Here is a 71,536-nt window from a genome sequence, read left to right as displayed (position 1 = left end):
CATCCTACTGATATTTGGAGAAAAAAACAACAACAACACAACAACCTTTAGCTGAGAGAAGAATTAGATTTAATTCAAATAAATTAAGGTTCATTTGGGTAAAGGTATAAAAAGCATAGAAGCGTGTTTCCACCACTGAAAAAAAAAGTAGGTAATTGCGACATTTTTATCTCACAATCCTGAGAAATACACTTACAATAAATATAGTTGCAATTCTAAGCAATAAAAAAGTAAGAATTGCATGATATAAACTCACAATTGCGAGTAATAAAGTTAGAATTGCGAGACAAAACCCCGCATTTTTGACTTCTTTGCCTCACAATTCTCACATTCCTCTAGTTTATACCTCACAGAATTTCTCAGAAATGCAAGTTTCTTACAATTTTGACTTTCTAACATGAAAATACGAGTTAAGTCAGAATTGAGACAAACTTGCAATTCTGAAGTCTTTTTCCCCTCAAATTTTTAATATTGCAGTTTTGACTTAACTCACAATTGCAAGTTAATATCACACAATTCTGAGAAAAGCTAGAATTGTGAGATAGTCAAGCTTTAAGTCAATGGCAAAAACAGGCTTCCATAAAGAGACAGTTCTCCTCTCTCTCTCTTTAAAAAAACCCCCACACATTTACTCATGTCATTTAAAACCTCTATGACCTCCTTCTAACAAAAAAAAAACAATGAAAAAAAAAATTGAATACATTTCTCAATTTTGTTTATCTAAATAGCGCATTGAAACGACATGAGTAAATAATGATAAATTGAATTGTCATGTGAAATGAATGTGTAAAATGACAAATGATGGAACAACCATTTTATGTATACTTCTAATCTTGCTCTCAGTGGTTTAGCTATTTGTGCACCAAACCATAAAATCTCAATTTCCACTACCTATAGCAACAATATGCTACAATTGAGATAGATTTGTTTTTATTCATCATATTTTATATAACTGATTACGTGACAAAAGAAGCAATCTTACTATGCTCTTGAATTGGTTAAACTCAAAATAAACAACTCCATTTCTAAGAACATAAACGCATGACTTCAGATTCATAATAAGGACAAAATATTGAACAACAGTGGTTCTAACATTTCAAAACTGTCATCAGCAAAAGAACTCTGTGAAGAACTGGATTAAAAAAAAAAAAAAAATGAATCAGCTTTATATTCCAGATGGAGCAACGCTATGGCAGATTACCTTTTTTACACTCTCCTCCTCTTCCTGACGTTTCTCGTAGTGTGAAAAGTCATCAAAAATGGAGGTGGTGTGCTTGTAACTTGCGATGATCTTCAAAACCTGACGCGCCTTGTCCAGCGGAACCTCTTGTGTGTCTCGGGAGTTGGTGACCGGTTTATTCTCGTTGTTTTCCAGACGAATGTGCCTCAGTTGGCTGTTGGGAACGTCCTTCACAAAGATCCAGCGCACATCAAAGCGGCCCTTCCACTTGTCCTGCGACCACACGCCCGCACAAGTGTTGTAGTCCACAGGCGAGCGCATCTCGGCCACGCCGCAGAAGTGCCCGCTGCCGTTCACGCTGAAGAGCAGGTAGAGTGGCCCTTTGTTGGCCAGCGAACGGTAAGCAGCGTCCAGACGCTTATTGCCATGTTCTGTGCTGCACCAGATATTGTACTTAATGGAGCGATGGATGTCGTCCTCAGAGTAGCTCTTGATGATGAAGACACGACCGTGCTTAGGGTTCCAGTCAAAGTCCTTGGGGTTGTAGTTGTTCACCATGCGCAGTTTCTCCAGAACTGGATGGGGCTCTGATGGCACAGCAACACCACCCATTCCTGAATTGGGAGGGGATTGGCCGGGTCCGCCCGCCGCGTCCCCAAAGCCATTGGCACGGTTACGCGGAGGCACCCAGCGGGTCGGCTGGGAGGGTTGGGGAGCGGGAGGGCCTTGGGAGAGTGGAGGGGGGACAGCACCAGGCTGGCCACCTGGGGGAAGAGGGGGCTGGCCGAGTTGACCAGTGGGAGGCACTAGCTGTCCGTTGCTGAGGGGCAGCTGCGGCACCCCGCCGGCAGTAGCACCCGGTTGAGGAGACGACTGATTGGGCGGCTGTCCATTAGTGGGCATGGAAGTCTGCTGTGGGGCTGCTGGTTTAGGCATAGTCCCCTTGTTGTCCCAAGTCCCAATATCCATGTTATGTTTGATCGGAGGCGGCGGCAGATTCGTCCCGCCAAGCCCGCCCTTGGTTTTCAGCTTAGGCTGTGGCTTGGCCGGCTTGCTGGCAATGTCCGCCCAAGACGCCGTTTTTGCAGGAGCCATGGAGGCAGGAGGCATGGTGGGAGCTGCGGACACCTGACTCAACGGCCCTCCAGGAAGTCCAGAACCAACAACTTTGGGCGCCATGTCCCCAGCCCCAATCTTTAGCCCCGCCATGCCCTGATCCAAGCTATTCATTCCCACGGCCTTGTTGAGCGGCTCGTTGGCTGCAAAGGGAGACTGTCCGTCGATCATAGCACCTCCTAGCGTGCTAGGAGCGTAGGCGTAACTGCTGCTGTAACCTGAGCTCTGTGTAGACTGTCCCTGAGAGCTGCTGTTCCCCCAAGCTGGAAAGTCAATCCCACTGGGGAAGAAGTTGAAGCCGTGTTGTCCCAGGAAAGGGTTGCTCCCCAGTGCCCCGGACTGGCCGAACATGGCATCTGGGAGAAAGTGGTGCTCCCCATTGCTAAGCTGTCCATAAGAGGCCAGGTAAGGCATCGGGGGGTCACCGCCTGTAGACCATGCCGCTTCATTCAGCGAATAGGTGAAGCCTATCGAGGGGCTGTAGTAACTGGGCATGTAGGAGTCGGACATGGCCGTATAGGCATTGCTCTGCAAAAACAAGAACAATATATAAATTCTCATATTGAGCACAATCAATTGCACAGGTTGAAATAAACAAACAACTAAAAAGCAAACGCATGCGAGGCTAAGATATTAAAAAGCAGCAGCACCATTTAAATGATCTTTGTCATTAAAAACTCTCTACTTTTCCTTGCCATTACTGCTGGCTCAAAAGAAAATTAATCTGAATTAAAAATAAAGTGAGGTTAACAACTCAGGGTTTTCTTCCGCTTAAAGTTCAGATTACTACCTGCATTGCAAACTTTCACTGGCCAATACAGTGTAAATGCTAAATGCTGCAAAATGTATACACTACCAGTCAAAAGTTTTTGACCAGTAAGATTTTTAATGTTTTTAAAGAAGTCACTTCTGCTTATCAAGCCTGCAGTTATTTGATCCAAAGTAGAGTAAAAACAGTACAATTTGTAATATATTTACCATTTAAATAACTGGTTTCATTTTAAAATGTAATTTAGTCCTGTGATATACTGCCTCATATACTGTGTATAATGTTACAAAAGCTGTTTTACTTCAAATGAATGCTGATCTTTCTATTAAATCAAAGAACCCTGAAAAAAGTACCTAACCATTTTAAATACTGATAATAAATGTTTCTTAAACACCAAATCAGCATATTAGAATGACTTCTGAAGAATCATGTGACACTGAAGACAGGAGTAACAATGCTGAAAATTTAGCTTTGATCACAGAAATGAATTACATTTTAGAAGATATTTAAAAAGAAAGCAGTTGTTTTACATTGTAAAAATATTTCACAATATTACTGAGTTTGCTGTATTTTGGGTCAAATAAATGCAGGCTTGGTGAGCAGAAAAGAATTCTTTAAAAAAAAATCTTTGTTCAAAAACTTCTGACTGGTAGTGTATATTGAACAAACACTGTTATTTTGAACTTACTATTCAGTAAGAGTCTTTTTTTAAATTACCTCCTCTACAAGAGAGTTTAACAATAAGAAATGTCTTGTGCACTAAATCAGCATATTAGCATGATTTCTGAAAGATCACATGACACTGAAGATTAGAGTCAAATAAATAAGTTAACCATCTCTTAAACTCACTCTCACAGTAACCTCAGGTCAGCAGGTCATGTTCACTGTTCAGCTAACCATAACCTCAAAAGTGTATTGAAACCTTGTACTAAAAGACCTCTGACATGTTCAGCACTGGGAAGACAGCTTTGAGAAGATGATTTGGGACCAGTCATGGACCAGGCCCCCCCTCCAGGCTCACAGCCTGCTCATATTTTCAACACCAGCAATCAGCTTTGTGAGGGCAACAGTGCCACAGATTCCCCACAAAAGATCCCAGCATTCCTTTGACAGGGTGAATACTAGACCCTTTATTCATCCGTGTCCCATTTTCCTCACAAGACATCCTTTGCCAAAACACCCGTTATTTCAGCATATATTAGTGCTAGGATTGCCAAATTGTGAAATTTTAAATTTAAATAATTTCATTATAGAATGTCTCCACAGGCGTATAAACGTAATTATTGCTAATTACTTCATTCCTTAATCACCTTTCATCACTTCCCGGTAAACAGCTGCGCTGCATTTTGCACAATTTCCTATGAATCATCAACATGCAATACAATTTTGACAGCTCTTAAATATCTGCCTATGTCAATATGTATGATGGATGGTTTAAGTAACTCCACACACCTCTTTAAACAACTCTCATACAGTCTCTGGCTGCAGCATAGAGTGCCATAGTGACACCGTAATAAGAAAACAAAGCCCTGAGACCAGGATGCAACTACGGACCATAACGAATCCTCAAGAGAATAGGCAACAAAAACAATTGCCCTGCTCTTTGTCTCTATGGGTTCCTTCTTTTGTTCAGCTCTGAAACAAGACCTACCTGTCTAGGCTGAGCGTTCAGGTAAGGCTCGAACTCATCATCGTTCAAAGTATCCTTTTGGGTAACAGCTCCGTTTTGCACTGGAAAGCAAAAGATACAGAAAGTTAGAGAATATACTCGAGGCCTTGTGCAGCAGTCTAATAAAAAGGATGTGATAGTTGTAATATTAGGCCAAAGCTGAATGTTTTATCCGTTTTATCCCAAGGAACAAAACTAAACGTCAGTGCGTTCATGTACCCAAGGGACATTAGCTTCAGCAAGTTATGAAGTCCTAATTACAATGTCAAGTGCATTTAAATCTCTTTGATTGGCACAAGATGGCAATGTAACTTTTCTACAAGATACAGCTTTTTTAAACTCCACTCCTACAAAATGAATAAAGACTGTGCATCAGGTGTGTTATTGCATTTTATGCCTTATTTTTAAATTAGGAAGGTGCTGTAAACTGATATAGATTTATCTTAGTGTACAATACTAATCGCATAAAGAGTCTTTTCAGGGCACGTCATCAATTGGCCAAGATGAATGTACACTAAATGTAAACAATGCCACTGAACCGAACAAAACTCGCCAATTTTGCTGATTATTGCTACTGAAAATGGTCAATTATTGTCATGTTTTGGGCTGCACTAATCAGTCGGACTGGAAAAAACATCTGGAGGACTGTCAAAAGTTATAACTAATCAAGGAGAAGAGTGTGTTTGTGGTTAACCAAACTGTTTTGAACCAGGATTTCCATGGCAAGAATCTTGACACATTCATGTTTGTTCTTATTTCTGGTCAGGTAGGTGAAATATTAGGCTAATATCGTAATACTGCTTGTATGTATCTTTACCACCTATTAACTTTGGTTTGTCAACACATCGCACCCCTTTCCTGCTTACCAAGACCTTCACTATATGATTTAGCAGCCTCCACACATTTTCTTCCATAGTTTAAACAGCATAAATTAGCAGAACAAAGTATTCAGTAGTAACAAACAAAGTAGTATTAAATGCTATTAATGTATTAGGTAAATGTAATAGAATAAACATTAACCTACATAACATATAGTAATTAAGCTTATACTAGCCCCGTTTTATTATTTCCCTATCATTTAAATGTCACTGTGTCTGTTATTAACGTCTTTAATCAATAAAATACGCAAATCAACGCCAGTAACGCACTTATAAATTGAAAACGGACTAAAATATAACACTAAAAGCTCTCACATCATATCCACGTGGTCATATGTACTGATTCAAAACGCAACTGGATTGTGAAGTGAGTGTGGTGCTGAAAATCCCCTCAACAGGTTCCTCTTGGCAGCATGTTTAAACGGTCGCATCTTGACCACGGATAGACATGATGATTTTAAGCACATGTAAGACACCTACAGCACTAAATGTAAAGAAAACGCCTCAAAACAACATTCAAACAGAGTGTAGGTATGTGTTCAGGTGCTTGAGTGTGTGTCACGCGTTTAGCTGTACTCGGCCTCACTACTGTGCTAGGTGGCTAACTAGCGTGGGCTCCAAACACAAGCTCTTCTTACATCTGTGAGAAGCTAAACGCAAACATATTCTCTACTGCAGCACCCATTTCTGTTTTAATTCAACGTACGGTTGTTTTAAGCAGGTTTAACTGGTTGAATTAACAGCGGAATCGGTGTGAACACTCGGCCTGCTAACAGCAGCTCCAACACGAGACTCTTATTACAGCGCAAAAACGACGTAGCAGCACTTCACCTACCTTTGTTTGCTTGGCCTTTCGGTCTCTGGATTGGGTCGAGGTGATTCATGAAGGAGTGAGTTTGGAGAGGAAAGAGGGAGAATAAATGAAGGTTTATATGAAGCTCAGGCCTGAACTCGCGCTGCGAGAGAGAAAAAAACCCGCCTCGACGCCACTTCTGCTCAATGTTCACAAAGTGCCTCTGTTTACCTGCTCCAGAAGGCTGCTGGCTGACATTTCTCTCTCCCCGGAGCCTGTGTGTTAGACTGCGCGTTTGTTTGCGGGTTAAAGTCAACGGGAAATGTGTGTGTTTTTAGAGTCTTTGCGCCCGTGTCTCTCTCTCTCTCGCTCGCTCTCTCTCTCTCGCTACAGCTGCAGATCAGACACACAATGGCGGGCTGCAGTTCCTCCACACTTCAACATGGCCGAGCGGCTGTCGCACGTTTATCCGCGGCGGTACAGCGCCACTCTACGACTGGGAGGAGGAGGTTGTGTATGTCTGAAGGGGAAACTTCATCGGACAATTAGACATTTATAAATAGAAGTAGTGCTAGTTATTCCTTTTACACAGCATTTATATATCTATGTAACCCTCTGGGCCTCTTCGGTCATTTTTGACCGAAAAATTTTATGTTTTGAATTTTTAAAAATCGTAGCTTCATCAGAATGAGATGACACTTGGTGACTTTTGTTGCATTAGCTATGTGAGTACAAAAAAAATCAGTGACATGATTCGGATATGTTAAAGGGTCAAAAAAAAAATTAGTCACACTTGGCTCCTTCGCGGTCAAAAATGACCGACATAGGAAATGAATGGGAAATTTGAAAAAATGTGATAATTCAGATAATCTTTTGGTAATACAAGCTACAAATCAGCCACTGTGCTGAAAAGAAGTGTTCAGCAAGCAAGGACTGACACTCTAAAATAACAAAAGTACAGAACTGACACACACACACGCACACACACGCGCGCGCGCACACACACACACACACACACACACACACACACACACACACACACACAGAAACACACACAGACACACAGAAATAAGCAGAAAAATGCAAAACCTGATATTTATCCAATCAAAAAAAATCTAAACCTTGCCAAAAGTAATCTTTTAGAATGTCTGAATATATTTCTAAATGCAAAGCCTATTAAAATGAAGAAACAGTAAAAAAAAACAAAAAACATTAGGAATCCCAAAGCCCCTGTATATATGTATATAGGGAGATACAGGAGTTTACATGGCATTACACAAGTTTTTATTTTTTATGCCACTAGATGGTGCAATTTTCACTAAAAAAAATGGATTTTAAATGCTTTTACTCTATTTTAACATAAAATATAATTCTAGTGGGAAAAAATTGCTCATTAAAACTGTATAAACATTGCATAGATTCATAAAAAATGCTCAAAATAATGCTTCTAAATAATAATTACAAAATATTATTGAACAAAAATGTATTTAATTGATTTTCCTGAAGAAAAAAAAAAGTTACTTTTTAAGGCTTCGGTCACTTTTGACCGCGAGGGAGCCAAGTGTGACCCCTTAATGAGGAGGCCCAGAGGGTTAAATATGTAATATTTATAGAACATATTTTTTTTATACATTTATAAACATGTTTTTTTTTTTCACTACACTACCAGTAAAACATTTTTGAACAGTAAGATTTTTAATTCAGATTTTTTAAATCAGCCTGTGAGCTGATCTTTATATGAATTAATTGTTAATACAACAAAGAAGTATTAAATGCCATTAATGTCTTAGTTAAATGTAATAGAATAAACTTTAATCTACATAATATATAGTAATTGTTAAGCTTATACTAGCCCTGTTTTATCATTTACTATATCTTTTCTGTCACTGTGTCTGTTATTGACATCTTTAATTAATAAAATATGCAAATCAACGGCATTAGACATTTATAAATAGTAGTACTGCTCATTTTTAGTAGTGCTAGTTATTCCTTTTATACAGTTTTTTTTTTTACATCCCGGTCATTAATATCTAATATTTATAAAACATATACATTTTTTATACATTTATAAACAAGTTTTATTTTCACTACACTACCAGTCAAACATTTCTGAACAATAAGATTTTTAATTAAGATTTCTGAAATCAACCTGTGAACTCATCTTCCTACGAATTATTTTCACTACACTACCTATTTTTTTATTTATTTATTTATTTTTTTTAAAGAAGTCTCACCTGGTCACCAAGCCTGCATTTATTTGACCCAAAGTACAGCAAAAAACAGTACATTTTAAAAATATTTTTACTATTTAAAATAACAGTTTTCTATTTGAATGTATTTTAAAATGTAATTTATTCCTGTGATTTCAAACCTGAATTTTTAGCATCATAACTCCAGTCATATGATCCTTTAGAAATTCCAGTGGTATTGTAATAGATTTGCTGCTTGATAAGCATTTCTTATTATGTCGAAAACAGCTGAGCAGATTTTTTTTTTCAGGTTACTTTGATGAATGCAGAAAGTTCAGAAGTACAGCATTTATCTGAAATTGAAATCTTTTGTAACGTTATCAACATTATTGTAATGTTATCTTTATCATCACTTTTGATCAATTTAAGGTATCTTTGCTAAATAAAAGTATTGAATGGTATAGTGTATAATGTTACAAAAGCTTTTAATTTCAGATAAATGCTGATCTTTGGGTCTTCCCATTCATTAAAGAATCCTTAAAAAAATACTCAACTGTTTTAAATATTGATAATAATAAAAAATAATAAATGTTTCTTGAACAGAAAATCAGCATATTAGAGTGATTTCTGAAGAATCATGTGACACTGAAGACTAGAGTGATGATGCTGAAAGTTTAGCTTTGATCACAGGAATAAATTACATTTTAAAATTTATTTAAATCTATTTAAAAATATTTGAAAATGGTTCTTTTAAATAGTAAAAATATTTCTGTATTTTACTGTACTTTGGATCAAATAAATGCAGGCTTAGTGAGACTTCTTTAAAGCATTAAAAATATTAGTGACTGTTAGTGTATAAGTTATCTCTCACTGCGCTGACTTTATTTCCATCCTGTTAGGAACAGGACTATGTTTTGGGCTGTTGAATATAATGAACAAGAAGATAGATAAAATCTGCTCGTTTCTGTACCGATATAATGAGTTTACAATTATATTTGTGTGCTGTGTTCTATGACCTGGGAAATAATATCTGCATTGTCACTTGTAGGCCACTAGATGTCCTCATTATTATGCAGCAAACGGATATGAGTCAGTCCATTGGCTAATAAAAGCTAATACATTGCAGACGTGGACCAAACGTGGGCGGCTACAGTACATGCTACTACTTTATGTTTTCTTTTCAACAGTGACGCACTTCATTACACTTGTAAACGAAAATTAAAATAAATTATTTTTAAGTGTTCATATGTGAGTTATATGCTAATTATCATTTTAATAGTGTGCCAAGTTTGAGCGCGAATAGAGATATTATGCAGGTAGCGAGCAGCACTTGTATGATCCAGCCTACGTTAGCAAAATATAAAAAGCTGGAAATGTAACAAGCTACCTAATCTCTCGAATCTTTCTCAATTCAGTTTATAGGCATTAATGTTTAAGCAATAACTGCACAACTGTAATATACACTACCAGTCAAAAGTTTTTGAACAGTAAACAAAAGCAGTAATACTGTGAAATAGTTTTACTATTTAAAAAAACTGCTTTCTATTTGAATATGTTTCAAAATGTAATTTATTCCTGTGATCAAAGCTACATTTTCAGCGTCATTACGCCTGTCTTCAGTGTCACGTGATCCGTCAGAAATTATTGTAATATGCTGATTTGCTGTTCAAGAAACATTTATTATTATTATTATTATTATTATTATTATTATTATTATTATTATTATTATTATTATCAATATTTAAAACAATTTCGAAATCAATTTCAAATAAGTGCTATTATTCTGCTGAACTTTCTATTCATCAAAGAACCCTGAAAAAAATTCTACTCATGCAGCTGTTTTCAACGGAATAATAAAAATAATAAATGTTATTTGAGCAGCAAAATCAGAATTTTAGAATGATTTCTGAAGAATAGTGTGACTGGAGTAATGATGCTAAAAATTCAGCTTTGAAATCACAGGAATAAATTACATTGTAAAATATATTCAAATAGAAAACAGTTATTTTAAATGGTAAACATATTTCAAAATTGTACAGTTTTTCCTGTACTTTGGATCAAATAAATGTAGTCTTGGTGAGCAGACGAGACTTCTTTGAAAAACATTAAAAATCTTTTTGTTAAAAAACTTCTGGGAGTGTATAATGAAAATAAAAGTATATAAAAAAATGCAGAGTAAAATGAGAAAATAATTAGAAAATGTATCAAAATCAAATCGTTAACTACATTAGCTAACATGAACTAACAATTAAAAATCCTATAATCTTAGTTTAACATTTGTTAATACATGATTTAAAACAACAATTGTATCCGTTAATATTATTTAATAGACCTGATCTAAGACAAACTAAAGAAATTAACAGTTGTGTTTTATTAATATTAACAAAGACGAACAGCCTAAATACTGTAACAAATGTACTGCTCATTGTTAATGTTAGTTAACTAACAGTAAATTAAGAGACCTTATTCTGAAGTCTTAACAACTTAAAGATCAACAGAAGCTAACAAAATAATGCTAAATAAACCACTAATAATAATAAACATATGCACAAGGCAGATCACTTCGTGAGTGGTCTCTCTTTCACACACACACACACACACACACACACACACACACACACACACACACACACACACACACACACACACACACACACACACATGAACCTGTTAAAACCTGCAAAGAGTGACATGAATGAGCGACCAATTAAGAAGGTGTCTTTACCGTTTACTGAATGTGTATTGATCCAATTTGTGAGTCTCAGACTGTGTCAAAACAACTCATTAGTAGCTCTATCTCACCTCGTAATTTATTAAGAGATGTGAGACCTGTGCTCTATAACCTTTCAAGCTTCGGCATTGGCCTGTTATTTGCTCTTAAAGCCCAGTGTCAGATCTTCTAAGATTACTCTGCTGGAGAGAAGGCTTGTAGTCTAATGAATTCCTAATAGAGTACGTAATTAGCTCTCTGGTTTATCTTGTTTTAATATAGCATTTGATGTGTATGTATGGTTGCATGTGTTGGTTCCAAATTAGTAACTTGAACCCTTTTATCTTTTATTTTCGGAAAATGTCTGTGTCAGATTTTAAGTTTTGTTATATACAGTCAAGCCCGAAATTATTCATACCCCTGGCAAATTCTGACTTAAAGTTACTTTTATTCAACCAGCAAGTTATTTTTTGACCGGAAATGACACAGGCTTCTCCCAAAAAAATAATAAGACGATGTACAAGATGCATCATTGTGGAAAAAAATATTACTCATCTTTTATTTACATTTGAACAAAAAGTGGCATGTCCAAAAGTATTCATACCCTTCTTTTTTTGGCTATTACAGCAATTAAATGCTTCCTATAATCACTAACCAGCTTTTTGCATGTCTCCACTAGTATTTTTGCCCATTCATCTTTAGCGATGAGCTCCAACTCTTTCAGGTTGGAGGGTCTCCTTGCCATCACCCTAAACTTTAGCTCTGGCTGGGCCACTGCAAAACGTTAATGTTTTGTCTGCTAACCATTTCTTCTCCACTTTTGCTGTGTGTTTTGGGTTGTTGTTGCGCTGAAATGTCCACTAGTGCCCAAGGACAAGTTTCTCTGCAGACTGCCTGATGTTGTTGTTGAGAATTTTGATGTATTGCTCCTTTTTCATGGTGCCGTTTACTGTGATTAGGTTCCCTGGTCCACCAGCTAAAAAAAAACCTAAAACATTTTTGGCTTTCGACCACGTCCTCTGAGATTTTTCACAGTGTGGAAAGTCTTGTATTTTTCAATAATACTTTGCACTGTAGCCACTAGAATTTCAAAACATATAGATATGGTCGTATAGCCCTTTCCAGACTTGTGAGCAGCCACAATGTGCAGCTGCAGGTCCTCAGTGAGCTCCGTTGTCTTAGCCATGACTGTCTACAAACCAATAGTAGAGAGCTTCTGTTTTTCACCTGTTGAGTTGATTAAAACAGCTTTTCCCAATGAATCAGGATAATTAAGATGCTGTAGAACAGCTTGGACCATTTGGAATGGTATAGAACTTTGGTTTTTTGCTGTACTTTGGATCAAACAAACACAGGTTTGTTGAGCAGAAGAGACTTCTTTAAAAAACATTAAAAATCTTGTAGTGTAGGTCAAATTTATTGTGCAAACAAGGAAAATCTCTCACGTTTTATAGCCTGCTAGATATCAATGCAGGTCCTGCACTGAAACTCAGTGACCATGAAAAAGGAATAAAAAGGCATTTGTTAGTTTTACAATGACATTCTTGTGTGTCACAATTTTTAAATAACACTTGAAATCTGTAATTACACTGTAACAAGGACACTAAATGTATCATGTTACTGATGTTTGTGAATAGTTGAGATATTTCCCAGGGTATCTTGTAATAACGAAAACCCCACTTTTCCCCACATGTTGAAGACATAAAAGTTCCAACATTTGTCACATGGCCGTGATGTCATAACAGCTCTGCATATGACAGGTCAATGACAGGTGAATTTTATATTTAAAATGGATGGCAATGATCTGATTGCACATGGATTGCACAGGGGTGACGTTACTGTCCTCTCAGTTCCAGGGTCCTGTGAGAAATAAGAGATGGAAAATGATCAGATAAAGTATTTGGTTTGAGCTGTGTGGTTGGTAGGGCAATGACCTTGTTAGCATAGAGACAGGTTTTATTTTACAGGAAAAAATAGAGTCAACAATTACAGACACTTGATTCTCAAGTCATTTGTATATCCTTACATAATTTGACATAGATTTTCCATGTGAAAGCCTGGTTGATTACAAGCACAAAGTGTTTTTTTTTTACCCTGGTCTCTATCTGATTGGCTAGCTGTTGTAACTGAGGGCAGTTCTGCGAGTTTACTGGCCAATAAAAATAGCTGTGAACTCTATGATGTCATCACTAAATAAATCATTTTGAATCTACACAACAAGAAAGAATTGAATTGAATTAATAAACCAGTAAAACTAGTAAAACCGAATATTAGCACATGTGGAAATGTGCCTCAGGAATACAAAAGAGTTTCTGAAACAAAACCTAAAGTGTTTGGGTAAATTTAGGGAATACCATCCCTGTCGGGAAACAAAAAGCCACAATGAAGCATCGGAGAGCCCTGAAAGATTTAATGGAACTGCCCTTTATCATGAATTGTGAGTGTGGTCGTCTTTTAGCATCCAGAATGAACTCATCTGCGTTCCCGGCATTCTGAGGCACCAACACCATCTGACTCTGGCGGAGTAAATTATCGCTGTTGGAGCATGTGACACAACAGCTTTGTAACCGCATCTCCCCTTCAATCAGTTCAGTTTCTCTCTCTCGCCCTTTCTTTCTTTTTTCTTTCTTTCTCTGGTGGCAGCAGTGCCCTCCTGTGCTCGTGGGACAGGAATGTTCAACAGCAGGGTGACAATCTCCTGCTAGCCTTTTACAAACACACACACATGCACACATACACACCGAGGATGACATCAGCTGCTTGTCTACATCGCCGGGACACTCCAGGCTGCCAAAGGGAGAATGTAGCACCCGTCAGTTACTTCAGCCATGCTGCTTGTTCACGTACTATCCATACTGAGTGGGTTAGCTTTTAATAAACAGGCCCAAGGAGAAAGTATCCCCGTTTTATGGGAAATAAGGCTACCGGGCGAGAGGAGGACAGTGGATTTGTTTGGGACAATTAAGCATGCAAAACTTGCTAGCTTTGTTTCAGCTTTGTGTATTATAATATATTGCCAGTCAAAAGAATTATTATGTTCAAAACAGCTGTGTAGAATTTTCTTTAATGAATAAAAAGTTCAGAAGAACATCATTCATCTGTAAAACGAAATCTTTTGTGACATTATAAATGTGTTTTACATCACTTTTGATGATTAAAGCCTCTTTGCTAAATAAAAGTATTCATTTCTATAATTCCCCCTCCAAAAAAAAAAAAAAGCTGATCTTTGGATCTTTCTATTCATTAAAGTATATAGTTTTAAAAATTGATAATAATAATAATGTTTCTTGAACAGCAAATCAGCATATTAGAATGATTTCTGAAGGATCATTGAAGACTGTGATGATGTAAGTAATGATGCTGAAATTTTAGCTTTGATCACAAGAATAAATTACATTTTAAAATATATTCAAAAATACAGTCAAGCCCGAAATTATTCATACCCCTGCAAATTCTGAATTAAAGTTACTTTTATTTAACCAGCAAGTTTTTTTTTGACCGGAAATGACACAGGCTTCTCCCAAAAGACAATATAAGATGATGTACAAGAGGCATCATTGAGGAAAAAAAAATTTCTCAGCTTTTATGTACATTTGAACAAAAAATGGCATGTCCAAAATGATTCATACCCTTTGCAAACTGTCACAGTCTATGGGAAAATCCAAAGTTCTATACCATTCCAAATAGTCCAAGCTGTTCTAAAGTATCCTAATTACCCTGATTCATTGGGGACAGCTGTTTTAATCAACTCAACAGGTGAAAAACAGAAGCTCTGCTGTTGGTTTGTGGACAGTCATATCTAAATGTTTTGAAGTTCCAGTCGCTACAGTGCAAAGTATTATTAAAAAATACAAGACGTTCTGCACTGTGAAAAATCTAAGAGGACTGGGTCGGAAGCCAAAAGTGACACCTGTGCTGGCCAGGAGGATAGTGAGAGAGGTAAAAAAAAAGGATCACCACAAAGGCCATCCTGATGAATCTGGGCTCTGTTGGTGGCAACATCTCAAGGCAGACAGTCCAGTAGACACTGCACACCGCTGGGTTCCACGGACGCAGACCAAGGAGGACACCACTTCTACAGATATAGCACACAAAAGCCCGCTTGGCCTTTGCAAATGCTCATCTGGACAAAGAAGAAGACTTCTGGTCTTCTGTTTTATGGTCAGATGAAACAAATATTTAACTGTTTGGCCACAAGGATGTAGCCTTCATTTGGCGTAAAAAAGGAGAAGCCTCCAACCCTAAGAACACCATCCCCACTGTCAAACACAGTGGTGGGAACCTAATGTTTTGGGGTGTTTTTCAGCCGGTGGACCAGGGAACCTAATCACAGTAAACGGCACCATGAAAAAGGAGCAATACATCAAAAAACACAACAACAACATCAGGCAGTCTGCAGAGAAACTTGGCCTTGGGCAACAGTGGATATTTTAGCACGACAACGACCCAAAACACAAAAGTGGTGAAGTAATGGTTAGCAGACAAAAACATTAACGTTTTGCAGTGGCCCAGCCAGAGTCCTTACTTAAATCCAATTGAGAAGATCAGGGTGGTGGCAAGGAGACCCTCCAACCTGAAAGAGTTGGAGCTCATCACTAAAAATGAATGGACCTGCAAAAAGCTGGTCAGCAATTATAGGAATGATTGCTGTAATAGCCAATAAAGGCCTTTCTATTGATTATTGAGAAAGGTATGAATAATTTTGGACATGCCAATTTTTGTTCAAATCGTTTTTTCCACAATGATGCCTCTTGTACATCGTCTTATTATCTTCTGGGAGACGTCTGTGTCATTTCTAAAAAAAACAAAAAAAAAAAACTTGCCGGTTAAATTAAACTAACTTTAAGTCAGAATTTGCCAGGGGTATGAATAATTTCGGGCTTGACTGTATATATAAATAGTAAAATTATTTGAAAATTTTACTGTTTTTGCTGTATGGATCAAATAAATGCAGGCTTGGTGAGCAAAAGAGACTTCTTTAAAAACAATAAGAATTTTTATGACTGGTAGTGTATAAAATGATGCTATGAGTTAAAAGGCAATTAAGAGGATGTTTTAGGCTGTTAAAGATGATAATTCATCTATTTCCCTGCTTAAAAATAAAGTTTAAAATTAAATGCAAACGTGATCCTGAAAAGTCAATAAAGTTTTATTGTGTTAAAAGCGATAATTCATCTCTTTCCCTTCGTTAAAAATAAAATAAAATTAAGAAAAATAATATAAAATAACTTAATAAAATAAAATGCAAGCAATTCTGGACTTTCAAAAGCCTTGCATAAGGAGTCATACTGAACCCCAGTGTATCTTACTGCAATAGTTTAATTGTGATTAGACGTGCCAAGGGAAAAATAGAACATTTTGGAAATGCGGGGATGATCTCGTTCAGTCTGAAACCAGATTTGTTAAGCTTGAGATAAGCTTAGATGACAATCAGGCATCTTCAGTTCCTGCGCTTAGCTCATGTAACACAGTTAAGAGTTTTGGAGCTAAAGTTAAACCAACATTCTAGAGCCCTTGAATCAGACTGCTTCTGGCCTTTGTTGTGGTAACTGACAGCACACATGTGTGTGTGTGTGTGTGTGTGTGTGTATGTGTGTGTGTGCGCGCTTATGCAGCAACTGTAAGCCACACATGGAGCTATAGCTGAAAAAGACAAACAACACTGTAACCTCCAGCCCTGACCTCCTTGGTGATGAGCCAGATCAGGCCCTAAAACCATACTGTTGTTTCAGGGCCTTCACAGGATATGACCTCCTGTGTAAATGGGTAAGTGTTTTGTATTTACTTTTAGGAATACATTTTTATTTGTGCTGTACTAATATAAACCATCTTGTGCAATAAGTTGCTCCCTGCATCACTTTTCAACAATGACTGCATGATTTTGAGATGCATCTTTTCACACTGAGGGACTCATATGCAACTATTACAGACGGTTCAAATGCTCACTGATGCTTCAGAAGGAAAAGCAATGCATTAAAAGCTGGGGGTGAAAACTTTTGAACAGAATGAAGATATGTACATTTTTCTTATTTTGCCTAAATATCGTTCATTTTATTTAGTACTGACATTCAGAAGCTACAAAAGATAAAATAAGTAAAATTTATCCTGATCTTCATTTCGAAAAAGTTTTTACCCCCACCTCTTAATGCATCATGTTTCCTTCTGAAGCATCAGTGAGCGTTTGAACCTTCTGTAATAGTCGCATATGAGTTCCTCAGTTGTCCTCAGTGTGAAAATATGGATCTCAAAATCATACAGTTGTTGGAAAAGGTTCAAATACACAAAAAATGCTAAAAAAACCAAAGAATTTGTGAAACCTGAAGGATGTTTTTTTTGAAGAACAACAGGCAGTTTAACTGCTCAGGACAACCAAAGGACTCATGAACAACTATCACAAAAAAAAAAAAAAAAAAAGCTGTGGATCATTCAGGTAACAGTATGAAGATTTATGTGTATGTAAACTTTTGAACAGGCTTATTTTTATAAATTCAACTATTATTTTTTTTTTGTGGACTATATGTAAACGTCTTTTATGTGAAATATCTTATTCAGGTCAGTACTAAATAAAAAGATAACATGCATTTTGTATGATCCTCAAATAATTAACATTTTGCAGATTCTGCAAGGTGTATGAAAACTTTTGACTTCAACTGTAGACATTTACAAATGACAAAAGACACAATGACATTCTAAGCTTTAACTAATATTAAAATGAAAACAAAAAATCGAAAAATAAAAAATAATTGAAAATATGAAATAAAACTATAATAGCATCTCAATAATACTAAAACAAATGAGTAGATGTATAAAACTGTTCTAAAACAACATCAAGATTTTAAGGTGAAATGTATATAAAAGTATAATGTTATGAATATTTTTTTAAACATTTATTTGTAAAATATTTTAATTTAAAGTTAAAAAGTTAAAAAGTGTTACGTCAACTTCCTGTATTTTGTAGAAAACAAGCTGTACAAGAATCTGAATGTGTTCACAGAGTTCAGATAATTGTTTCCTTGTTAACTTAAATGTTGCAGAGCAAGACTGTCAACTGTCAATGTTTTTGTATTTATATATTTACAGTCCTGAAAGTATTGAAGTATTTTAACCTCTGTTTTCACCTGACTAAGTTGTCAGTTTAGTTTTATGACTGAGAGATTTGGTTTAGCATGAAGGGTCTAAACCAAACAATGATGTAATCAGCGTTTATTTTCTGCTCGTTCACAAATACAGACAAACACAAACATACAGTCTTAGGAAGAGGGGCCTGGACCGTGAATGAAACCGAAATAAAGACAAATGGAGCTGGAAGGAGCGTGAAGAAAAAGGAGGGGGCCATCTGTCCTTCTCCTCTGTTCCCTAGTTTGGTCACTCAGAGCTCTACATCAGGGGTCATACGCTGGGGCTCAGAGATTGCGATACACACTGGGCTAGACATCACACGCATACGCATATAGTCATACAACCTGTTTTCTTAGTAATGACAAATGACTTACTGTTCCAAAAAGGAAGGAGAGAGTGATATGTGTTGCTGGGAAGACTTTGAGAGAAAAAAAGAGAGCGAGAGAGAGAGAGAAAGAGAGAGAGGGAGAGAGCAATCGGTCATGGCCATTAATATAAATGGTTCCTCCTACATGTGGTCATCGTGCAGAGTCTGTTTTAAACTCTGTGCTGCGTGTCGTCAGGAGCAGCTGTCCGTCACGCTGAAGCTCTCAACCCCTCTCCCTGTGGCATTGCATCATTCCCCCTGCACCCCCCCCCCCCCCAAAAAAAAACACACACACCAATGCGAGTAAAGTTTCACAGTGCTTTAGCCGAGACAGACATTAGATGGGCAACAGCATGTCCACGACTTCAGAATGCATTCAGATAACAAGTCTTTTAAATGCGTGTAAAATGAGAGGTTAATGTTCCCAGACCTCCTGACCTCCAGCATGGAATAGTTAAGCATGTACTTATGACAGCAGTGCAGAGATTGATCCAACTTTGTCTCAAGTGTCCGTGTCTTTCATTCCCGTAAATGTACTCCATAATTGTGCGAGTATATTGGCTGTGTTAAAACAAACCATTACATTGCATTTGCATGAAGTTCTGAAAGTGATTTCTTTTGTTTTAGTGCTGATCAGACACAGTAAATGTCCTGTAGTTACTTTAGTATGTATATGTGAATATACCTGAGAACTAAGCAATATTCTTATTTAAAGCTAAGTATAACTCTCATCAAGTTAGTGTTTTTAAGCATTTTATATTTATTCCAAAAAGGCAGTAACAATTTAAAATATAGATGCAAGCAGTGATTACTGGGTTTCAAGCGCTTAAAGGTTGTATCAGCGATTTCTAGCCTAAAACATAAAGTGTCAATTTCAGCTGACCTTTCTTCACGATCCGCTCGCTGCCTGCCCCATAAATTGTCTGTGAAAAAAACGCGTCTCTCTGGTCAGCCTAGGGTCCGAGATATGACAAAAAAACAATCGGCACTACCAACCTTTCCACAGATAAACAAACAGTGTTCCAACCAATCAGCGTCAGGGGGTTGGTGTTGTGGACTTTCCTACTGGTGCAGGGATGTGAGGGAGGCGGAGCGAAAGTCCACAACACCAAACCCCTGACGCTGATTGGTTGGAACACTGTTTGTTTATCTGTGGAAAGGTTGGTAATGCCGATTGTTTTTTTGGCATATCTCGGACCCTAGGCTGACTGTTTTTTTCACAGACAATTTATGGGGCAAGCAGCGAGCGGATCGTGAAGAAAGGTCAGCTGAAATTGACACTTTATGTTTCAGGCTAGAAATCGCTGATACAACCTTTAAGGTATATAAGCATTTACGAAAAAGACATTAAATATTATTAAGCAAGGCTGTACCCACCTAAATCAATAATGAAAAAAGCATTTTTGGCAAATCCAGGTCATTTACCATAGAAATACAGTTGTCAGTATTTTGTCCTGTCCTGTTCTGTTTTCCCAGTGTTTTCCCCCCTCTGTTTCTAGTTTATATGGTTTAATCCTTGTTCTCCCCCTTTTGGTTTAGTCCTTTTGGTTTGATCATGCCCATATTTGTATTTCCCCCTCGTCATCCTGTTATCTTGTTTGTAACCACGCCCTGTCTTTTGTGTATTTAAGTCTGTGTCTGCTCACTACCCTTTGTCTGTTGTTAATGTTACATGTTCTCGTTTTATGCTCCTGGTTTTTGTTTGTTTGTAATTATATTCAGTGTTTCATTTAATAAACTTTATTTATTTCATCTCCACTCCTCAACCCAGCCAGACTGTGACAGAACGACGGACTAAAACCGAAGATGAATCGGGCTGAGGCAGACCTGGCGAGACTGCGGCAGGGTGGTCGGAGTTTGGAACGGTATGTGGCGGATTTTGTCGAGCTCTCACATCAGGTGGGCTGGCCCAATGCCTCTCTCGGTGCCGTGTTTCTGATGGGGCTGAATGATGAGACGATTCGTTGTGATTCTCCTGCCTGTAATTTTTCCCTGATCGAACTGATCAATCTCATTCTTTATTTAAATTGCTCTGATTTTGAACTTGAAGTAAAGAGTGTCCGGTCTCATCGTTCAGTCCCCTCTGAAACACGTCACGTCGGGTCAGCCTATCCCAAGCCGAGAATCCCCACATACCATGCCAACGGATCGGACCACCAGCCCAGTCTCCAATCTCCAGTCATCCACCAAAGCTCCGCTGCTGTCCTCAGCCCGATGCGGCCGGCCTCCTCCCCGCGCTCTAGTCTGCCGGCCGCCGCCCAGCGCTCAAGCCCGCCGGCTTCCTCTCCGCGCTCAAGCCCATCAGCCGCCAAGCCAGCGCCAGTTCACAAGATGGCCGCCGCGTCAGCTCACAAAATGGCAGCCACGCCAGCCAGCAAGATGGCTGCAACGCCTGAGTCTGCCAGCAAGATGGCCGCCATGTTATTATCTGCTCTCAAGATGGCTACCACGCCAGAGTCTGCACGCAAGACTGTCTCCGTTCCTGAATCCTCGGCCAAGATGGCCACCAAGCCTGAATCCCTGGCCAAGATGGTCGCCGTGCCTGAGTTCCCGGCCAAGATGGTTGACATTTCCGAGTTCCCGGCCAAGAAGGCTGCCAAGCCTGAATCCCCGGTCAAGATGGCTGACATTTCCGAGTTCCCGGCCAAGATGGCCGCCAAGCCTGAATCCTCGGCCAAGATGGCCGACATTCCCAAGTTCCCGGCCAAGATGGCCGCCAAGCCTGAGTTCTCGGCCAGGATGGCCGTCAAGCCTGAATCCCTGGCCAAGATGGCCGCCGTTTCTGAGTTCCCGGCCAAGATGGCCGCCAAGCCTGAATCCCTGGCCAAGATGGCCGTTGTTCCTGAGTCCCTGGCCAAGATGGCCGCCAAGCCTGAATCTGCACCCAAGATGGCTACCGTCAAGTCAGAATCTCCGCTGGTTCTGCCCAGAACCTCTGGTGACTGCGCCGCCAGAGCGCCCTCCGGTGACCGCTCGCCCAGAGCCTGCTCTTCCAGAGTCTCCCCTGGGGTCGTCCAGTCCTCCAGAGCCCGCTCCTCAAGAGCGCCGTCCAGAGCCCGCTCCTCAAGAGCGCCGTCCAGAGCCCATTCCTCCGGAGCTCTCTCCTGCGCGCCCTCCGGAGCCGGAGCTCTCTCCTGCAAACGTCCTTATAGACACTTGTGGCATCTTGGACCAAGACCGTGCACACCAATTTTCATGTTGAAAGAACAAATGTTTGCGTAGTTACAGCCATTTTATATTTTTTCCCCTCTAATAGCACTACCAAGGTCTGCGATTGTTTTCCTGTGACCTGAGTTGAGCACTTACATATTGTTCTGAGTTTGGCGAAGATATCTCATTCCGTTCAGGAGTTAAAGGCATTTTACTAAAAGTGGCCCTGCCCCTTTCAAACATTTTGGCATCCCTTTACGACAGAGAGTTGAAAGTTATTGATATTTACTCTCCAGAGAATCTTTCTGCACTGGTTTGGTTCTGATCGAGCGAAAACCTAGGACTAGTTTGCAAGAAAAAAATCCCTAAAAATTTCAGGCTCACTATTGAATCTGAGACCTTAAGACACAGCATAAGACACTTGAGCCTGCAACTGAAGGTTTAGGAGTTTTGAGCGATTTCATACTTTTGTTTGCTGTAGCGCCTCCGTTACGTTGACTGGGGTAAGCCTTGGTCACATATTAGGTGGTGTGAGTACTACCGTCCCTCCAAGTTTCAAGTCTCAACGAATTACGGTTTGGTCTGCACGATCAGTTTTACATGGAGATCACTGATTCATGACCATTCTATCAATTATAGGGTTTCAGTATGTGCTTGTGATTTTATGTTCAACTATTCTTTAATAGTTAGCTCTTAACTATTTAAAAAAAATTTTTCATCAGTCATCAAAGCTTGGTAAATATTGGTCGTAGACTCAGGGATTTACTTTCAATTTCGCTAAGCCGATTACTTACTAAAATCTCCCGCAGATCATGCTTTCATGAGATTTTAAGTCTTGATTTGACGTAAAAAAGTGGTTATATCGAATCATTCAGACTGATTCGTGAACACTGAAGTCACACAAACACAAGAGGCGGGTTTTATTGCATGAACCAATCACAGCCGATCACATCCAATCATATCACAATAGAGGCATTGCCCCCTGTCAAACTTATAGCACGCTGTAACTTTACTGGCTGGTATCACTATTAGTAATTGTTTCTTTAGAAAAATTAAAGATTTATACACTTTTTAATGTTATATTTTGTAATATTTGCATTGTTGTATTTTTGTACTAGACGAATATATTATATTTTTCTCATCCAATACTTTGAGGTCTTCAGTATCTTGCCATCATGTTGACAAAGTTTGGTATGAATTGCATGATTCTTCTGTTCATCCACATCTAGCAATTTTTAGCTGTACAAAGGCTTGTTTTGCTGGTTGATATTGACTGGTAAGTCTTACCGTATTATTTTAATGTACCCTTCAGAAAAAAAACTGCTAAAACCAGCCTAAGCTGGTTGACTGGTCTTAGTTGGTTTAAGCTGGAAGTAGATGGAGAAAGTGGCCAAAATCCCTCTAAAACCAGCTTGCTGACCAGCTAAGACCAGACTGGAAGAGCAGCTAAAAGCAGCCAACCAGCTTAGGCTGGCTTTCGCAGTTTTTTTCAGCTAACCAGTTTTACCATTTACTGCAGGTTGTTATTCTTCTCATTTTTTCCCTATTTCCTACTTTTCCTACTTCCATATTAAAGAAAAAGCTGGATATATATACATAAAATTAATTATTTAAATATCAGTAATGTGCTTTTATTGTTTTTTACATAATATTTTAAACTCATTTTTAGTAATTGGCTACGCTTGTTTTGTCAATTGAAAAATTAAATAGTGTGTGTATTTTTTAAAAGCAATGATATTTCTGATACGTAGATGGCAGGACCAGTTGGTCTGAAACCAATTATATTAGACAGAGAGTTTATTGGTCAATTGAAGCTGACATAGAATTCTGGCACACATCTCCTCGGTCGACCCTGAGCAAACACTTCAGAGACATTCCTCTCTGTTTAACACTGCTGGATGAAATTCTGCAAATATTCCACACGATTCTCTTAACGTTCTAGAATGTCTGTCAGAAAACTCCTGGCACTCAAGGTCCAATGTGAACATATTAATATCTGGGAGAATATCTGACACATTTAACAGAGCAGGATCTAGAGTTCAGTTCGTTCTTGAAGAGGGCATTAGCAGTTTTGATTTGGAATATTGATCTGAACTAGTGGAACAGAGACAGCATTAATAGGTGTGTGTTTGACTGACCTCGTGTTTGTTTAAGTGAAGGTGATAATGTGAGCTAGATTTGAGAGGAATCTCTTTGCTCAAGTGCTGGTATGGATTGGGTGTCCAGTCTATACCTCACACCCCTGTGCCACCTCGAGAATCAGCCAAATAATGTTCTTCAGCACAGCAAGTGAACTGTAGTTTACTACATGATGTTTTGTCATTTATTTCTTTTTATTCTTTTTCTTTTAGCCTTTTGAAATGCATAACATTTATTAATGATTAATTAAATGTTTTAAATTAGGCCTAAGTATATTTTAATACTATATAAAGGTTTAAGAAAAAGTGCTCCAAACTTGTGCTATAGGGGAACAATGCAAAGTATTTATATTGCACATATTTATTCCAAAAAGGTGGTTTACAATTCCATCATGTAATTGCTTTAGGCATCAATCAAGATAGATGAATGGGGTCTGTCAATCAAACCAGTAGCCCAAACACGGACGTGCTCTGCATTGCGTGGATCATGCAGTTACATTTTCTAGGGTGGTCGGGGGTCTTGAAGTGGGGGTGGGAGGGGTCGACATGTGAAGCTCTGTCTTGGGCGCATTCTGTGGTATAAACCAAACCACAGAGCGCAGCTGTCAGGTGCGCGTCACCGTGGACCACCGATCACTCACCGCGCGCTCTGCTTACCGACAACCGAGATGTTGCACTGTCCTACCTGACTCTACTCAGCCGACTCTCTGCTTCTGCACAGAGCGCGACAGTTCCGCTGCCTGCGAGCCGTGAGGAGCGAGCGGGTTATCATGAGTTGTCTGGATGTTATGTACCCGGCTTATGGTCATTACGCACCGTACGCGCACAAAGCTTCAGCGTTCATCAGCACTTTACCGGTAAGCAGAATTCCGCGCAATGCATATAGGAAATGCACACTTAAACTTAGTAAAGATGCACCTTTGTGCATTTTAACCACACTTTATATTGTTTATATCAAGAACGTGTTTGATGTCGATTAGAGTGGGGCAAGTTGTCACATTCCAGTGAATGTTTCTTTGTACAAAAAGATCAAATGTAACCCTGGGCCACAAAACCAGTCTTAAGTAGCACGGGTATATTTGTAGCATAGGCAAAAATAATTGTATAAGTATATTATTAAGTAAAGATCATGCTCCATGAAGACATTTTGTAAATTTCCTACCGTAAATATATAAAAACTTAAATTTTGATTAGTAATATGCATTGCTAAGAACTTCATTTGGACAACTTTAAAAGTGATTTTCTCAATATTTAGATTTGTTTGCACCCTCGGATTCCAGATTTTCAAATAATTGTATCTTAACAAACTATACATTAATGGAAAGCTTATTTATTCAGCTTTCAGATGATGGTGCATAAATCTCAATTTCAAAAAATTGACCCCTATGACTGGTTATGTGATCCAAGGTCACAAATAAGTATTGTGGTCAACAAATAATGTGATTGACAAAATTAATTAATAATTCTAAAATAACATTCACAACTTGTTTTGATCGGACTGTCCTGAGAACATAGTTCAACCTTACATTTAAAACTTCACCCTGAATGGAAGCTAGTGTGTTTTTTTATTGTTTACATTTGTTAATATTTTCTAAAGAAATAGGATTGTAATTTTACTTTTGAAGAAAGAATTCACTAAAATAACTCTAATTTAAGAGCAACCACTGCTAGAGAAAACATGCATTGGTGTAACTGGATTTTTAAAACAGCTGTAAAGTTACTGAGATTATGGCAACTAGTCCTTGTTTTACCTGGTTTCATGTCTTTTATGTATGATCACATCATGTGCTCATGCACATACATTCACAATTGCACAATCAAACACACACACAAGAACACACAAACACTGACACTGACAAAGTCAGACACACACAAACAAAATGTGTCGCAATGTCTCTAAGCTACTTCTTTTTCTTAGGCACCCCTTGGTCTGAGAAGCCCCTCGTCTCGCTGTAGGGAACCGATGGACAGCGTAGGGGCCCCGTGCTGCTCGGAGGGTGTCCCTGTTTCTGCCGGAAGCTCCAGCTCGGGAGGTCCGTCCCCATCACAGTACCCTTCAGCCGGACAGGTAGAGGAAGCTACGAAGGACAAAGAGGTCGGGGAGGCAGAATACCTGAGCTCACGATGCGTCCTCTTCACCTACTACCAAGGGGACATTAGCAGCGTGGTGGACGAACACTTCTCTAGAGCTCTCAGCACCTACATGGAGGCCGAAGGCAAAAAGAGGCACAGTGATCCCAGCATAGGTGAGAGTGTTTGAATGAAGAGAGTTGCAAGACACAGGCAAAGAAAAGACATTTAAAATCACTGCAAATCATTTGCATGAACTCACCTTTATTCAAATAAAATGAATCGAATTAGATTTGAACTGATTAAATTGAACTGAATGAAGCTGCTTATTAGAACAATGCTAGTGAGAAATGAAGGAATGATACATTTTAAAGGGGCAGTTGATGTGAAAATGAAAGTTCTGTATTTACTCATGTCGTTCCAAACCTGTCCGACTTACTTTCTTCTGCACACGTAAAAACACTTAAAGTTTTAAAATATTTTTTGAGTTTTTTGGGAACAAAGAATGGTTCTTCCATTAAAAATTCCCTTTTAAAATCCATAGAGGAACGCAAAAGAAAATTTTGAAGAATGTTTCAGCTGTTTGTGTACACTCTAAAAAATGCAAAAAAGGTTAAATACAACCCAGCGCTGGGTGAAATATGGACAAACCCAGTGAGTTATTTTGAGGCTGGGTTAAATGTTTAACCAGTTTAATAAATATTTAACCCAACCCAGGTAGTTTTATTTAACTCAATTATTCTTTAAAAATTACTGTATGGTTGTCTTAAAATTAACCAAAATAGGTTGTAAATGAACAATTAGACACATAATTACTAGAGGCACTAGCAATAATCACAGGGTGAACATTTATCAATAATGTAAAAAAATGTTTATTATTTAAATATTATTCATTCAACTTATTAATACATGCAAATTTCTTGAACAAATTATTAAATGTTAATTTCCAACCTATTTAGTTTTCTAAAGGAAGAAATCATTTTTAAGCAATAGTTGAGTTAAATAAAACTACCCAGAAGGCTGGTTCAAAACAACCCAGTCGCTGGGTTTGTCCATATTTCACCCAGCGCTGAGTTGTTTTTGGAGTGTACATAAACAAAAAAATGTAACCTAAAAACAGTAACATCTAAATTAACTGGTTTTATTGAAGTTAAAAATATATTTTAACATCACTGAACCAACCTACACTCTTAAAAATAAAGCTTCTTTAAAAGGTTCTTCACAGCGATGCCATAGAAGAACCATTATTGGTTCCACAAAGAACCATTCAGTCAAAGGTTCTTTAAAGAACAATCTCTTTCTTACCTTCTAATAACCTGAAGAACCTTCTTCCACCACGAGGAAACTTTTGTGAAACAGAAAGGTTCTTCAGATGTTAAAGGTTCTTTATGGAACCATTTAGACAAAAAAGGTTCTTCTATGGCATAGTGAAGCACCTTTATTTTTAAGAGTGTATATACATCAATTTATACAAATTTTTATGGATTATATCAGGTAGAAATAGCTCTTTAAGGTAACAATTGCAGGTTATCAATTTTTACACTGTAGAATCAGTGAAAGTCATTGAGGTCCATATGTTTCAAGCTAAAAAAACCCAGCTTAAACAGTCTTCAAAATGTCGTCTTTTGTGTCCTGCAGAAGAAAGAAACTCAAATGAGCACACAACATCACAACAAATTTTATTTTTGTGTGAACTATCCCTTTAAGGACAGGAGCGAGTTGCAAATGTAGCACAGTTTCATGGTCACAAATAGTCACAATGTCTCTCACTTTTGGTCTCTTTTGTGCCGCCAACTGAGATAGCGTGAGTAGCCTGTTGAATACCAGCTGGCACAAGTGTCTGCAATGCAAGGTGGTACTTAATTTGTGTGTGTTTACCTTAATGAACCTTTGGTATATTCCCTCCCTCCCTCGCTCCCTCCCTCCCTCCACATGACATCTTCATCTAGCCTCTCAGATGCTGCCTGCCTCCCAACAGATACTATGTTTATACGTGGCGGTAAGCGCAGTGGCTCGAGCTCATATCGCGTTCAACCGGCTCACAATACCGAGCGTCAGATTTATGAGGAGCTTGCCCACCCCTCCTCTGATCACGACTACATCACTGGTGTCTTTTTTCAGAGGAATTCTAAATATAAAAGTAACAGCTAAAAACATACTTCACCCCTCCCTTTACATTCTACGAAGGGTTACGGGGGGCGAGAGGGTTAGTAAAAACAACAGGTGGGGGCACGAGCAGAGACAGGGGTCTACAGGTCTGTGGAGGTTCTGGGGGGCCGATATGACAGACGAAGGAGAAGAACACATGCGGTTCTCAAGGTTTAACTTCTTGCCTTATATAGACCTTGTTCTGCACCTTTTTCTTGTCTTCCTATGCTCATTTGTTGCTTGTCAATATCTTGACCTCTTCATCTTTTGTAACTCTTTGATAGGTTTTCTTAGTCCTTTCTTGCTCTCTCTCTCCCTCGCTCTCTTTCCATCTCTCATCTCTCTCATGTGGCCGTGTGTATTTCTGTGATGTGTGCTAAGCTCTTTAGAAGCAAATGGAACACCATATGATTCAATCAGAAAGACATCTGAGGGCGTGGGGCTGGAAATCATGTGAAATCATGTGACAAGCCTGACCTGAAAGTCCAAGGTGCAACAGCCTTATATGTGGACAAATGAGACACAGAGAAATGCCGTCTCAGCTGAACCTCTAATAATATGATAACTAACTGACACCAGAGTGCAAATTATAGAGGGTCTTGTGGGGGTCAGATCCCTCTAATTAAAGCTTAAACACCCCAAAGGAAATTTCAATGTTTCAACAACGTTGAAACAACATTTCACTAACCACAAACTTGAGAATACAAGTTAGTCAGAGCACACTGAAGAGAAATGCTTGTGAACAGGTTTCATATTTTTCTGAGGAGGTCACTATAGCAAGAGTAGCTGTGACAGAAATATTTTTAAATATAAAAACCAAATCCATTAGTAGGTGGCGGCAAATCCCTGTCTTAAATAGTCAATAACTGAATCATTCATTCAACCAGTTTGTTCAAAATGAGTCATTTAGGTGCAAAGCAAGTAACTGGCTGCATCCATAATCGAACTGTCACAATAACACGATTTCACAGACCAAAATCTATGAACTCATTATTATTATTATATATAAGATAAATCATTTAGAAACATATGCAAACAAAGGAGAACACAACACATCATTATCTTTCTAATATGCTAACCATTCATCGTGATTTCAAAATAAAAGCCCAAACCCTCAGTCTGGGTTTATATGTCCACATATTCAAGAAAGGACAGTGGCTGTTGCATTTCTGTCATGAAGAAATGGCCGAATATTAAATATTAGTGGACATTTAATCCCTTAGCGTTCCAACATTCCACCCATGGAACGTTTTGCATTGAGTTGAGTTTGATAGGAATGCTAAGGGGTTAAATACCCCCAAACCAGTCAAAAGGGCCAATTTTTTTTTTAAATTGAGATTTATACATCAACGAAAGCTGAATAAATAAGCTTTCCATTGATGTATGTTTTGTTAGGATAGGCTAAGATATCTGGCTGAAATACAACTATTTGAAAATTTGAGGGTGCAAAAAAATCAAAATACTGAGAAAATCACCTTAAAAGTTGTCCAAATGAAGTTCTTAGCAATGCATAGTACTAATCAAAAATTAAGTTTTGATATATTTACGGAAGGAAATTTACAAAATATTTTCATGGAACATGATCTTTACTTTCGCCATAAAAGAAAAATAGTTAATTTTGACCTATACAATGTATTTTTGGCTATTGTTACAAATATACCCATGCTACTTAACACTGCTTTCGCGGTCCAGGGTCACATGTATTTCAAGTAATTTTAGAGGGCTAATTTTTAAAGGTCTATTTTTATTACCTCAAAAATTCTGTAATTATCAGATTATTCGATTAATCGTCAGAATAATCTAATTAATCATCAGAATAATCGGTCCATTACTTAATTACCAAATTAATCAGTAGTGACAGCCCTACTACATAATACGTGAAAAACAACGTGCAACAAAAAAAGTATGTCGGAAATCACAGTACTCATAAAAGACTATGCAAAAAGTACCCGGATGAGCTACTACTTCTGAAGTATACATATGATGGACACTTTAATATCCCATAAGGCCACAAGAGAGAATTTATGAATGGCAGTGATGCAATGCAACTGACGCTGGTAGGTTATGTGACAATGACAAGATGGCTAATGTAGTACGTCCAGATAATATTCATACTACACACATTCAGACTACATAGAACATACTCTTTTTGTGATCGCTAAGTAATATATATATATATATATATATATATATATATATATATATATATGTATATATAAACATACTAAAGAGAATATGTGATTTTGGATGCAGCCACTGTTTTTATGAATGAATGAGTCATTGAATTGTTCACTCAACCTGAACAAAACACCACTCTTTGTTGTTCACAAAGGTTCTGCTGTGGCTGTGTTTGAATCTATTTTCATTTGTGAAGCAGAGCAGTAACAGGCAATGCTGTGTAACTGAGATTTTGTTGTCTGAGACAAACCTGAACAGATAGTGCCCAAAATTTTAAGGACAGAAATTCCGTAAAAAATCTATTTTAAAAAAGCTGTTCATATTCACAGACATAACCAACTGTGTTTTTGTACATTATGTGTGTTTTTAATATAAACTTGTGTGTATTTCACAGTTTAAGCACAATAAGACATGAAAGAAAACTCAAATGAAACTTATTTCATTATGTGTGACAGCTGCTTTCTGTGCGTATGCTTCAGATGCGCTCAGAAAAACGTATATCAAAATTTTAAACTGATAGGGCTTTAAAATGCATGATAATCAAAACCAAACAGATGTTTTTTGGCAGATTATCAAGGTATAAAGGCACAGCCCTATTTGGAAAAGCTATTTTGAGCTAAAACTTTACAGACACATTCTGGGGACACCATCACATCTTGTATAAAGGGGCATAATAGGTGCCCTTTAAATAATTATCCGACTGGCTTACAAAACTGCCAACATTTCTAATGCAAAAATGAAAATATTTCAAAATTTACAGTAGTTCCTCGCCATGCAAACATTACATTACATTCTTTGCTTTCTGTTTCTCCCCTTTAGATGCTTCATCCTCAAGCAGTCGGCGCAGTTTCCCTCCATCCTTCTGGGACAGTAACTACCCCTCTCCTCCCAGCCGACCCCACTGTGATCCCACAGGTGCTCCCACCTATGCTATGGACCCCTATGCCCAGGCCCTGCACCCGGGTCTGCCACACTCACACGCTCACCCGCACCCATCAGAATCCTGGAGCTACTCACAGAGCCAGCCCTATCCCCCGCCACGCCCCCTTCACGAACTGTACTCCCCTCCTGGGCTGGATGCCCACTACGGACCCCTATTGATGCCTGCCGTCCGGCCGCCTCATCTCCAGACGCTGCCTGGGCATTATGATGTGGGAAAACTGGAACCCACCCCAACATGGCCAGGGCTGCTTCCGCCTGGGGAAGTGGCACAGAGTCTAGCTCTGAGCATGGAACCAGGTAAGCTATATTTAGCTAATGTAGGGAAATAAAATGCAAACACTGAGGTTGTTGTTCACCCAAATTATTCACCCTCATGTTGTTCTGAACCCGTAAGACCTTTGTTTATCTTTGGAACACAAATTAAGATATTTTTTTATGAAATCTGAGAGCTTTCTGACCCTGCATAGACAGCAATGCAACTAACAGCTCATTGCATCAGCAGCACCACACCCAAAGAAAAAGGCACACCCTAAGAAAAAAATGTACTTTTCACTATCCGTTTGTATTGAACATTTATGGAGCAACAGATTTTGTGTGAAAATAAATAAATAAGTCGTTGATTTTGTTTAAAAACTGTATAAATGTACAAGGTGGCAAGGGGGGCCTTTTACCCCATACACGGGGTAAAAGGCTCACCAACATGGGGTAAAAGGCACACAGAATTAATATAAATACTTTAGACAAAATAATGTTTTTTATTTATTTATTTATTTTTAAGTTATTACTTGTTCAAAACAATCCCTTTAGCAAAGTGTGTAATATTTTCTGCTTATTTTGATTAATAAAATAATTAATTTTTGTTCAATAAATATGCTGTCATTAAAATATGTTATTATAAAACATATATTTTATTTTGTTTTTAAAAATTCTGAAATCATTGAAAAAGATCCCACAGTTACAGTAGTAACAACAAATTATATTTTAACATACGGTTTGTAAATATGATGGTTTCTTTCTAAAAATGGTGATTATCCCAACGTAATATATGATATTTACCATCTGAATCTAACAATATCAAGTCAACAAGTGAAAAAGTCAGCCTTCTGTTAATTATCATGATAATTATTGTGCCTTTTAAGCCCCAACAACAGGGTTGCTTTTTACCCAAAATACCATACGTTTACATATTCTTTCGTTTTAATTAAAAACTGTTGCTTTAATTATCTTAAACAAAACTGAAAATCATTAAAAAGACCTTTGTCTCAAGATATATTCAAGCATTTTAGCAATTCACATTTGCTACTTACATCTACAACATTTTTAAAAACATATTTAGAGATTAGATCAAGTAAGCACAGAATTGCCTTCATCAAGTATCAGCCAAATTTGCACGTGTATCTTAAAGAGTAGATTTATTGGAAAGTGCTACGCCACTTTTTTCTGCCATTTAGTGGGTTACAGGAAAATAATATCAAGAGTCAAGAGTGTGTGCATTATAGACTGACACAAAAAAGAATAAATTGTTGCATAAAGTGGTTATTTTAGTTTTATTTGCGCACAATAAGTATTCATGTAGCGTCATAACATTGCGGTCCAACCACTGATGACTATTTTAAAGATGTCCTTACTACCTTTCTGGCCCTTGAATGTGTCAGTCGCATTGCTGTCACTCACAGATTTCTTCAAAAATATCTTAATTTGTGTTCTGAAGATGAACGAAGGTCTTACGGGTTTGGAACAAGATGAGGGTGAGTAATTAATGGGTGAACTATTTCTTACATCAAATCTCATTTTTAGCTTCAGCATTTTTTCTGGCAATTATATGCTTTTTTAAAACTGAACATTGATCAGTAATTTGCTGGTAAACTCTCAGCTTGGAAAACATAGCTATTAAGCTTTCATGTGAGCTACAGAACTTATTTTTCCAAAATAACTGAGAGTTTACCAGTAAATTACCGCTCAAGTTTGCACAATGTTCTGTTTAGAAAAGCACATGAATTATGTTAAAAGCAAACGAGCCACACACCCTCCAGGTTAATGGCAGGAAATGGATTGTTTGGCCTCAGTTGTTGGTGCTTATTATATAGAGAGTTTGCAGCCACCATGGAGATTGTGTGTGTGAATGGGTCCTCCTTGTTTTCAGCCATTGTGTTCATGTCTGCTTTGCACCGCAGGTCTCCAGCACCACAAGAAAGGAAAGGAGCTCTACTGGTTTTAATGAGAAGCCCTTCATCGACCATCCAATTAAAGCTTGCAGTTTGGCCCATTGTAGCCGAACTGTTGTTTCTTTAGCCCCCACGCACAGCGGCTCTCTTCACCAGCTCCGCACACGCTCTGAACACGCTCCAGGACTATTTGTGTGCACCATGGAGATATGAACATAGGGTGATGAGAGAACGCCTAGGGGAGGCAGGGGTGCTAGACGACATGGTCTTTCTGTTTTTTTTTGTTTTTTTTTGATCTGTTTTTCTCTTTTTGATCTTTTTTAATTAATTTATTGTGGTGTAAAAATCCAGCTTGCCCTCTACGGTTCTCTGTTTGGACGGTGAGATGTAAGAACATTGCATGGTGCAGTATATACAAATGATATGAAATGATACATTTTCTAAAAATCAGGCTGTTTATATTGATTGAATGAGGATGGCAGCAATGTGTATTGTTTATTTGCATTCTTTTTCTTCTAATGTACAGTATTTTTATTTATATATACAGTAGTATTTATGTGTTTCAATTAAAATACACTTACGGCCAGTGCTGATAGTTGTTTTCTTTTTTTATGGAAAACGTGCCATGGTGTGAAACAGCTACAATAAATCTGAGACTTAAAGAATTAATAAACCATACTTTATCATGAAAGAGTGAAATATAATGATGTGATTTTCCAAGTTAACGAACCACTGTATAGAACTGACAAGGTTCCATAAATGTTGTTGTAAGGGGAAAGTCATTTTTGGTGTATTTTTTATGTGTGGGTCTACTTTATTAAATTAAAGATGAACAGAACTGTTCTGTTAGGACTAAAAATGTAAGAACTTGTTTGTATTTCCATATTAAACATGCATTTAAATATTTCGCCTTGTTGTTGTCACGGCCTATTACTCAATTGTGTGCAAACCAAAGAAAAATTTTCAGCTAACATAGAAAGGAAGTTCAGCTTTGATTAACTTTTATATGTTGTGTAATGATGGGCTGCGGTAGCCTAGATTTGATACTGATCAGACTGTGTTTATGTTCCTCTGGAAGGAAAGCTGTTCCAGGCTTATCGCTGATGTTGTAGGTCACAAACTCGTTCTTGTCTGGTCATGAAATTATAAACGGGTCCTTGGATAGTTGGTTCCTCTAGGACTCCCCTGCCAAAACTGTAAAACATGACAGCCAGCTGGTACAAAATCTCTGTCTGTCAACAGGGCCTATTTATATTTATGTTTTAAGCTAAAACAGAAAGTTGATTATGAATATATATGTAATAAAAACACATGCCACAAAGTTCCTTAAATAAATAGGCCAGAACAAGAACAAAGCAATGAGTTATTCTGTTACTCAAGCAGTACATTACTGTGCTTTTTACAGAATGAGGAAGACACTGACATGGAGGCATTTCATAATCAGTTTATGTGTGAGCCATTCAAGCTTTGTGTCATTCAAAAAGCACATTAAATGGTGTGTGACCTTTAAGGTTTTGCCAGGTGTGTTTCAAACTAACATGAACAGAAACAAAAACGACCTCTGCTGGTCATGCATTGTAATTTTTTTGAACTTCGCGGAAAATGGTGTAAAATCAAAAATGCTGATTTAGAGATCAAAATTCAAGAACAATCTATAAATACTTGACCCCCCCCCCCCCCCCTGAAATATTGTTAATCTTTGTCACTCAAGATTTTAAGTAATATCAGCTGTCGGTATACTAACTTGTTTGACAAAATATCAAAGGCATTTCAACATTTTGTGGAAAATACAATGATCAGAAATAGAGAACAGTAACCACTGTAGCAGGAAAGAAGATTACAACAAAAATGTTGAATGCATACAGCTGTCAGAAATTAGTAGGAAGTGTAGAAGCCCCTGCTTTGAATAACTTTAGCACATCTGTGGCCACAGAAATCACTAGTTTCTCACATTGCGCTGGTGTGATCTCACTCTTCTTCCACTCTCTTTCATATTTCGGTAACTGTAGTTTCATAGCCATAAGGATATTCCAGAGATTTTTAGTTGGGTATAGATCGGGACTCTGGCCCAGCCATTTTATTATTTCAATGTTCTTGGCTTTGAGGAACTGCCTTATCCAGTTTGCAGTGTGACTGGGGCATTGTCAGGCTGATTGGGAGATGCTTGCAGGGTAGGAACTGCATGTTGCTGAAGCAGGTTCAGATAAAATTGGATTCACCCTTCAGTGTATGTATACGATACTCCTGCTGCAGAAAACATCCCCTAAAACATAACACTTCCTCCTCCACCTTTCACTGACTTCTTTATGCACTGAGACTTCAGTCTTTTCTCAGTTTGTTGCCGAACAAAATGTTTCCCATCAGACCCAAATAAATTAAACTTGCTCTTATCAATAAAGTGAACGTTAGATCAGTTCTCCTCTCCGCACACAGCATGCTCTTCAGCAAAGGTGAGCTTAGCCTTTTGATTCCTTCTGCTGTTGAATGGTTTGGTCACTGTAGAGTGCACTTTCAGTCCGACTCAAACTCTTAAACATGTTGCGACAGATCCTTACTCTGTTCAACATTAAACTGGAAAGCAATTCCAGCTGCAGTGTTAAACCGATTCCCCATTGAGAGTCTCTGCATTATCCTGTCTTCTCACGCATTTGTCTTACGTGGACGACCAGCCTTTTTTTGGGGGAATTTGAGGGAATTAGTGTTGTTGTAAAAATGCAATATTCGAGAAATCATAGATTTGGAATGACCAGCTTCTCTTGCAATGGCTGAAAGGGTCATACCTTTGCCTTCATCTGATTCTGGACAATCTCTTGTTGCAGGGTTTCAGTCTCCTTAGAGCGTCCTGCCGTCTTGCAATCTCAGTGAAATTTGGAAGATTGCTGACACTTAAATAGGGTTTGTCAGATAATTAGCACCAGGCGCGTAAGGTACTCGGAGGTATCTGTAAGTGTTCTCTAATTTTGATCAGAGTTCTTTTCAAATATCTCAATGTTTTTTACACTGTGCTTCAGATTACAATTAATTTATGAAATATGCTTAAAGAACTGCCCTTCTACAAAGCAGTGACCTTGAAATGCAGGTCTGTAGCAAAGTACTTTTTGTGTTGGTAGAGACAGAAACTGAGGAGACAAACAATTTCTAAGAAAAACAAAAAACGGACAAAATCACATGGTTAAGCAGTTATATTCTTGTTATATGACAATCATGCGTTAGATGGTAAAAAGCTCTTTTGTGAAAATATATTTGTGGGCAGATATTGTCTGGTTGTCATGGCTTTTAAGAGATTTTTAAGACGCAGATACAGTCAGTCACTTGACATAGTTATAAAGATTGTATACTCAAAACATGTGATCAGAAATACAGCAAGCAAGTCGTTTTCTGTCATCTGGTGGCTTCTCCAATGAGTTCTAACATACTGTAGTTTAGATCAGTCATTTTCAACTGTTCCCCCCAGATTTTACATCAAAAATTAAGTGCCGGTCCTATAGTACCAAACTCAAATTAAGAAATCAGTTAATTGTATTATTATTATTATCATTAACATTATTATAATCAGAAACATTATTATGACACAACATGCTAAATTATTATGATACAAACCATGTCCATTAAATTTCAGCATATTAAAATCTGCATATCAGGATGATTTCTGAAGGATCATGTGACACTGAAAAACTGAGTAATGAATGCTGAAAATTCAGCTTTGTCATCATCACATGAGTGACACTCAAAACTACATTTTTTAAATATTTGAAATATACCAGTTTTTTTTACATTGTAATTACTGTTTTGAGTGTATTTTGATCAAATAAGTGAAACCTTGGTGGGTGAGTATAAAAAACATTACAAATCTTAATTATTTTAATAGACAATAATGAGGAAGAAAACATGTTTATAAACAAACAAGCACACACATACAAAATAATGAGGAAGAAAACATGTTTATGCACAAACAAGCACACACACGCATAAAATGTACACTAAGCACTAACACTAGGCACACACAAATGCCTACATATATGCATTTTAAACCACCACAAACACGTGCACTTAATATGATGAGCTCTGTACTTTTGTCTACGGCAATACAAAAGAGTTTATTGTCCATCATATAGAGAACTGCAGTATGTTACCCTAAAACCACATCTGCCATGTTCTTCAAATGTGGGAAACACTGTGCCATGTCACTTGATCTTTTACCTCCATCATGACAATGCAAAAACAGCTCAGAGAAACACATGCATGATCTTAAAGGTGGCCGTAAGTCTATAGTTCACAGAATTCATGATCATCTGAGGGAGTGCCAAAAATATATTATGAGATAATGTGAGAGAAAAAGAGACTCATAAAAACAAAAGCAGCTGACACAGAATGAGGGAGGATATGTTAATGGAGCAAAATCATTACAAGACTGAGGTAAACAGGATGTCTGGGGTTGGGTAAAACTTTTCAGAGAAATCGAGACAAGCGACATAGTCTAAATCTTCCCACTCAAATGGTATTTCACATTAACAAGAAATCAAATGCTACATTAATCACAATGCTTACAGGCAGAGAAGAGAGAATGAGTTAAAAAAAAGTCCTGAAATCATCATCACATTATGTGTAGTAAAAACCATGTGAACATTGTTCATGAAAATGTGTTGAAGGGAAGTTGGTAATCTTTGCCTGGAGCTTTTTAAAATTTTGATGAACTTTCGCTTTCAGTTCTTAGTTTAACATAAACGTTGTATGTATTGTAGGCCTGTACATTAAAACTTGTCCCTACATGTATGTGTTTCATCAGCTCATGAATTGATGACATGCAACAGCACTCAACACATACTTACAAAAGGTTCAAACGTTCACTGATGCTCCAGAAGGAAACACGATGCATTAAGGGCCGGGGGGTGTGGTTGGGGGGGATGGGTGATCAGGGTCAGTTTAACTTATTTTGTCTTCTGGGAAATATGCAAGTATCTTATGTAGCTTCTGAAGGGCAGTACTAAAGAAAAAAAAATGATATTTAGGCAAACTAAGAAAAATATACACATCTTCATTCTGTTCAAAAGTTTTCATCCCCACAACTGTTAATGCAATGTTTTTCCTTCTGGAGCATCAGTGAGCATTTAAACCCTCTGTAATAGTTGCATATGAGTCCCTCAGTTGTCCTCAGTGTTAAAAGATCTCAAAATGATCTCAAATTCATAATGTCATTGTTGGAAAGGGTTTAAATACACCAAATTGCAGAAAAAACTAAGAATTTGTGGGACCTGAAGGATTTTTCTAAAGAACAGTAGGCAGTTTAACTGTTGAGAACAAACACGGGACTCATGAACAACTATCAGTAAAAAAAAAAACACAGCCGTGGATCATTCAAGTAACAACACAGAATTAAGAATTAAGCACACATGCATATCGGTTCTAAAAAAAATGTGTCACGTAGTTTGTTACTGGAACTACGGAAAGATTTTCAACGTCAACTAAATATTTATGACTTATGTTTTGCTGTGAGGTCATTGGTATGACTACTGACAGTTTGTTTATACGCATAAATAACTTAATTAAAAAAAACACAACTCTTATATCACTGAGACACAATCAAACAAACACACTGTAAAAGATGAAAGAAAGAAGAAAAATCTCCAGTTGATGTTTACAGGAAACTTTCTTCCACACAGTGTGTTCCCCAGCATTACACTCTTGTTCACCACACACTGTAGTTGTTACGTAATTTCCCCTTTTTCTTTTGCACTCAGCATACAGCTCTTTTATGAGTTTATGACAGGCACCTGATCAGAGCAAACTCCTATATAAGCTCTGATCTTCATTCTGGTAAACACTGACAGGCTGGGTGACTGACATCAAGGAAACATATATCCTACATACCGTGACAAGTAAGTACTCAGGTTTACCCAGATTCAAAAAATACTGTTTGTGGAAAAATGTGGGGGAGTATGACAGAAGAAATGAAACAGTGGCATTAGACTTATCTTGCACCTTTTGTCAGACCTCACAGTTGTCTCTTCTCTTTTGCGTGCAGGATGAGGTTTTTGGTTGCTGCCGCTGCTTTTCTGGCTGTTGCCAGCGCTGCCAGTCTTTCTCTGGAGGACTTGGAGTTTCATGCATGGAAAATGAAATTTGGTAAGCGAGTCTCCTTCTTTAGTTTTAGCTATATCTTCTTTAAAATCTTGGGGAAAGAAAGTCGTCAGGTTTTAGCTGAATGACAAAACTAGACAAAACAGAGAGTGAAGCCATTCAGACAATGATCAAAGACAGAAGAGTTTCATTGTTTCTGACCGTTCTCATTTTTTTTAATGACCTTAACATTTTAACTAGCAAAACCTAATGCTTGTGTGTTTCAGGTAAGATGTACCGTTCTGTGGAGGAAGAGTCTCAGCGTAAGCAGACCTGGTTGTCTAATCGCAAACTGGTTTTGGTCCACAACATGATGGCAGATCAGGGCATCAAATCCTACAGGCTTGGCATGACATACTTTGCTGACATGGTAAAACATGAAAACACACACATACATAACAGTTCATTATAATTATCATTAAAATAAGAAAACACAAAACTTCATCATATTCCCTTTATCATCTCTCAGAGCAATGAGGAATACAGACAGGTGGCGTTCCATGGATGCCTGGGCTCCATGAATAACACTAAGGCCCGTGGTGGTGCTACATTCTTCCGGCTGAAGGATGCCGTTGTGCTGCCCAACTCCGTGGACTGGAGGGACAAGGGCTATGTGACCGATGTTAAAGACCAACAGCAGTGTGGATCATGCTGGGCCTTCAGTGCAGTAAGACCTACATTTTACCTTTACAAACAGATCTTAATGCGCAGAGAGCTTTATTCATCCTTATTTTGTCTCTCAGACTGGTTCTCTGGAGGGTCAGACATTCAAGAAAACAGGAAAACTGGTGTCCCTCAGTGAGCAGCAGCTTGTGGACTGCTCTGGTTCTTATGGGAACTTTGGCTGTGGTGGAGGACTAATGGACCAGGCCTTCCAGTACATTGAAGCCAATGGAGGTCTGGATACAGAGGAGTCCTACCCATATGAGGCCGTTGTGAGTTCTACTAATGTTTGACTAGTAAATAATTCTGACCATAATACTTCATTTTAATCATTTTTGCTCATCAAAATTCTCCACACAGGATGATCAGTGTCGTTTCAACCCGAACACTGTGGGTGCCACCTGCACAGGATATGTTGATATTGCTAGCGGGGATGAAAGTGCACTACAGGAGGCTGTTGCCACAATCGGCCCCATTTCTGTTGGCATTGACGCTGGACACAGCAGCTTTCAGCTCTATCAATCAGGTAAGTGTCATCACTTGTTTTTTAGGTGTTTGGTTTCACATGTGACATCTTTAGCCATTATTTATAGCAGTTTGTATTAGAAATGTGTTGTCTAATTTAATAAATATTATTTTTAGGTATCTACGATGAGCCTGATTGCAGCAGCTCTGAATTAGATCATGGTGTTCTGGCTGTTGGTTATGGAAGTTCCAGTGGAGAGGACTATTGGATAATCAAGAACAGGTTAAGAAAAAAGCTCAACAAAAATAATAAAATAGTACAAAACTAAACAGACACAAAGCAATTAACACTCCAAACCGCTGTGATTTTAGCTGGGGTGTGAGTTGGGGTGACAAGGGCTACATCCTGATGTCTAGGAACAAGAGTAACCAATGTGGAATCGCTACTGCAGCCAGTTACCCTCTGGTCTAATGGGTGAGTTCATTTCTAATATGATGCTTTTTGACTTCATTTACCAGTACATTTGAAACAGGTTTAAATAAATAGATTTTTAAAACGATTTTCTTATGCTCTGCAGGAAAGGTCAACATGGACCTGGAGTGGATAGGAAAAAAGAAAATGTGGACCGTTTGACTGATTGTACAATAATACCTCATGATCATAGTTATTTTAATCACAATTTCAAAGATTTTAATAAACTAACTTCAGCTGTTTTTTATATTTTTAAATTCCCTGACTAGGAAAACACTATGTTACTATGAAGTACAGAATAAAAGTGACATTTGTATAGTGCATATTTTCTTGTCAGTTCAACTCTCATCTTTGTGGTTGTTTGGTCTTTTCTTATATTTCCTCTTCATAACTCACAATCAGCTCAATGCTCAGTTTGGCTTGTTTTAACAAAACGGCTCCTTAAAATCAGCAATCCAAAACATTCAACTTTTTTTCCATAAAAATCATACTTCCAGGTCTTCATCTCTTAAAAGACATTAAAATAACGAAACCAAGTTTCCATTGCCAGATGCCAGGGAATCTGCTAGAAGCTTCTACGTGAACTTGAGATAATTGGATCACATGTATACTTTTTTACTTTCAAAAGAGAGAAGGTCACATGAACCTTTATTCCTTCCCATCTATCGGGTTTCTAGTCAAAGTTAATTTCACTTTTGGATAAAACATCTGCGAATAAGCACCATTTCCATCCGAAGAGTCAAAGAAAACAAAGTCGTCCCTTCCTTATAAACTGGCACTAAACATCATTAAGAAAAGTTAGAGAAGTCGCTGAATATAGTCATTTTCATATATAATATATTACTTGTGCCTCAGAGCGTGCAGACGAAATACAATAAATATGCCCATTGCATTGCTAGTGGATGCCTGCTATTCGAGAATGCAGCCATGTAGGCCTAAGAGAGTTCTGGGAGACAATAATACAGAAATACTTCGATAACAGAGAGACAGACTTTACTCGGGCATTTCAGAATGGCTATAAAATCATTTCACATGCAGAGATGTATGCTGGATAATTTGGTTATGCTGTCCCATATAGGGCAAAATCACATGACTTTTTTGATGCAAATGGAGGAAATTATTCAGCAAATGTATTTACATCTTGCATTATTCACACTACCTTTTTCACAGAAGTCAAAAACCACCTCATGTGAGCGTGAAAACATTTGCGAATTAAGATATATTTGTTTTTTGGACATTTAGCATTTCCGTCACTCGTTTCTGATGCATTACTTTAAAATGCGAATAAAAAACGTGATGGAAACAGCGAATTCATGAAAATACAACTGAAAGTAAAATATTGCTACAGTTTAGATGAGGTTAAGGTCCTGAGAGGGTGTTTTCAGTAAAGTTTTGCACCGTTTGCTATTATTACTAGCTTCTTTACATTCTCAAAAATATACTAGAGTGTGTTCATTCATATATCTTTGAGCTGGGTGACTGATATAAAGGGTATATCCTACATACCATCCCAAGTAAACACTCACTTTTAACCACATTTAAAAAAAATGTTTTGAGAAATCATGTGAGGGAGTTTAGCAGAAGAAATGAAACTGTGACGTTACACACTCCATTCTGCTATATCTTGCACCTTTTGTTCGTCCTCACACTTGTCTCTTCTCTTTCTGTGTGCAGGATGAGGTTTTTGGTTGTTGCTGCTGCTTTTCTGGCTGTTGCCAGTGCAGCCAGTCTTTCTCTGGAAGACATGGAGTTTCACGCATGGAAAATGAAATTTGGTAAGAGAGTCTTGTTCTTTAGTTTTAGCTCTAAAAACATTTGGTAACACTTTATTGGTAACACTTTATGTCATTAATAAATAACTACGCAGAACCAAATGACTAATGCACCAGTAACAGTCTAGTAACTACTAGCCTATTAACTAACAAGAAAATCTTATTAACTAATTAGTAAGTAATAGCACTCAGTTAAAGGTGGTAGTTCACTATTAGCTAATCAGTAATTACCATTTTTTTCATATCTCCCGGAGAACTACTAAGAACTACTATATTATGGCTGTGACGGTCGCAATGACAACTGTGCCACCGCCGTGGTGAGTTGCCACCACAGTAGTGCACATGACGTCACACACACTATAACAAGCATGAAAATCGGTGTTTCTGCTACATTCATTCTGCCTTGGCGGTGTTTAGTGTCCCACCAACAGCAGCAGCAGTGAACGCAAGTGCCTTCAGTGCAGCTGTAAGGTTTCCGAGTTCAAATGCATGCAATAGGCTAAAGCTGGCCGCAAAACCCCAGCAAAAGTAATTACCATGAATGTGTCATGTGAAAAGTGTCACGTGAAACGAAGGAGATCTGGGTCCAAATGCAGGGAAGGATTTTAATGAAACAAAACACAATAAAACAGAACAAACAAAGCAAACAAAAAGGCCAACACGGCACAACTTAAACATAAACTCAAATACTAAATAACAAAACCAGAGCCAGGATACAGGAACGTAGAACAGACGGAGAGTTGACAGAAGACATAAGACAATGCAGACCTGAAAACGGAATGAAGTGTGAGTGTTCTTATACAGAGTCCAGATAGTGAACAGCTGTGTGTGAATCAGTGGTAATGACAAAACAGACGTGATGAATCAGAGTGCAGTGCAAACAGCGACCTCAGGTGGCTGAGGGAAAACCCACAGCCCCGATCATGACAGTACCCCCTCTCTAGGGAACGGCTACCAGACGTTCCCAAAACAAAATTTCTGGAGGGAGGAGGAACGGTGGAAGGTGCATAAGGGGGAGGGATGGCGGGCCAGGCCCGTGCAGCGGAGGGACGTGAGCGGACACCGCCGCCAGAGGAACGTGAGCTGGCCTCGCCGCCAGTGGAACGTGAGCTGGCCTCGCCGCCAGTGGAACGTGAGCTGGCCTAGCTGCCAGAGGAACGTCAGCGGACGTCGCCAGAGGAACGTCAGCGGTCACCGCCGCGTCCGGAACAGAGAGAGCGGTCACCGCCGCGTCAGGAGCAGAGAGAGCGGTCACCGCCGCGTCCGGAGCAGAGAGAGCGGTCACCGCCGCGTCAGGAGCAGAGAGAGCGGTCACCGCCGCGTCCGGCGCAGAGAGAGCGGTCACCGCCGCGTCAGGAGCAGAGAGCGCGGTCACCGCCGCGTCCGGAACAGATAGTGCGGTCACCGCCGCGTCCGGCACAGAGAGAGCGGTCACCGCCGCGTCCGGCACAGAGAGAGCGGTCACCGCCGCGTCAGGAGCAGAGAGAGCGGTCAACGCCGCGTCAGGAGCAGAGAGAGCGGTCAACGCCGCGTCAGGAGCAGAGAGAGCGGTCACCGCCGCGTCCGGAACAGAGAGAGCGGTCAACGCCGCGTCAGGAGCAGAGAGAGCGGTCAGCGCCGCGTCCGGAGCAGAGAGAGCGGTCACCGCCGCGTCCGGAGCAGAGAGAGCGGTCACCGCCGCGTCCGGAGCAGAGAGAGCGGTCACCGCCGCGTCCGTAGCAGAGAGCGCGGTCACCGCCGCGTCCGGAACAGAGAGCGCGGTCGTCTCCACCCCCACCGCAAAGAAGGGGCGCTTCCGCATAGCCTCGGCGATACCAGCATCCACCGCCAGGCAGGCGTAGATGTACTCGAACCTTGCGGCCGACGCCGCCTCGAAAGACATCCCCTCTGTCTTGGGAGCAGAGGGAATGGTCGCCGCCCTCAAGCGGGGGAATGCCGCCTCAAAAAAAAATTTCCTCCCCGCTGGACCCATTTGTGAGGTCTGCATTCTGTCACGTGAAACGAAGGAGATCTGGGTCCAAATGCAGGGAAGGATTTTAATGAAACAAAACACAATAAAACAGAACAAACAAAGCAAACAAAAAGGCCAACACGGCACAACTTAAACATAAACTCAAATACTAAATAACAAAACCAGAGCCAGGATACAGGAACGTAGAACAGACGGAGAGTTGACAGAAGACATAAGACAATGCAGACCTGAAAACGGAATGAAGTGTGAGTGTTCTTATACAGAGTCCAGATAGTGAACAGCTGTGTGTGAATCAGTGGTAATGACAAAACAGACGTGATGAATCAGAGTGCAGTGCAAACAGCGACCTCAGGTGGCTGAGGGAAAACCCACAGCCCCGATCATGACAAAAAGTAAGGAGATATTCGAATGATTTATTAATAAACTAGTATTTTCTGAGTCAGTGTCCAAAGATGAGTTGCCATCTGATCACTGGACGTGCCTTTAATGCCTAAATGCATCTTTATGGATTAGGCCAATAGCTAACGAAAGAGTTTTGCTTTATAGTAGTGAAGTAATAATTTAAAGCTTTCTATAGATATATTAATTGTGTCTGTGAGGCAATTAGCTGGGTTTTGGTTCATTTTTGTGAAGTGCTCCTGTTCAACACCAAAGACATCATAAAGCGTATCCAGTGTGTTTTCTTTAAAAGCATGTTTTGTTGGTACTGTGAGTACACACAAACTAAGGTAGACCCTTTACAGTTCCGGATGATATATTACATCGCGCAGGCGCCTCTGTGTCCCGCAAAGCACGCTTCAGCTTTCACTCTCCGCACAAACGACTGGATATGCGCCAAATAGCACACATTTATGTAGGTTAAACGATTAAACTAATATTGTAATATGCTTTAATTTTTTATATCTAAGTATTTTAATTTAAATCGTGATGACTTGGGAAGGCTAAATTGATCTGTCTGCTGGCCGCTTGGCCGTTACTTAAAAAAAACAAAGGTTGAATTTAACAAACAAAAAGTGTTCCAAATATATTCCTAACTTCATAAACTAAAGAAACAAAAATAAATGTAATCACTTTGCTATTAAAAACAGAAGCTGTGTAATGGGGAAGAGAAAGAGAAAAAAACAGGTTCTAGTCGGACTCGGGCCAGTAATTCTGATGAGTTGTCAGGTCTGAGCGAGGTTGTTAGGAAATTTTACAACGAATGTTTAATAGTCTACTTAACGTCTTTATTTAGGCTATTTTCTTATTTAAATGTATTATTTCTTTTGATTTATTTTAATGTTTTGTAGGCTGCTTGTTCACAATGTTTGAGCCTCATTTATTATACATTTATATATATATATATATATATATATATATATATATATATATGTATAAATAAAATTAATTATTTGGATCCGTATTCTAAAGTGATGATCATGATTCAAAAGTATTGAGGTTTTTGTAAGGTTCTGGATAGTAATACTTCAGATGGCTTTAGTAACACTTACTAAGTCATTATTAGTGGATTACCATGATCTTCACTTTAGAATACGGATCCAAATAATTAAGTAATTGCTTAATTATTATAATTAAGTAATTCCTTTTGAAGAATGCAGTAACACTTGAGTAATTACTATCCAAAACGTTACATATAGCTCAAAATCTTACAATGATTTCAGTCAATACTAGGGAGTTATCACGATCTTCACTTTAGAATATGGATCCAAATAATTAGTAATCCCTTCTTATGGATTTGGTAATTCTCGACTCATTACTAGTGGGTTATGATTTTTACTATAGAATTAATTATACATTTAGCATCATTCACATTAATTATGAACCTGTATATAGTAGTTCTTAGTAGTTCTTTGGGAGATATGAAAAATAGTAGTTACTGATTAGCTAATAGTGAACTACCTCTTTCAGCTGAGCGCTATTACTTACTGATTTGTTAATCGGAATTTCTTGTTAGTTAATAGTAGTTACTATAATGTTAGTAGTGCATTAGTCATTTGTTCCTGTTTAGCTATTCATTAATGACGGAACTGTATTGTAAAGTGTTACCACACATTTTAACTATAGCAAAACTTTGCAAAACTTTAACATTCTAACTAGCAAAACCTCATGCTTGTGTGTTTCAGGTAAGACGTACCATTCCGTGGAGGAAGAGTCTCAGCGTAAGCAGACCTGGTTGTCTAATCGCAAAATGGTTTTGGTCCACAACATGATGGCAGATCAGGGCATCAAATCCTACAGGCTTGGCATGACATACTTTGCTGACATGGTAAAAAAAATTAAAACACACTTACACATACACAAACAGGTGTTATAATTATCATGACAATAATTAAGAAAACTAATGATAAATGTGTATTTTAATGTTCTTATTTTAGTTTTAAAAATATATTCTAAAATATAGTTAAATAAACAACATACTATATAAAATTAACTAATTCAATTAATTTATTTAGTTATACACAAAACTTCATCATATCCAATATATTTTTCTATCCTCTCTCTCAGAGCAATGAGGAATACAGACAGGAGGTATTCCGTGGATGTCTGGGCTCCATGAATAACACTAAGGCCCGTGGTGGTGCTACATTCTTCCGGCTGAAGGATGCCGTTGTGCTGCCCAACTCTGTGGACTGGAGGGACAAGGGCTACGTGACCGGTGTAAAAATCCAGGGGACCTGTGGATCTTGCTGGGCCTTCAGTGCAGTAAGACACACGTTTTACATTTACAAACAAAAGATCTCATATGGCAAATGCTTATAGAGTCCACTTCAGCAATCTTACCTTCCTGCTTTAATCATCTTTTGTCTCTCAGACTGGTTCTCTGGAGGGTCAGACATTTAGGAAAACAGGAAAACTGGTGTCCCTAAGTGAGCAACAGCTGGTGGACTGCTCTGGTTCTTATGGGAACAAGGGTTGTGATGGAGGACTACCAGACCAGGCCTTCAAGTACATTGAATTCAATGGGGGTCTGGATACAGAGGAGTCCTACCCATATGAGGGCATTGTGAGTTATAATAATGTTTAAATAATACACCTTTTTCCTGAGTACGAACGGCGCCATGAAGGATTCTAACTTCCATTTTGTTGGTTTCTTGTTCAGGTCTTCATAAAAATCCATGTTAAAATGGGGTAAAAAGATTGGCTGAATTGAAAACTTTTTCAATATAACTAAAGATACAAAATATAACTATTTATAAAAATGTACGCAGGTTTAACATTATATTATCGGCTCTGAAAATATGTTAATTCGAATAGAAACACCAGAGCCCGGAAATGTAAAGCACCGGTTTGGTCGGCAAGACTTCCACATTCAGAAAAAGGTGGATAAATTATTCTGTAATGCTTCAGCTCATTTAAAAAAAACAAAACAATATTCTCCACCAGAGGTGGGTAATGAGTTACATTTACTTCGTTACATTTACTTACATTTACTTTACACACACATAATTTGTATCTATATATCTAAATAAAAATAGACTATAGATATACAGTAGGCCTATATGATCCAAAGTAATTAATAACTAACTACTTGATTTACTTTTACTTTTATTTGAGTGAATATTTCTGTAAGTACTTTTACTTTTACTCGAGTACAGTTTTTGGGTAACCTACCCACCTCTGTTCTCCATGCAGGATGATCAGTGTCGTTTTAGCCTGAGCACTGTGGGTGCCACCTGCACAGGATATGTTGATATTCCCAGTGAGGATGAAAGTGCACTACAGGAGGCTGTTGCTACAATTGGCCCCATATCTGTTGGCATTGATGCCCTACACGATAACTTTAAGCACTATGAATCAGGTAAGTGATTTCACCTGCTTTTTGGTGTTTGATTTTAAATTGTCACGTGTGAGAAAGGAGGTCTTGTGATGAGTCTTGTCAGAGGTGAGTATCGAACCCGGGTCTCTGGTGTGAGAGGAAGCACACACTAACTTAGAGCTACTCCCTCAACTGTGTGAATCCATGTGCAGATGTGAGAACAAAGGAGTATTCAGTCTCAGATTTCAAAAGTAAAATAGTCTTTACTGTAGATGTGTCAAGTAACAAAAGTAACAAGAAGCCGAGCTTCCAATCAAAAGTAAACAGGAAAAACAAAGAGACACAATGGTCAAAAAACAAAGAGCTAATCTTTAAACAGTACTCACAGAAACACTGAGGCAAAGCTCAAGACTGAACACAACAGCAAGTGAGAAGCAGACTGAAGTAGGGCTAGAAACAGGTGGTGCAAATGAGGCTAATGACTGGGAGGCTTTAAGACAGTTCCAAGTGATGATGCCCTCTTCTGGCTCGGAGGATGAGTCACTAGCCGACCACTAGTAATGTACAGACCAGGGCGCCACCTGCTGGTGAGGAGGCCAGCAGCTGTCTGCTGATGAAGCCTTACAGGTCTGGGTCCAAATGCAGGGAAGAGATAGTTTAATAAAATAATAACAAACTAAACAAACTAAACAAAAAGCCAACACGGCAGAACACAACATAAACTCAAATGAACCAAACAGAGAACAAGGTCTAAGGCCAGGATAAACAGGAACACAGAGCAAACAGACAGTAGACATAAGACAATGCAGACCTGAAGCAGGAGTGAGAAGTGAGAGTTCTTATAGACCAGATAGTAAACAGCTGTGAGTGAAATCAGTGCTAATGACAAGACAGACGTGAACAATCAGGGGAGTGCAGTGCAAGGGGAACAGCGACCTCGAGAGGCTGAGGGAAGACCCACAGCCCCGATCATGACAGTACCCCCTCCCTATGGAACGGCTTCCAGACGTCCCAAAGTCTGGAGGGAGGAGGAACGGAGGAAGGCAACTCAGGGGGAGGGATGGCGGGCCAGGCCCGTGCAGCGGAGTCCCATGGACCCGCCTCGCCACCCGAGGAACGTGCGCGGTCACCGCCGCGTCAGAAACAGAGAGCGCAGTCGCCTCCGCATCAGGAACAGAGAGCGCGGTCGTCTCCACGTCAGGAACAGAGAGCGCGATCGTCTCCGCGTCAGGAACAGAGAGCGCGGTCGCTTCCGCGTCAGGAACAGAGACGGCGGTTTCTTCCGCGTCAGGAATAGAGAGCACAGCCGCCTCTGCGTCAGGAACAGAGATCGCGGTAGTCTCCGCGTCAGGAACAGCGAGCACAGCCGCCTCCGCGTCAGGAATAGAGAGCGCAGCCGCCTCTGCGTCAGGAACAGAGATCGCGGTCGTCTCCGCGTCAGGCACAGAAGGCGTAGTCGCCTCCGCGTCCGTAACAGAGAGCGCAGCCGCCTCCGCGTCAGGAACAGAGCTCGCGGCTGCCTCCGCGTCAGGAACAGCGAGCGCAGCTGCCTCCGCGTCAGGAACAGAGAGCGCAGCAGCCTCTGCGTCAGGAACAGCGAGCACAGCCGCCTCCGCGTCAGGAATAGCGAGCGCAGCCGCCTCTGCGTCAGGAACAGAGATCGCGGTCGTCTCCGCGTCAGGCACAGAAGGCGTAGTCGCCTCCGCGTCCGGAACAGTGAGCGCAGCCGCCTCCGCGTCAGGAACAGAGCTCGCGGCCGCCTCCGCGTCAGGAACAGAGATGGCGGCCGCCTCCGCGTCAGGAACAGAGATAGAGGCCGCCTCCGCGTCAGGAACAGAGAGCGCAGCCGCCTCCGCGTCAGGAACAGCGAGCACAGCCGCCTCCGCGTCAGGAATAGAGAGGACGCCCTCTGTCGAAAAAACGCCTCCGCCCTCGCCCTATAGTAGGGGCGCTTCCGCGCCGCCTCAGCATTAAGGGCATCCATCACCGCCAAACAGGCGTAGATGGTCTCAAAGCGAGCGGCCGACGCCGCCTCCGCCTCCTCAGAAAAAAAATTACTCCCCGCTGGACCCATCTGAGAGGTCTGCATTCTGTCACGTGTGAGAAAGGAGGTCTGGGTCCAAATGCAGGGAAGAGATAGTTTAATAAAATAATAACAAACTAAACAAACAAAACAAAAAGCCAACACGGCAGTACACAACATAAACTCAAATGAACCAAACAGAGAACAAGGTCTAAGGCCAGGATAAACAGGAACACAGAGCAAACAGGCAGTAGACATAAGACAATGCAGACCTGAAGCAGGAGTGAGAAGTGAGAGTTCTTATAGACCAGATAGTGAACAGCTGTGAGTGAAATCAGTGCTAATGACAAGACAGACGTGAACAATCAGGGGAGTGCAGTGCAAGGGGAACAGCGACCTCGAGAGGCTGAGGGAAGACCCACAGCCCCGATCATGACATAAATGTTACATTTATATTAATTATTTATTCAGCTTTTAATTAGAAATGTGTTGGCTAATTTAATAAATAACATTTCTAGGCATCTATGATGAGCCTGCATGCAGCAGCTCTGACATAAATCATGGTGTCCTGGTTGTTGGATATGGAAGCTTGAGTGGAAAGGACTATTGGATCGTCAAGAACAGGTTAAGGAAAAAAAGCACAAGATGACAAAAATAAAATTATACATAACTGAACAGAGACAAAACAACTAAACACTTAAAACTGCTGTGATTTTAGCTGGGGTAAGGAATGGGGTGAAGAAGGCTACATCCTGATGTCCAGGAACAAGAACAACCAATGTGGCATCGCTACTTTAGCCAGTTACCCTCTGGTCTAATGGGTGAGTTCATTACTAATATGATGCTTTATGACTTTAGTCAATTCACAGAATCGGGGCAAGTTCATTTATCTATAAACAACAGGCGTATATAAATATTCAAAACAAAAAATGTGTTTCATAAATACCTTTCATAGCTTACTCTGGAATTAAGAATTAAATGATTTTCTTATGTTCTGCAGGAAAGGTCAAAATGGACCTGGAGTGGATGGCAGAAAAAGAAATGTGGACTGTTTGACTGATTCTACAATAATACCTCATAATCATACTTTTATTTTAATTACAACTCGAAAATTTTTAATAAACTAACTTGAGCATGTTGGTTATATTTTCAAATCCTCTGACTAGGAAAGCACTGTTACTGTGAAGTACAGAATTAAAAGTAACATAGGCCTATGTGTGGTGCAGAACTCTCATCCTTGTGGTTGTGTGGTCTATTCCTGTATTTCATCTTCTTAATTCACAGTCAGCTCAGTTTGGATTGTTTTAACTAGACAGCTCTTTAAAATCATCAGGAATCCAAAACATTAGACTTTTCCCTTAAAAATCATGCAACCAAGTCTTCATCTCTTAAAGGACACTCAAATTATTATTCTTTTAAAGAACAATAAAACACCAAGCAGTTGATCTATTGTATTTGAAGTATTTGATCACCTAACAAGCAGCAAGAATTCTGGATTACAAAGACCTGTTAGTTTGTCTTTAAAAAGCCCTCCTATCCTTCACTTATCACCTGTATTAATTGCACCGGTTTGAACTCGTTACCTGTATGAAAGACACCTGTCCACACACTCAGTCAATCAGACTATACCTCTTCACTATGCGCAAGACCAACGAGCTGTCTAAGGACACTAGGGACAAAATTGTAGACCTGCATAAGGCCGGGATGGGCTACAAAGGACAAAAGCACAAAAGGTAAACAGCTTGGTGAGAAGGCAACAACTGTTGGCGCAATTATTAGAAAATGGAAGAAATTCAAGATGACTGTCAATCTCCCTCGGATTGGGGCTCCATGCAAGATCTCGCCTCGTAGAGTATCAATGATCCTGAGAAAGGTGACGGATCAGCCTAGAACTACACGAGAGGACCTGGTCAATGACCTGAAGAGAGCTGGGACCACAGTCTCATCTATGGAGAAAATCTATGGAGAGAGCTGAAACTCTGTGTTGCCCAGCGACAGGCCCAAAACATGAAAGATCTGGAGAAGACCTGTATGGAGGAGTGGGCCAAAATCCCTCCTGCAGTGTGTGCAAACCTGGTCAAGAACTACTAAGAATGTAATTGTAAACAAAGGTTTCTGTACCTAATATTACGTTTTCTATTGTACCAAATACTTACTTAATGCAACAAAATGGAAATTAGTTATTTAAAAATCATACAATGTGATTTTTTTTTTTTTTAGATTCTGTCTCTCACAGTTGAGGTGTACCTACAATGAAAATTACAGATCTCTCTGTTCTTTGTAAGTGGGAAAACTTGAAAAATCAGCAGTGTATCAAATACTTATTTGCCCACTGTAACTGTTTGGCATGTTTTAACTGAACAGTTCTGTAAATGGTCAGAAATTCAAATCACAAGCCTTTTTTTCAAAATGACGAAATCAACCCAGAGATCACATGTGCATCTGCAGGATGTCTGTTAAAGATCTCTTGATCTGGAAAGCATGTGCTGTGTATAAACGTCTTACAGATGTCTTTCAGAAATCAGTTTTGTTTACAATGTAACGCATAAACATCTTAAAGGCATCTAATATATGTCAATTTGACATCTGATAGAAAATGTCCTATAGACCTATTGTAGATGAGCAAACACTCTAAAAAAATGTCTTGCAGATGTAAATGCAGACGTTAAATAGACATCTCCGTGATGTACAAATAGGGTATCAGGCATGCCTCTATTGCGAGAAATCTGCTGGAAGTTTCTACTGAAAGCTTGAGAAAATTAGATCACATACATACATTTTTACTTTCAAGAGTAGGTTACGTGGTCCTCTATTCCTTCCCATGATGTTTGGTTTTCATCAAAAGTTTTGAATTTAACTTGTCACATTCAACATCTGCGAATAAGCACCGTTTTCATCCGACGAGTCAAAGAGAACAAAATCATCACTTCCCGATAAACTGACACTAAACATCACTTTGAAAAGTGTGAGAAGCCGCTGAATATAATACTGTATTTTCATAAATAATCAATGACCTGTGTCTCAGAGCCAGCAGAGGAAACAAAAAATGTGGTCATTGCTTTCAGAGGTAGATGCTGTTTGGGAATGCAGTCGTGTCCCAGATAGCAGACGTACATCTGCAAGATGTCTGTTAAAGGAAAGCATCTACTGTGTACAAACATCTGACAGACGTCTATAAGATGTCAGTTTTACATACATTCTAAATCCTGAACATCTTAAAGTCTAAGTCTAAATCCTGAACATCTTAAATTCATCTAATAGACGTATATATACAGTGGTGTGAAAAAGTGTTGGCCCCCTTCCTGATTTTTAATTTTTTTGCATGTTTGTCACACTTTAATGTTTCAGATCATCAAACAAATTTAAATATTAATCAATGATAACACAAGTAAACAAAAATTGCAGTTTTTGAATGAAGTTTTTTTAAAATTATTATTATGAGGGGAAAACAAAATCCAAACATGCCCCTGTGTGAAAAAGTGTTTGCCCCCTAAACGTAATAATTGGTTCGGCCACCCTTAGCAGCAACAACTGCAATCAAGAATTTGCGATAACTTGCAATGAGTCTTTTACAGCGCTCTGCAGGAATTTTGGCCAACTCATCTTGGCAGAATTGTTGTAATTCAGCCACATTGGAGGGTTCCCTTTCGATACTGCGTCGTAAAGACGCTATGGGGAAAAGTTCCTTTTCTCCTGAGACTGAAGCATTTCAATAACGCAGTGTAACTGCACGGCCATTGGTTTGTGCAGTGAGTTAGAAACGAACCAATGGCTCGGCAGCTGCTATGGCGATGATTCGCACCCGATCGCGCCAAAAGGGGCGGAGTAATCGGCTATATAAGCGTGCATTTCGCCATAGGTCTCAGATCCTTCTCCTTCAGCGACGACTTCACATCTTCGCAGAGGCTGACTTCGCTCAAGAATAGAAGACTCTTCTCACCATCGACGAGCTTCGCAGCGGATCCTTCCTACTCGGCGGATTGACGCTACTGCAGCTGATTGAGATTCCCTGCCGCTATCCGGTGACAGCGAAAAAGAGCAATTCTAAAAGAGCAAATTACTAGGCGTTGTTACAAATACCGCAACGTTTCTGTCGCTCGTGCAGAGCCCCTCTGCACGCTGCTGACGGCCACGTCGAGTGCGTCTCGTGCTTGGGTCACGCCCACGCCGAGACGGTGCTCACTGAGACGGAGTGTTCCCATTGTGGGAACATGAGTCTCTCCTCTCTGCGCTTGCGGCTCACTTTCTTTTCAGAGAGCGACCCCGCCCCTCGCACCCTCCCGCTTACTCCCTCGCAGGAGTCTGTGAGGAAGAAGCAGAGGAACAGAGGAACTCAGCGCATGGTGACAGATGAGCTCACGCCGGCTCAGCCCCCGCGTGCCTCACCTTCACCTCATAGAGAGGAATCGCCCATTCTCTTTCTTCATCCAGACCATTGTCCCTCCACTGCTGCAAGCGATCTGGTTTATTTTGGAGGAAGTGAAGACGAAGCCATGGATGACAGCATGTCTCTGGCTGCATCTGATGGAGAGGAGCTGTCGGGCTTACCACATGACCCCACAGCTCACCCCTCCAAGCCATGCAGGGCTACTTCGGCCCTCGCTGGACGAGCCTACTCGTCGGCTGAACAGGCGGCATCAGCGCTTCACTCAATGGCGGTCCTCCAGGTGTACCAAGCAAAGCTCCTCCGTGGTATGGACGAGGTGGGCCTGGAACATGCTGCGTTCAGAGAGCTACGCAGCGCGACTGACTTGGCGTTACGCGCCACTAAGATGACGGCACAGGCAATTGGCAGGTCGATGGCCAGTTTAGTGGTGCTGGAGCGCCACTTATGGCTGAATTTGACGGACAAAGTCGCCTTCCTTGACTCCCCTATTTCTCCTACCGGCCTGTTCGGTCCAGCTGTGGAAGGTTTTGCGGAACGCTTCACCGCGGCACAGAAGTTGTCCCAAGCTATGCGGCACTTCCTCTCCAAGCGTTCAAGCTCCGCAACGGCTCCTAGTCGCCCCAAACCGGCGCCGACTCAGCAGCCTGCGAAGGCCACTCCCCCAGCTGCCCAGCCAGCTCCCCAGGCGGAGCCCCGCCACTGCTCCCGCTCGGCCAGACGCTACCCTTTCCCTAAGTGCCAGGGACCCCGACCCAAGGTCGTGTTGGACCAGGCGCCTCCAGCGTCTTCCTGATCGAAGGGACAGGAAGAGGAAGGGCCCGAGTCTTGCTGGAGCCGGACCAGCCCCCAAGAGGTCTCTCCTAAGCCTCCAAACACCCCGTTTTGTTCCGGGTGCGGAAGGCTGCATGTTTGTAAAAAATATGGCTGTAACTCATGGGGCCCTTCTGTCAGTGCCCTTACAGCATACCGCTGTGATAGCGGGAAAAATAAAACACAAACATTTTCAGAAAGAGAGCAAATTTCCTCTTCCAGCGATCAACTGCTCGAACCAATGCAACCTCTCGCCACACGGGCCAAGGCATGGAAAGCCATCCCCGGAGTGTCGAAGTGGGTTTTTGGGTATTATAGAACGAGGTCTCACACTCCAGTTCGCTCGAAGACCACCTCAGTTCACAGCAAAAACATAGACGTTTTGCGTACAGAAGGTGAGGAATTTGTTGGCAAAAGGTGCCGTAGAAATGGTTCCCCCAACACAGAGCGAATCAGGCTTCTACAGCCGTTACTTCCTCGTCCCAAAGAAGGATGGCGGTCTAAGACCGATCCTCGACCTCAGACGTCTGAATCGCGCCCTCATGAGAAGGCCGTTCAGAATGCTCACGTTAAAACAGATCCTCTCGCAAATACGCACAGAGCACTGGTTTTGCTCACTGGATCTGAAAGATGCATACTTCCACATCCAGATTGCCCTCCACGACAGGCAATTCTTGAGATTCGCCTTCGAGGGAGTGGCTTATCAATATACAGTCCTTCCGTTCGGACTGTCCTTAGCTCCTAGATCCGACTTTGTGTGACATATCAGTGATTTTGTCCTTTCTTCAGGAGCTGTTGGATAAGGGACGTTCTCCCTCCACGCTCAAGGTCTATGTGGCGGCCATAGCGGCATGTCATGCCCTTATAAATCTGTGGGAAAGTACGATCTGGCCGTTCGTTTCTTGAAGGGGTCGAGATGACTTAACCCTCCTCGCCCCATTACAGTCCCTCCTTGGGACCTACCCACAGTGCTGAGGGCTCTGAAGAGCTGCCCTGCTTCTGGCATTGGCATCAGTCAATGGGTGACTTACAGGCTCTCTCTGTGAATCCTGTATGCTTGGAATTCGGGCCAAATGACTCTAAAGTCATCCTGAAACCAAGATGCGGCTATGTACCTAAGAGTATTTCGACGACGTTCAGAGACCAGGTTATTTCCCTCTTGGCTCTTCCTCCTGCGGAGCAAGACCAAGACTTTAACCAAGGGGCTTTCGGTCACGAAACAGAGGCTATCCAAGTGGATAGTGGAAGCCATCATGCTGGCTTACTCTTCCATGGGTCTACCATGTCCCATGGGAGTAAGAGCCCATTCGACTAGAGGCATCGCCTCGCCCTGGGCCTGGTCCAGCAGTGTCTCTATTGCAGAAATATGTGCGGCGGCCGGCTGGGCCTCGCCGTCCACATTTGCTAGATTTTATAATCTGGACTTCCCCATCTTGCAGACTAGGGTCCTCTCTGCATAGGGGAGTCTGTTACCAGTAATGATATTACGCTATGCACTTTGGCCTCTGGGAGCTCCAAAGTGTACTGTTTCCCTGGAACGAATGTTCATTAGGTCATCCTGATTGAGCAAGTTGGCCTGTACTAGCCCATTTGTGCTAGGGCCATGAAGTCGTTCCTCTACCATAGCAACGGCGGGATTGTACTGGTTCCCCATAGCGTCTTTACGATGCAGTACGAGTAAAGTATCGTAAGGGAACGTACTCGGTTACTTTCGTAACCTCGGTTCCCTGAGATGCGGGAACGAGTACTGCGTTGCTAGCCACGCTATGTAGCTGCACGACTCAGTCGTCGCTTCAGTCGAAGTACCTGAGATCCTTTGGCGAAATGCACGCTTATATAGCCGATTACTCCGCCCCTTTTGGCGCGATCAGGCGCGAATCATCGCCATAGGCTCGTGCAGCTCCGCTGCCGAGCCATTGGTTCGTTTCTAACTCACTGCACGAACCAATGGCCGTGCAGTTACACTGCGTTATTGAAATGCTTCAGTCTCAGGAGAAAAAGGAACTTTTCCCCATAGCGTCTTTACGACGCAGTACTCGTTCCCGTATCTCAGGGAACCGAGGTTACGAAAGTAACCGAGTACGTTTTCGAGCATGAACCGCCTTTTTAAGGTCATGCCACAGCATCTCAATAGGATTCAGGTCAGGACTTTGATTAGGCCACTCCATAATCTTCATTTAGTTTTTCTTCAGCCATTCAGAGGTGGATTTGCTGGTGTGTTTTGGATCATTGTCGTGCTGCAGAACCCAAGTTCGCTTCAGCTTGAGATCACAAACATTGTCCTTCAGTATGATGTTCTTTTTCTGAAATGCTGTGTTACCTTTACGCCAGACACTCACACACCATTCAAAAAGTTCAACTTTTGTCTCGTCAGTCCACAGAATATATTCCCAAAAGTCTTGGGGATCATCAAGTTGTGTTCTGGCAAAACTGAGACGAGCCTTTATGTTCTTTTTGCTTAGCAGCGGTTTTCGTCTTGGAACTCTGCCATGCAGGCCATTTTTGCACCAGTCTCTTTCTTATAGTGGAGTCATGAACACTGGCCTTAACTGAGGCAAGAGAGGCCTGTAGTTCTTTAGATGTTGTTGTGGGGTCTTTTGTGACCTCTTGGATGAGTCGTCAATGTGCTCTTGGGGTAATTTTGGTCGGCTAGCCACTCCTGGGAAGGTTCACCACTGTTCCATGTTTTCGCCATTTGTGGATAATGGCTCTCACTGTGGTTTGCTGGAGTCTCAAAACTTTAGAAATGGCTTTGCAACCTTTTCCAGACTGATAGATCTCAATTACTTTCTTTCTCATTTGTTCCTGAATTTCTTTGGATCTCAGCATGATATGCAGCTTTTGAGGATCTTTTGGTCTACTTCATTTTATCAGGCAGGTCCTATTTAAGTGATTTCTTGATTGTGAACAGGTGTGGCAGTAATCAGGCCTGGGTGTGGCTAGAGAAACTGAACTTGTGATAAGGTGTGATAAACCACAATTATGTTTTAACAAGGGGTGGTCAAACACTTTTTCACACAGGGCCATGTGGGTTTGGATTTTTTTTCCCTTCATCCCAGGTGAAAAAAAATATATACTTAAATGCAACGAAAATACACTTAAATACCCGCAAATAAATTTTTAGTACATTGTTATTTTTTGTGTTAAATAAAAGTGTGATGTTTATACACTGTAAATATACTAATTAAAAGTATGTTTATACTTCAGTAGGACTTTAGTACACTTGAAAAAAAAGTACTAAATACCAGTAATACTTAAATAAATTTTTGGTGTACTGAAATAAAGTATACTACAGAAAAAACATAGAAAAGAGTTTTATTAAGTGTGTTTTTTAAAAGTGTACTTTAAATGCTTTAAACATTAGTTGATTTTTAGTAGACTGTTTACATACTAATCCTAAGTTTAAAATAAGTTAATATATAAAAAAATCTATTAGTAAAGTATTGTAGTAGAAGTAGATTTTCTCAAAAGTTGTACTTATGTACACTTAATATGAATGCATTATTAGCACTAAGACTTAAATTGATTTTGAGTGTGGTAATTTTAAGTTTACATTAAATTGATTTTTATTAAAAATCTATTAGTAATGTATTGAAATAGAAGTAGATTTTCTCAAACGTTGTACTTAAGTACACTTAATATGAATGCATTATTAGCACTAAGACTTAAATTGATTTTGAGTGTGGTAATTTTAAGTTATATTAAATTGATTTTTATTAAAAATCTATTAGTAATGTATTGAAATAGAAGTAGATTTTCTCAAACGTTGTACTTAAGTACACTTAATATGAATGCATTATTAGCACTAAGACTTAAATTGATTTTGAGTGTGGTAATTTTAAGTTATATTAAATTGATTTTATTAAAAATCTATTAGTAATGTATTGTAGTATAAGCACATTTTCTCAAAAGTGAAAAAAAGGGCACTAAAATAGACTTTAAGTTTACTTAGTACACTTTTCAGTAATGTACTAAAAGTGCTCTATTTTCACACACTAATTTTGTACTTATTGTACTAAAAACTAGTATTAAATATATGTTAAGATAATCTTAATACTTTCTAAGTGTACTCAACTGTGCTATTTTGAGACACCCTGAAATTGAACTAAAATGTGCTTTTAACATACTATATCTGTATTTAAAAAAATATATATTTAGTTACAACTAGAAATACACTTGAACCCTACTTTTAAACATTTATAAATATATTTATGACTAATTTTTTGAATAATATATTAAAAGAATATACAAATTGTGAAAAAAGTGTGCTAAAATACAATTTAAGTACACTTAGTGCACTTCCCTAATGTACTTAAAGTGCTCTATTTTCGGGCACTAACTTTGTACTCAATATACTAAAAGTCATTCTTAAGTAATTCTTAAGATAAACTTAAGATCATCTGAGTGTACTCAACTGTGCTATTTTGAGACACCATGCAGATGAACTAAAATGTGCTTTTAACATACTATCTTAGCATTTCCAAAAATGTATTTTGTTACCACTTATAATAAAATTGAAACATATTTCATAAACCTTTAAATATACTAATAATACATAAAAAATAAACTTACTGATTATTTAAAATACATGAATAATATATAACAAATGTATACAAAGTGTATGTCACGCCCTTGGACTGTTTGTCTTGGTTTTTCCCAGTGTTTCCCAATTGGACTGTCTGTTTGGTTTCTCCCATGCCCTTTTTTGGTCTTCCTGCTCATTAGTGTGATCCCCTCCACCTGTTGCTGTAATTATCTCCCCTTTATAAGTTTGTATGATTTCTTTGTCCGGCTACAAGCGTTACACCTATGTTCCTTCGTTGTGTGCGCGGCTTCCCCAGTCATTTTTGTCTATCGTTACTCTGCCTGAGGATTTATTGAAGACTTTTTATTGAAAACATTATTTTGTGCTTTCCTACACGCTTTGTGACAACGTATTAATAATGTATTGCCCACACATTTTTATTCATTACAATACAATAATTAATTAATTAAAATATATGAATTATAATAATAAATGTATACAAAGCGTATTTATAATGTCTTGCCCACATATTTTTATTAATAAAAATACATTATAAACACGCTATGTATAATTTATTAAATATTATTCATGTATTTTAAATGATTAACAAGTGTATTTTTTTATTAATAAAAATATGTGGGCAATACATTATAAATATGCTTTGTATACATTTGTTATATCTTATTCATGTATTTTCAATAATAAGTAAGTTTATTTTTTATGTATAATTAGTATATTTAAAGGTTTATGAAATATGTTTCAATTGTATTATAAGTGGTAACAAAATATTTGGAAATGCTGAGAAAGTATGTTAAAAGCACATTTTAGTTCATCTTCATGGAGTTTCAAAATAGCACAGTTGAGTTCACTTAGATGATCTTAAGTTTATCTTAAGAATTACTTAAGAATAACTTTTAGTATATAAAGTACAAAATTAGTGCATGGAAATAGAGCACTTTAAGTACATTAGGGAAGTGCACTGTATTTTAGCACACTTTTTTCACACTTTGTATATTTTAATATACTGTATTGTCATACTTTAAATTAGTCATAAATATATTTATAAATGTTTAAAAGTAGGGTTCAAGTGTATTTCTAGTTTTAACTAAATATATATATATATATATATATATATATATATATATATATATATATTTAAATACAGATATAGTATGTTAAAAGCACATTTTAGTTCAATTTCATGGTGTCTCAAAATAGCACAGTTGAGTACACTTAGATGGTATTAAGTTTATCTTAACATATACTTAATACTATCTTTTAGTACATTAAGTACAAAATTAGTGTGTGAAAATAGAGCATTTTTAGCACAGTACAAAAAAGTATACTTAGTGTACTTAAAGTGTATTTTAGCACACTTTTTTACATTTTGTATATTCTTTTAATATATTACTATTATACTTTAAACTATTCTTAAATATATTTATAAATGTTTAAAATTAGGGTTCAAGTGTATTTCTAGTTGTAACTAAATATATATTTTTTATAATACAGATATAGTATGTTAAAAGCACATTTTAGTTCAATTTCAGGGTGTCTCAAAATAGCACAGTTGAGTACAAGATGGTATTAAGTTTATCTTAACATATACTTAATACTACCTTTTAGTACATTAAGTACAAAATTAGTGTGCGAAAATAGAGCACTTTTAGTACATTACTGAAAAGTGTACTAAGTATACTTAAATAGAGTGCATTTTAGTGCACTTTTTTTTTTACCTGGGATAAAAAACCCTTCATTTAAAAACTGAAAGTTGTGTTGACTTGTGTTATCTTTCATGAATATTTAAATTTGTTTGATGATCTGAAACATTAACGTGTGACAAACATGCAAAAAAATAAAAAAAATCAGGAAGGGGACAAATACTTTTTCACACCACTGTATATGTGTATATATAGACGTATTGCAGATGAGCAAACACTCTAAAAACATATGTTGCAGATGTAAATGCATACATTAAATTGTCGTCTTCATGATGTACATGTGCTATCAGTGAGAATAATAGTGAGAATAATATTTTGAAAATAGACCATGTGATATGATTTCATAAGGATTCCTGCATACATTCATTATTTTTTGATTGCAATTATTAATGGATTTTGTGCATTTTTAAAGATACACTAGAGTGTGTTCATTCATAAATACCCCTCTATAAACTAAGATCTTCATTCTGGTAAACACTGACAGGCCGGGTGACTGACATCAAGGAAATGTATGTCCTACATACCATCACAAGTAGGTACTCAGGTTTAACCAGATTTGAGAAACGTACAGTTTGAGAAATCATGTGAGGGAGTGTGACAAAAGAAAATAAACTGTGACGTTATAGACCCGAATCTGTTTTAACTTGTGGGCCTTTTATCCGACCTCACATTTGTCTCTTCTCTTTCCGTGTGCAGGATGAGGTTTTTAGTTGTTGCCGCTGCTTTTCTGGCTGTTGCCAGCGCTGCCAGTCTTTCTCTGGAGGACATGGAGTTTTACGCATGGAAAATGAAATTTGGTAAGAGTCTTCTTCTGTAGTTTTAGCTATATTTTCTTTACAATCTTGGGGAAAGAGACTCATCAGGTTCTCTTCACAGACTAAATGACCAAACTAGACAAAACAGAGTTAAGCCATTTAGACAGTAATCAAAGACAGAAGAGTTTCAGTGAATCTCACATATTATTCATTGTGTTCTTTCTTACTTCGTGTATGTATTTTGAAAATTACTTAACCCAACTCAGCACTTGACACAGAGTAACTTTCCAGGGTTAATGTCAACATATATATGTGACCCTGGACCACAAAACCAGTCATAAGGTTAAATTTTACAAAACTGAGATGTATATATCATATGAAAGCTCAATAAATAAGCTTTCTGAAAATCTAGAATCTGAGGGTGCAAAAAAATTTAAATACTGAGAAAGTCACCTTTAAAGTTGTCCAAATTAAGTTCTTAACAATGCATTTTACTAATCAATTACATTTTGATATATTTACAGTAGGAATTTTACAAAAAATCTTCATGGAACATGATCTTTACTTAATTTCCTAATGATTTTTGGCATAAAAGAAAAATCTAAAATTTTGAACCATGCAATGTATTTTTGGCTATTGCTACAAATATACCCCAGCGACTTAAGACTGGTTTTGTGGTCCAAGGTCACACACATATATATATATATATATATATATATATATATATATATATATATATATATTACAGATGTCTGTTAAATTTTTAACTAGCAAAACCTTGCTTGTGCTTGTGTGTATCAGGTAAGACGTACCATTCTGTGGAGGAAGAGTCTCAGCGTAAGCAGACCTGGTTGTCCAATCGCAAAATGGTTTTGGTCCACAACATGATGGCAGATGAGGGCATCAAATCCTACAGGCTTGGCATGACATACTTTGCTGACATGGTAAAAAGTTAAAACACACTTACACATACACACAAACAGGTCATTATATAATTATAACTATAATAAGAAAACGTCTCTAGGTTTCGTATGTAACCCTAGTTCCCTGAAGGGAACAAGACGCTGCATCGAAACGCTTTGGGAACGCCTCCAGCGTGACCAAGCTCTGAATCATGTGTGTAATCAGTCCAATGGAATCGAGTGACGTCACCGACCAGGAAGCTTAAAAGCACGTTCGGTGAGAACCGCGCTAGCTTTCGAAAGAAGCAAGCGCTGCAGGGATGCAGGAAGTATGGCCTCGAGACGCAGCGTCCCCTTCCCTTCAGGGAACTAGGGTTACATACGTAACCTAGAGACGTTCCCTTCCAGGAACATCGAGCTGCGTCGAAACACTTTGGGAATGAGATGCCCACGCCACCATACTGAGGAAAACATCCCTGCTTGAAGTTAGGGCAAGCGAACGAAAGAGCCAGGAGAGGCTCGAAGATCTAGGCCATAGAATCTAGTAAAGGTCAAGGGCGTGGACCAACCCGCAGCGTTACAGATATCCTGAATAGATAGGCCCGAAAGAAAGGCTTTAGAGGCAGACATACTCCTTGTAGCGTGAGCCTTAACTCCCAGAGGTGAGGGAAGATCAGAGGACTCATAGGCTACAACAATGGCATCCACGATCCACCGGCTTAAAGAAAGCTTGGCAGCAGGGCGGCCTCTTTTCAGAGGGCCGTAACAGACCAGAAGTTGGTCAGCCTTCCTCCACAGGGCAGTTCTGTGGACGTATGCGTCGCACTGGACACAAACAATTAAGCTTCTGCTGGCCGGGCTCCCTGAAGGGAGGAGGATGAAAAGCCTGTAGTATGACAGGGCGTGGTGCAACGGTGGGGACCTTAGGAAGGTATCCCATCTTGGGATATAAGAACGCTTTGGCCATACCAGGCGCAAAGTCTAGGAAAGAAGGGGCCACTGAGAGGGCCTGAAGGTCTCCAACCCTCTTAAGGGAAGTAATAGCTAAAAGAAAAGCAGTCTTAAGAGTGAGAAGACGATCAGATATCTCTTCTAAAGGTTCAAATGGAGGCTTACACAGAGCCTCTAGCACCACAGCCAGGTCCCACGTAGGAACGCGAGAGCGTACTGGAGGCCTCAACCTCAGCGCAACGTGGAGGAAACATGTAACTAAGGGGTCTCTGCCCACTGAAGAGCCACCGAGAGGGGCGTGGTAAGCTGCTATGGCCGCCACGTAAATCTTCAAGGTGGAGTGGGTCAACCCGGCGGAGAGGCGGGCCTGTAAGAACTCCAGCACTGTACCAACTGGGCAGTTAACTGGGTCAAACTGGCGGTCTCCGCACCAAGAAGTGAAGAGCCTCCACTTCAAGGCGTACAGTTTCCTCGTGGAGGGAGCTCTGGACTGGAGAATGGTCTCAACAACCTCATTTGAGAGACCGGAAGCTATGAACTGTGTCCCCTCAGGCGCCACACCCACAGTTTCCAAATCTCCGGGCGGGGGTGGAGAATACCGCCCCCCGCCTGTGAGAGGAGATCCCTCCTGACCGGAATCTCCCAGGGGTTTCCTCCACATGTCCAAGGCACGAAAGCATCGCCGCGTAACCTTGATAATGCAAAGCGTGTTTCCCCTCGGTGAGAACCCCTTGGTTTTGAGCCACCACTGAAGGGGTCTCATGTACAGCAGGCCAAAAGGAATCATATTGGACGCAGCTGCCATCAGACCCAGCAGTTTCTGGAACTGCTTCACAGTGAGTGACCGGCCTTCTTTCACTCTCACGACCTCGGTGAGGATCGAATCGACACAAGCGGGAGACAAACGTGCCCACATCATGGAAGAATCCCACACCACACCTACAGTAGATAAGTGGTTCTCTGAACTGGAGAAAGTACACTTTTCTTGGTGTTTAGTCTTAACCCTAGCACTTTCATGTGTGACAGAATCAGCCAGTTGTCGATATAGTTTAGTATGCGGATGCCCTGGAGTCACAAAGGAGCCAGAGCTGCATCCACACACTTTGTGAAAGTGCGGGGTGAGAGTGCCAGGCCGAAAGGAAGAACCCGATACTGGTATGCTTCGCCCCTGAAAGCAAACCTCAGGAACCTCCTGTGATGAGGAAGGATGGAGACATGAAAATAGGCATCCTTCAGATCTATCGTCACAAACCAGTCCTCGGACCTGATCTGTGACACGACCTGCTTGACCGTAAGCATATGGAATTTGAGGCGCATGACTGTATGGTTCAGCAAGCGTAGATCTAAATGGGCCTGAGGCTCCCATCCTTCTTGGGAACAATGAAGTACAGGCTGTAGAACCCGGACTCCCGCTCGTGAGGAGGGACCACCTCGATGGCCTCCTTCCTCAGGAGAGTATTTACTTCCTGTTCCATAACCAGAGCCTGCTCAGGGCCCACCAGAGTGGGAAAAACTGAAACTGAGCACCGAACTGAATACGGTAACCCCTTTCTACAGTGTGCAGGACCCATTGAGACACATTCGGCAGAAGTTTCCATGCTGCCAGAAAGTCTACTAAGGGAATCAGCCTCTCGAGGCTGACCTCTGGTGTTAGAGAGACAGCTGGCGTGGGGTCCTGAAGTGGCGGACCGGCAGGAAAGCACCCAACCAACTGTCGATGGGACCTCCGTAGTGGTCGCGAGCTTCCCGGTACCACTAGGATGACGAGTGGTAGACGAGAAATATGCTCGCTGGGGACCGCTGCGCCCTGAAGCACCAAGGGTGGCAGGGTTGGCGAGACGATCCCCTGAGGACACTGAGGAGAGACGGGCACCGTATGATGAGGTGTTAACCACTCTTCCCCAGAGGGGGCTGTCCTCATTGGCCCTGGGCCACGACCATCAGGACCTTTTAGTCGAGCCCTTCTTAGCCTGCAAGACCACCCTAAGGGTAAGTCTTGGGCTTAGAATGGCCCAGCCCAGATCGCCGCCTAGACTCTGACGCTCTGTTTATGGGCCTCCCTATATGAGGAGCCGGTATGCGGCTATGCGGGGTATGAGATCCAGCAGCCCCCTGAGCTGGAGCATGGCGAGGTAAGAACGCCGCCGCTTGACGACGTGCCTCCTGGTGTCTGTCGACGACCGAATCAACGGCGCCGAACAGACCCGAAGGCACGAGCAGGGCGTCCATAAGGAAGACCCTGTCCTTCTCTTTAATGCTGGACAGGGTCAACCAAAGGTGTCTCTCCACGGCCACCATGGCTGCCATAGACCTGCTGATGGCGCAGGAGGTCTCCTTGGTGGCACGGAGAGACAAATCAGCGGTTCTACGGAGCTCGGCAATGTCTTCAGGCCGAGCCCCCTCGCCTTCATCCAGCTCTTTGAGCAGGTCGGCTTGGTATGCCTGTAACACCCCCCTGACCTGCCGCCGCATACCTTTTGCCCACCAGAGCCGAAGTTGTTTTTAAAGCTCTGGAGGGCAGCGCCGGAGCCTTCAAAGATGATGCCGCTTCGGGGTAAAGCGTCTGTTCCACCCGGGGCATCGCCTTGTACGCGTGCTCGCCACATTAGCGTAGTGATCAGTGGTGGGGCTGTAGAGCCACGAGGAGTAAGGCTTTCCCCATGACCTCGACACCTCGGTGTGGAGGTCAGGGAAAAAAGGAAGGCTTCGGTGCAGAGGTGGTGGCCGAGACCACAGAAAGCGCTCATCCAGTTTGCTTTTCTGCGGTTCGGCTTGTCTCTCGGCCGGCCACTCAAGATTTAATGTGGCAACAGCACGAGTGACCACCTCTAAAAGCTCCTCATATTGGGGTGATTGAGGGGGTGAATCCTCATCGGCGCCCTCTACATCTACCTCCTCGGTGGAAGATAAGAGGAGCGCCGCGCCCTCTCCCCGGCTTCCGACCCCAGCGAGCGGGCGGTGGATCTGGCAGGTGAGGCAGAAGATAGGGATTCGCCCGTCTCCACACCCGCTACCAGATCCAATTGCGATCCCCACGAGTGCAATCGCCGCTCCGCCTCGGCGGAAGTGGGACCAGACCCACGAGGAACGCTGGTGAAGGCTCCCTTCTCGAAGAGAGCCTTCCGGGAGCGGAGCACACGCAAAGGCATGCGCTCACAATGCAAGCAACCAGCCCCCTCGAGGGCTGATGCTGCATGCCCCGCTCCCATACAGACAACACACAAGCTGTGTGTATCCTCACCCGTAATAAAACGAGGGCAAGGAGGAACACACGGCCTGTGATGTTGCTGCTTATAATGTTCACCCTTCACAGACATTATAACACACAGACAAACTATTACTCTCTAAATGAAATGTGTGCAACTGTGCACGAAAAACGGAGAGTAACAGGACATAAAGTGCTTGCTGAATGGCAGAAAGCTAGCGTGGTTCTCACCGAACGTGCTTTTAAGCTTCCTGGTCGGTGACGTCATCACGCCGGTGACGTCATGCGATTCCATTGGACTGATTACACACGTGATTCAGAGCGTGGTCACGCTGGAGGCGTTGCCAAAGCGTTTCGACGCAGCTCGATGTTCCTGGAAGGGAACTGATCATGAATTTTTAAACATATACTTAAATAAATTCATGTATAAAATTACTTTAATAAATAAATGACTTTAGTTTTAAACAAAACTTTAGAATTCATTGTATTTCTTCTTTCTTTCTCTCTCAGAGCAATGAGGAATACAGACAGAGAGCGTTTCATGGATGTCTGGGCTCCATGAATAACACTAAGGCCCGTGGTGGTGCTACATTCTTCCGACAGAAGGATGCCGTTGTGCTGCCCAACTCTGTGGACTGGAGGGACAAGGGTTACGTGACCGGTGTTAAAGACCAGGGGCAGTGTGGATCATGCTGGGCCTTCAGTGCAGTAAGACCCACATTTTACCTTTACAAACAGATCTTATATGGCAAATGCTTATAGAGCTTTATTCATCCATCTTTTGTCTCTCAGACTGGTTCTCTGGAGGGTCAGACATTCAAGAAGACAGGGAAACTGGTGTCCCTTAGTGAGCAACAGCTGGTGGACTGCTCTGGTTCTTTTGGGAACTTGGGCTGTAATGGAGGACTAATGGACCAGGCCTTTGAGTACGTTGAAGTCAATGGAGGTCTGGATACAGAAGAGTCCTACCCATATGAGGGCATTGTGAGTTTTGATAATGTTTGAATAATAAATAATTTCATAATGCTTCAGCTGATTTTTAAAAACTATTTTAAACAATATTCTCTGCGCAGGACGATCTGTGCTTTTTTAACCCGAACACTGTGGGTGCCACCTGCGTAGGATATATTGATATTGCCAGAGGGGATGAAAGTGCACTACAGGAGGCTGTTGCCACAGTTGGCCCCATATCTGTTGCCATTGATGCTGGACACAGCAGCTTTCAGCTCTATCAATCAGGTGAGTTTTTTGGGGTTAGATTATAAATGTGACATTTTTATTCTTTGTTTATTCAAGTTTTAATTAGAAATTTGCTGGATAATTTAATAAATAATGTTTCTAGGTATCTACGATGAGCCTGAATGCAGCAGCTCTGACTTAGATCATGGTGTCCTGGTTATTGGATATGGAAGCTTGAGTGGAAAGGACTACTGGATCGTCAAGAACAGGTTAAGAAAAAAGCACAAGATGATAAAACAAAAATTAAAAATAGAAAATAGTACTTGACTGAACAGAGACAAAACAACTATAACACTCAAAACTGCTGTGATTTTAGCTGGAGTGTTTTATGGGGTGATGAGGGCTACATCCTGATGTCCAGGAACAAGAACAACCAATGTGGCATCGCTACTTTAGCCAGTTACCCTCTGGTCTAATGGGTGAGTTCATTACTAATATGATGCTTTATGGCTTTAGTCAATTCACAGAATTGGGGCAAGTTCATTTATCTATAAACAACAGGTGTATATAAACATTCAAAACAATCTTCAAATTTCATAGCTTACTCTGGAATTAAGAATTAAATGATTTTCTTTTGTTCTGCAGGAAAGGTCAAAATGGACCTGGAGTGTAAGGGAGAAAAGGAAAATCTGGACCGTTTGACTGATTCTACAATAACACCTCATAATCACACTTTTATTTTAATTACAATTTAAAAAAAATTAATAAACTAACTTGAACTGTTGTCTGACAAGGAAAACATATGTTACTACGAAGTAGGGAATAAAAACGAAAATAAAAAAACATTTGTGTTCTATTTTATTTTCTCATCAGACCTTGTTCATCCTTGTGGTTGTTTAGTCTTTTCCTATATTTCTTCTTCATAATTCACAATAAGCACAATGCTCAGTTTGGCTTGGCTAACCAAACAGCTCTTTAAACTCCTCAGGAATCCAAAACAGGAGCCTTTTTTTCCATATAAAAATCATGCAACCAATTCTTTTTCTTTTAAAAGACACAATTTTTTTTCTAAGAACGCTGAAAAGCCAAGAAAACTAGGCTATAAGTGTTAGGCTTGTTTTAACTGAAGAGTTCTTTAAATGGTCAGAAATTCAACTCACAAGCATTTATGTAAAATCATGTAACTAAGTCTGTATTGTGAGATGCCTGGGAATCTGCTGGAAACTTCTACTTGAAGCCAGAGAAACCTTGTGTGTATTTGCTTTCAAGATGCATGCATACTTCCCATCAGTGACTAAAAGAATGTATAAAAATACAATAATTTAAAGTAAAACATTACTACAGTTTAGAGGAGCTTAACGTCCCAAGAGGGTGTTTTAGTAAAGCAACTCTATAAACTCAGACTTTCATTCTGGTAAACACTGACAGACCGGGTGACTGACATCATGGAAATATACATACCATCACAAGTAAGTGCTCAGGTTTAACCAGATTTAAAAAAAATACTATTTGAGAAATTATGTGCAGCAGTGTAACAGAAGAAATGAAACCGTGATGTTAGACACTTTTGTCCATCCCCACATTTGTCTCTTCTCTTTCTGTGCAGGATGAGGTTTTTGGTTGTTGCTGCTGCTTTTCTGGCTGTTGCCAGTGCTGGTAGTCTTTCTTTGGAGGACATGGAGTTTTATGCATGGAAAATGAAATTTGGTAAGAGAGTCTTTTCCTTTAGTCTTATGTATATCTTCTTTAAAATCTTAAGAAAAGACACTCATCAGGTTCTCTTCACTGACAGAAACATTTAGAAGAATCTCATACATTGTTCATTGTGTCTTTTCTCACATCAGGTTTTTATTCTAATGCATATAAGAAATAACTTAACCTAACTCAGCACTTGACACAGAGTAACTTTACAGAGTTACAGGTACTACAGGTACTACAACAGGTTGCTTAAGGAATGTAAAAATATGCCTGAGGTTGAATTAGAACAAAAGTCAGAAAACAAATTCAGGATATGTTTGAAAATGTTCAATTTTAAAAAAAGAGACACAATTGTTAAATTATCTGACTGCAATTCTTTTCATGAACTTAACATTTATCTAGCAAAACCATGTGCTTGTGTGTATCAGGTAAGACTTACCATTCTGTGGAGGAAGAGTCTCAGCGTAAGCAGACCTGGTTGTCCAATCGCAAAATGGTTTTGATCCACAACATGATGGCAGATCAGGGCACTTAAATCGTACAGGCTTGGCATGACATACTTTGCTGACATGGAAAATTAA

General features: G+C 39.9%; 5 protein-coding genes and 1 pseudogene across 5 annotated transcripts in view; 5 read left to right on the top strand and 1 right to left on the bottom strand.

Moving 5' to 3' along the window:
* ythdf2 (YTH N6-methyladenosine RNA binding protein F2) overlaps positions 1–6,783 on the bottom strand; it is a 10,171-nt gene extending 3,388 nt beyond the window's left edge. The window contains exons 1-4 of the mRNA XM_073827095.1: positions 6,637–6,783; positions 6,448–6,472; positions 4,717–4,796; positions 1,202–2,824 (exon numbers count right to left, since the gene is read on the bottom strand). Coding sequence (XP_073683196.1) covers positions 1,202–2,824; positions 4,717–4,796; positions 6,448–6,472; positions 6,637–6,663 — 1,755 coding nt within the window. The 5' untranslated portion in view covers positions 6,664–6,783. The remainder of the gene's footprint in view (positions 1–1,201; positions 2,825–4,716; positions 4,797–6,447; positions 6,473–6,636) is intronic.
* Positions 6,784–24,682: 17,899 nt separating this feature from the next.
* Positions 24,683–34,487, top strand: vgll2b (vestigial-like family member 2b). Its single transcript, XM_073827568.1, has 4 exons — positions 24,683–24,935; positions 25,997–26,324; positions 31,294–31,713; positions 33,591–34,487. Exons 1-4 carry the CDS (start codon positions 24,849–24,851, stop codon positions 33,632–33,634), a joined length of 879 nt encoding a protein of 292 aa, XP_073683669.1. The 5' UTR covers positions 24,683–24,848; the 3' UTR covers positions 33,635–34,487.
* Positions 34,488–39,396: 4,909 nt separating this feature from the next.
* LOC141295246 (procathepsin L-like) lies at positions 39,397–41,621 on the top strand. Its single transcript, XM_073826457.1, has 9 exons — positions 39,397–39,457; positions 39,604–39,704; positions 39,926–40,068; positions 40,168–40,365; positions 40,442–40,633; positions 40,722–40,887; positions 41,004–41,109; positions 41,199–41,301; positions 41,405–41,621. Exons 2-8 carry the CDS (start codon positions 39,605–39,607, stop codon positions 41,296–41,298), a joined length of 1,005 nt encoding a protein of 334 aa, XP_073682558.1. The 5' UTR covers positions 39,397–39,457; position 39,604; the 3' UTR covers positions 41,299–41,301; positions 41,405–41,621.
* Positions 41,622–42,938: 1,317 nt separating this feature from the next.
* On the top strand, positions 42,939–52,267 carry LOC141295248 (procathepsin L-like). Its single transcript, XM_073826458.1, has 8 exons — positions 42,939–43,073; positions 47,166–47,308; positions 47,548–47,745; positions 47,855–48,046; positions 48,676–48,841; positions 51,341–51,446; positions 51,541–51,643; positions 51,823–52,267. Exons 1-7 carry the CDS (start codon positions 42,974–42,976, stop codon positions 51,638–51,640), a joined length of 1,005 nt encoding a protein of 334 aa, XP_073682559.1. The 5' UTR covers positions 42,939–42,973; the 3' UTR covers positions 51,641–51,643; positions 51,823–52,267.
* Positions 52,268–62,752: 10,485 nt separating this feature from the next.
* On the top strand, positions 62,753–69,733 carry LOC141295249 (procathepsin L-like). The gene is made up of 8 exons (XM_073826459.1): positions 62,753–62,797; positions 62,962–63,062; positions 63,822–63,964; positions 68,589–68,786; positions 68,871–69,062; positions 69,152–69,317; positions 69,421–69,526; positions 69,634–69,733. The coding sequence occupies exons 2-8, from the start codon at positions 62,963–62,965 to the stop codon at positions 69,731–69,733; spliced, it is 1,005 nt and encodes a 334-aa protein (XP_073682560.1). The 5' UTR covers positions 62,753–62,797; position 62,962.
* A 1,131-nt stretch (positions 69,734–70,864) lies between these two features.
* Positions 70,865–71,536, top strand: part of LOC141295250 (cathepsin L-like peptidase) — a 1,344-nt pseudogene continuing 672 nt past the window's right edge.

Source organism: Garra rufa, chromosome 21, assembly GCF_049309525.1.
Source record: "Garra rufa chromosome 21, GarRuf1.0, whole genome shotgun sequence".
Classification (NCBI taxonomy): domain Eukaryota; kingdom Metazoa; phylum Chordata; class Actinopteri; order Cypriniformes; family Cyprinidae; genus Garra; species Garra rufa.
This window is presented reverse-complemented; position numbering and strand designations above follow the sequence as displayed.

Coding starts and splice junctions, on each gene's coding strand:
- vgll2b (XM_073827568.1), top strand. CDS start 24,849: ATGAGTTGTCTGGATGTTATGTACCCGGCTTATGGTCATTACGCACCG. Junction 24,936..25,996: donor CGTTCATCAGCACTTTACCG/GTAAGCAGAATT, acceptor TCTTTTTCTTAG/GCACCCCTTGGTCTGAGAAG. Junction 26,325..31,293: donor GCACAGTGATCCCAGCATAG/GTGAGAGTGTTT, acceptor TCTCCCCTTTAG/ATGCTTCATCCTCAAGCAGT.
- LOC141295246 (XM_073826457.1), top strand. CDS start 39,605: ATGAGGTTTTTGGTTGCTGCCGCTGCTTTTCTGGCTGTTGCCAGCGCT. Junction 40,366..40,441: donor CATGCTGGGCCTTCAGTGCA/GTAAGACCTACA, acceptor TTTGTCTCTCAG/ACTGGTTCTCTGGAGGGTCA. Junction 40,888..41,003: donor CTTTCAGCTCTATCAATCAG/GTAAGTGTCATC, acceptor TATTATTTTTAG/GTATCTACGATGAGCCTGAT.
- LOC141295248 (XM_073826458.1), top strand. CDS start 42,974: ATGAGGTTTTTGGTTGTTGCTGCTGCTTTTCTGGCTGTTGCCAGTGCA. Junction 43,074..47,165: donor CGCATGGAAAATGAAATTTG/GTAAGAGAGTCT, acceptor TGTGTGTTTCAG/GTAAGACGTACCATTCCGTG. Junction 48,047..48,675: donor CCTACCCATATGAGGGCATT/GTGAGTTATAAT, acceptor TTCTCCATGCAG/GATGATCAGTGTCGTTTTAG.
- LOC141295249 (XM_073826459.1), top strand. CDS start 62,963: ATGAGGTTTTTAGTTGTTGCCGCTGCTTTTCTGGCTGTTGCCAGCGCT. Junction 69,318..69,420: donor CTTTCAGCTCTATCAATCAG/GTGAGTTTTTTG, acceptor TAATGTTTCTAG/GTATCTACGATGAGCCTGAA. Junction 69,527..69,633: donor TACTGGATCGTCAAGAACAG/GTTAAGAAAAAA, acceptor CTGTGATTTTAG/CTGGAGTGTTTTATGGGGTG.